The sequence below is a fragment of the Lucilia cuprina genome, chromosome 4 (genome assembly GCF_022045245.1).
Source record: "Lucilia cuprina isolate Lc7/37 chromosome 4, ASM2204524v1, whole genome shotgun sequence".
Classification (NCBI taxonomy): Eukaryota; Metazoa; Arthropoda; class Insecta; order Diptera; family Calliphoridae; genus Lucilia; species Lucilia cuprina.
Window position 1 is genome coordinate 5,577,624 of NC_060952.1, and position 72,089 is coordinate 5,649,712.

The window sequence follows — 72,089 nt, forward strand, 5'->3', positions numbered from 1 at the left end:
TTATTCATATAGTGAATTGTGCTCAAGAAGTAAACAAATATCATTAAGGCAGAAACATTAACATTTTGCTGGTTGCATGCACCTGGAAAAGTCCCAAATTTATAGAGGTAAGTGAAAAATTAATTTCTAGAGTTTTAACCTAGGCATATGTCATGTTTCTAACACAACTATGCGAAATTTATGCTTATTTTGAATCGAAAGATTCAAGCAAAATGTATATGGCTGCTACCAGAAATCAAAATGCAAATTGCACTAGGAAGAATAGAGCATGACCAACATTATTTACTGATTCTTAATGGTATGGAGTTTTCTTGTATGAAGCAGACGTTGGAAAGGTCTAGGAGAATATGGAGATGAATAATTTGTTTCACGGTTGTGTAGGTTGTTTGTTGATTTCATTTTATACTCTTAGTAGTGAGTTCATGGGTTCGACAATTTGTGATCACATGAACAATATTATTTACAGTATGGACTAAGCTTGTATGAGGAAGACCTTTGTAAGTTCTAGGGGAAAATAATTTCACGACTCTATAGAGTTGTTTGTGTGCCTTTTTGCTTATGGCCAAATCACAGTTTATTGTTGTAGGTGCATCTTTGCAAATAGGACCATTGCCGGCATTTTTCATGGAGATATGACTTGGGTATAGGAGTTAAGTAGCTTGTAAATTAAACCTATGTTTGGCAGGTGAATTTCGTTTAAAACGTGTAGATCGGCTGGCATTTAGTAATACAGTTCAATATGATGTTGAGGCGGGCGTGATATAAAAGGAAGATGTCGCTGTATTAAAAAACAGGGAGTTGATAACTCCCGCCGTTCGTCTTGTGCGCAAGCTATAGGTCGCCATTTTCAAAAAAAAAAAAAAAAAATAATTGATTTAGACAAAAGAGCTTCTTTTTGTCCAACGATAGACGCTATTGAAAAACATTACTATTCTTAAGGATAGGCCCGTAATTATCCTTTCGTCCATTGAACCCCACTTTTAGAAGTCACTTTTTTATTAACAATTTGTTAAAATCTTTCGAAATTATATCAATAAACAACATAAATTGTTAATTATTTAATTGTATATATACTACTCATTGGTGTAGGGAATATTAAGGTCGGCCACGTCCGACTTTACGTTTTTACTTGTTTATACCTTGTAAATTTGCTATTACTCCCACATGCGCGTATAGTGTACTCCTCAAGGACTAGAACTTTTTGAAAACTAGTCCAAGTATATGTAATATACATAATTGATTTAACTCTGTTGTCGCCTAGTTAAGGACCATATAATCCACCATATATTACATCACAAAAATCATGTAGTGCAGGCTTGTTTTCAAACAAATAAACATGATCCATGATTCTACATACCTTAAGACTACTAAACGGATAATGTTCTCCAATAATGTTTTTAAATCACTATTTAAATCATTTTAAAGGCCAATGAGATTTCCCTCAATAAGAAATGCTGTATTTTTGAACCTATGTTTGCTTATGTAAGATCCATTCTGTTAATGTTAAATGACTATAAATGAACATTAACAATTTTCACAATTAAATAGCAAAACCTTAATAGGAATGAAATTTGCTCGTCCGTCAAATACCTATTTGTATCTGTTCTATTAATAAATACAAACAATTTAAGAGGTGTGTTTGTTTTTTTTTTCTTGTATGTGTTATATATTTCATTTCATTTTTTTGTTGTTGTAGTTGTTGTTTTGTTTAATATGTGACATTCATTGACTTAAAATTAAAAATCTTTTAAATTTATTTAAAATTCTAAATATGTATATAATTTTCATTTTTTTTTCATTTCATCTTAGTTAAATAATAGTTTTTTTTTAGTTTATTTGTATAATAAATGTGTTTTTTTCATCCATTATTAGTTTATAAATAAATATTCTTCTTTTTTACAAATAATGCTGCACGAATATGTTTTGTAATAATTTGTTTTTCAAATTTTGCTTTTTTACATATTTTTGCACATTTTTGTGTGTGTGTGTTTTTTTTTAATTTTAAAATTTAAATTCACTTACATAAGTAGTATTTTACTATTATTTACCTTTACAAAATATTTCAAAAATATTTGTGTTGTATATATACAATTGTACATGTTCGTTTGTTAAATACAAATTTGACTTTAAAAGACATAGTTTTACAATTTATTGTAAATATTTGTTATTGTTATTTAAACGTTTTGATGTTTTTTTTCTGATCGTCTAGTAAATTGTTTTGAGTTCAAATACGTGTTTTATATTCATTTAACTAAAACATTGTTGCAAGTTTTCTTTAATTTTGTATTGAAAAGAAAAATTTAGTCAATACAACTTGTATAATTGTTTACATTTTGTTTAGAATAATAGTAAAATTTTAAACAAATTAATGTACATGTTTTGTTGGTTTTTTTTATAAATAGTTAAGATACATTTTAAATTATAATTAATTAAAAACTACAAATATTTGAATAAATAAGCGATAAATGATGATGTTAAACTTTATCATCTTCTAACTTTGTTTTTTAGGATTTTCTGCTAAAGTTTTTTTTGTTGAAAATTTTGTTTAATTAATGTGTGATGTTTGTTGGGGTTAGGGTAAAAGGAGAGGGCTGAAGTTTGAAATTGTTTTTTGGTATGTTGCATGATTTTTTGCTATAAAAATAGTAAACAAAGCCCCTCTAAAGACTTAAGTTACTATTTTTAAAATGTATAAAAATCATGGCAAATGTTTTGAACCACAAAATCTATTAAAACTTAAAACAGTTTTGTCTATAGGTAGATACATATGTAAAGAAAGGTTACAACCTTAATTTTTGTTAAGAAATATATTGCAGGTGGGGTTACTGACACATTTTATATTGCAATCAAGTTTACAGCAGATATTATTTTGAATTAAATCAAAATCTCACATATCTATCTGCTTGATTGAGATCAAACTAAAAAAGCATTAAGCTTGTACAGCAAGGGTGTCTCTTAGCATACCCCTTTAACTCCTGGTTATTGAAAAAGCAAGATATTAGCTTTATTCCAATACTTGTCAGATTTGTATAATTTTTCTTAAATCGTTTTTGATTTTTTCCTATTAAATCTGACTAGTAGAGTAAACGGCCAACTTGTTTTAGATTTAATTCAGTTTAGAAAAAGAAATCTTTAAAGAAATCATAATAATATTACCACATTCAAATGAAAACTCTAACTATATAGCATAAACATAAATAAGTATTTATTTTACTATTTCCTTACAATTCTTAAACTGCTTAAGCATATTTGTTGTATACAATTGAAATAATTCTTTTTTAAAGTACATTTCATTTACTTTTTTGCGTTTCTTATTTCACAGCTTTGTTGTTTTCTGTCAGTGCGTGTTTTCTAAATAAAAAAACAAGTAATTTTTCTAAGTGCTTTTCTTTTTGAATGTGTAAATATGTTGTTTTAAATGAATTTTTAATTATTTCAATCACTTGTACTACTGCTCATGGCCAAATCACAGTTTGGTGTTGTGGGTGCATCTTTGCAAATAGGACTAATGCCGGCATTTTGTATAGAGATACAGGATAACGACTTGGGTATGGGAGCGTAGGTAGATTGTAAATTAAGCCTCAGTTTGGCGGGTGAATTTCGTTTAAAACGTGTAGGTCGACTGGCATTTAGCAAAGAATTTGAAGATGAAGTTGAGGCGGGCGAAAGACAGGAGGAAGATGTCGCTGTATTTGAAGAGCAGGGAGTTTCATCTTCAGGTGTTACCGGTGGTGAGGTTAAACGTGATGAACAATTACTACTGGCTCCGCTACTATGACCACTATCGCATTCATCCATTTCAATGTTTTGACTTTGACATTTTCTTGTACTATTATTATTATTACTGCTAGTGGCCACATCGTCGTCTTCGTCGGCTATATCTTCATCAGCCATTTCGGCATTATTATCAATTTGACTAGATAAGTTTGTTGTGGGTAAAGGTGCTGAGTTGGGTGTAAGTGGCTCTAAAATGCCGCTTGAACGTAAACTTTGTTCCAGTTCCAGCAACTGACCCATAAAGTTAAGATTGGGCGAGATAATGGGACGTGCTAATTTAACTAGTTTATAGGCTTCGAGCAGCGACAGAGATTTATAGCGCATAACATAGGCAATGGCAATGGTGGCACTGCGGGAAATACCCGCATGACAATGGAGTAACACCCGGGAACCGGTTTTACGGGCATCCTCTGTAAATAGAAGTAAAAAGAAAAAATAAATTAATCACAATTGTTTTTAATTAAACAAATTAAAAGTGAATCAAGATTTTTGTTCCCAATAAATATAAACATGAATCACATCTAAAATCTTACACCTACAAACATGTTCCCAACAAATACCCAGAGGCAATCAAGATTTTTGTTCCCAATAAATAATTATAAATTTTATTCGTAACCTAGAATAGGCACTAGTATTTATCAACTTATGACTATTTACCCTCATTTCCTCCACCTCTGGTTATCGTTTAAAACTAATCATATATTTTTACGATAAATATTAATCAGATATTGAAAATATATAGTATTAACCTCCATATAGTATTTTTTCAATTAAATATCAATGTATTGTATTTCTAAGCAAAAATATTCATTAACAATGTCTCAAGTACTTATAAAACATACCACTTAAGTTATCTCACTTCTAAATGATGCTTTATTTCTAAGAGTATTAAATATTTATATTTATTTATTATGTATTTGCCACTTAAACTATTAGCAGAAATGTTGCCAGATGCTACAATATTTTTAAGGGCAATAGTTATCAAATACAATTGCAAAAAGTGAAGGTTAAATGTCAAAAACCTAAAAAATATTATCTAGCAAATATGATATCTTAAGTGTGACAATAAAACAATTCTATTATGAGTCACAACAAAAACTTATTGATTATTTTTCTAAGTTTAATAACCGTCTGATAGAAAACTTTAAAATTTGAGATTAAATTTTAAAGTGTTTTGTTAAACTGATTTAACAATAAACCTGTGATTATGTCTGGTAATGTCAGTGTTACCATATTGATATTTTCTAGTGTTTCCTGTACAGTACTGTACAGTTTTCAAACCTTAAAAATTTTTTGCTGGTTCTCACATCACTTGAACATTAAAAATATTGCAAAATTTTTATATTAACTTTATTACTAAATTTTTTGTCATATCATCATTTAACAAAAAAAATGTGAGATTTTGATTTATAATTGTTTGTAGAAATTTTACGTTGGATTTTATAGCTGTGTTTGTGTGATGTCAGTGTGAGTAATTGGGTTTTTTAAATTCGCTAAATGTATATAGGAGTATGTGAAATATTAAAAAAAAATATATATACATATGTATATATTTATATATAGTTTAATAAGAATGTTGTCATTCATTAAATTTGTCCGTAATCTTATCAGTTAAGAGCACAGAAAAAGGCCATATTTATAATAGCCTCTGTACTCGACTTAACAGTAAAGATAATCAAAATATTTATAAACAAGCATAAGTACAAGAATAAACCCTTATAGAATTATTATAAAAATAATGGGTGATGTAAATATTTAAAAAAAAAATTGACTTTATAGTATAAAAAAATTGTTAGGAGCAAAATCAAAGTATTAAGTTTAAAAGCTTTATGCTTTTAAATGAAATTGTTATATAATTGTGTTTTTTACCAAATACAACTCTGAAACTGAGGAATAATTCCTTATTAATATTGTTTAAATGCAATAAATAAAATAATTAATCTATATTGTTTCAATACTAGTTAAAGTATTTAAATATCTACTCAAGATTATTATAATCAGTTTAAATGAAAAAATATTGTGATAACAATTACATTGTGACAATTTTGTTTTTTCCCCAATTAATTTATGTTTTATATCAAAATAAATTTATTTAGCCTTGTGGTTTGAGACAATATCTAAATGGTGTGAATTGTAAAAAAAATTAAAATTTAATGATGATAAGAAAGAAATATTTGTCCATTTCACAATCGGTGTTGTACGGTTGTATCGTAGTATGTCGTAATTTTTGTATAATTGATTTGTTTTGTTTTGAAAACAAATTATTTGAAACATTTTTATGACATACAACGAAACGACATTGATTGTGAATTGAACAATTGTTTTTAAAAGTTTAATGATATTTATAAAAATTTAATAATATTTATGTTAAGTAATAAACAGCAAAGTTTTTTAGTTTTTAAATATTTTTATAGTAAAATGTTTTATTGTTAAAAGTTATTAATCATATTTTCTGTTAAAAATAAAACTGATTTTATTATTATCATCTCATTCATCTCACTTAGTAATCTTCCCAGAACAAATTTTGTATTTACTTTCAAATTACCCGGAAAAGAGTTTCCCAAAGTTGTCGATAACAAATCATTAAAATTTCTTTCTCATCTGTATTCATTTCTTCGAAATATGTACAATTTGAATTTTTTCGCATACAAATGACTAATTTCAAATTAATTTTTTTCTTGCCGATTGTTTATAAATATTTTAATCATATGTATATAAATTACGAATACGAGTAATAACCTTTCCAATGATACCAAATATTAATGAGCAATTTATTTAAAAAAAAGTTAACGTTTATTGTGTTTGTGAATTTGTTCCCACGTATTAAGGTAGTTTAATTAGGTAGCTGTTTTGATGTTTCGCTTTTATAGTTGGAGGAACTCTAAAGTATGTACCGACGACCATAGATTCAGACAATTGATTCATTCATTTGTTGGTTGTTACTCATGCTCAATGAACTTTGTAAATTTTGAAATACATATTTGCAAAATGAGTCAATTTCAAAATAATTACAATTTTAATTTCAATTAACTTTGAATTTGTTAAAAATGCTATTTATGATTAATCTATATTGTTGTTTTTTTTGTTTGTAATGTTATTGAGTAATTTGTTCTTCGATTCCTTTAGAATGTTGTCATAATTGTATATATTTATGAAACTAAAATTAAGGATTCAGTTTTTTCATAATTCTGTTTGATTTTGTCTCTTTGATCCGTTTATATCAGAGAACTTTCCAACACGTTCAAAGTTTAGCCGTATGGCAACTCTTTAGAATTGAAATTCACCTCTTTTAACAGTGATGAAATATGTTAGTGTGATGACTTTAATGTGTCTCGGCTTAGTAAAGACATATACTATAAGTATCATCTTTATTCTTTAAATTTAATAAATTAGAAATAAAATCTTTTTAATTCGATTTAGATTAATTGTGTTAATAGTTTTCACCCTACTTTTCTGAAAATAACACAAAAAAACTGTTACAGAACAAATGAGTCATATTACGTACGACTCTTTCTGTGTCTCCGTTTTTTGCATTTTTGTAAACCAACGTGTGGAAAGAGGGAGGGGATGACAACTTTGTAAACAAAACAAGCAGGAACTATAATTGACTGAGTAAAAAACAAACAAACAACAACAATTAAAGCGCCAAGACGTGATTTCATGTCTGGTAAAATGTTTTGTTATTTTTTTATTCTTTACAATAAAAAGAAAAAAATTCCTAAATAAACAATGCATACATTTAAACATACTACATAGTATTGGTGGGATGAACATATTTTCTTTTTTTTTTTTTGAAAGAAGACAAAAAGAATTCATATATTTGTATAAGAATATAAACGAAGCAGGTGCCAAATAATAACGTTGATGTTTAAGAGTGACGACACAAAAAGCCATCAGCCTGCCCGTCAGCCAACCAACCAGCCACTCACTCATTCTCTTACTCATAAACAAAATAAACCGCCAAATGGCCAAAGCATTTGCATGGCGTTTGTTGGTGTGTAAAAAGTGTTCTTGTTTGTTTAAAAATAGCCTGACTGGCTGTGTTGGTCACAGGATGGTTGGTTGGTTGGTGTGGATGTTGATGTTTCATTTTGGCTTGTTTTTGTTTGATGAGACAAGAAATATTTTATTTTCATACACAAAAAATATGACTCATACAATAATATAACATTAATGCCAACAAAAATAATATTTTATTTTGCTTAATATCGAGACTTTATATTCAAAAAGTGTTAACTCTTTTTTAGGAGAACTAAAAAAGAAACTGCTCATTGTCCATTTCGCTAAAAGTTTTAAATGGATACTTTAGGTATCCAAGATGTTGATATTGACATCTATATTGACTATAAGATAAAGCCATGATACACGGTTGTCAGATCTTACAAGGTTGTCAGTAAAATGTTCAGAAAATGTCGAACAATCTTCTGAACTTATAATTTGTCAAAAAAAGCATTACTGATAAAATTAAAAGCCAAAATTTGTAAGTTTACACTGTTATTAGACATTTTCTACACATTTTACTGCCAACGTTGTAAGATCTAACAATCATGTATACATAGCAGTAGCATTATTAAGATATTATGGACCGATCTTAACCATTTTCAATAGGCTTCGTCTACGGTATCATAGAAGATCATGTGGCAAATTTCATTGAATTATTTTCAAAATTGCGACCTGTAGTTTGATTACAAGGTTTACAAGCCCTATTCGGGGGTTCAGTTGTATGGAGGCTATGTGAAATAATGGACCGATCTAAACCATTTTAAAAGGCTTCGTCCCTATTGAGATAGGAAAATAATTTAAATACATGGAGCTATTTGGACTATATTAAGCAAACATCTGCAATCAAAAACTCACTTTCGCCTTAATCTTGAGTTAGCACTTTTTGAATATAAGATATCGAAATATATATATATTGTATATTACAATAAAATATATAACAATTTGTTTCGGGTTTTATTTTGTTTTGTGTGCTTTTACGTAAATATAGAAACAGAGTTCATACAAAAAAAAAAAAAACAGTAAATTATAAAATATGCGCAAAAAAATTTGTATTAACGACCTTCAACTTGTGAATAATAATAAAACGCGTTATTTTTCGAAAGTAGCCAATACATGGTACTTAATAGGAATAAAATAGAGAGAAAAAACTTTAAATTATAATTATATATACTAATAAAACCATCCCCCCCCCTTGTTCCAGCAATTGCCAGTTTTATTAAGTATAAAATATTTATAAACAAATATTAATCAATTGTTTATGAAAACATTTTTTTATGAAGTAATAATTATTTTTATAAATATTAAGATAAATTTTTAAAGAAAAATGTTTAATAAACTATTTAAGCCCTTCAGAGTTGTTTAAATTAAACACTTATTTTATTTGAATTTTTTTTATACAAACAAATTTTGTGGTTTTTAAAATTTTAAACTATGATAAGAAAAAAACAAGGATGTTGCGGTTGTAATTTAAAGAATTTTTAAAACCAATGAAATGTTTTTTAAATGATAGCAAGTTTCGCAAAGGATATTGTGGTTAGAAAGAACAAAATTTTGTTTGTAAGAAACATATATCAAAGTTATGGCGATAAGTTATTGTGCTAACTAGTTTTTAAACTAAAAACTAAGTGTAACATTTTTTTTGATTAATTTGAAAAGTAAACAAGTATTAATGTATAAGCGATTATATGATACCCTACACTAGTGTCTATGTTTTATGAGGGTCTAGGCGAAATAATGGATCGTTTTCAACCATTATCAATAGAGTATGAGTATCAAATTATCTTGAAAATTCCAAGAGAGATACTAGCAGCATACACATACATAAAATCAGGCTCGAACCCGCTCGATCATTTGTGTCTATGTTTTATGAGGGTCTAGGCAAAATAATGGATCGTTTTCAACCATTATCAAAAGAGTATGAGTATCAAATTATCTTGAAAATTCCAAGAGAGATACTAGCAGCATACACATACATAAAATCAGGCTCGAACCCGCTCGAGCATTTGGAGATAGTCTTCCAGACCTATCTCCAAATGCTCGAGCTCGAGGTCAAATATAACGACCTTACTTTTGCATTCTACCAATATATAGATTTCAAGTGGGATCTTAAACTGGAGGAGTTTATAATCCACTGCTATCTGATATCCCGGGTTTAGAGAGATACTAGCAGCATACACATACATAAAATCAGGCTCGGATCCAGCTCGAGCATTTGAAGATAAGTCTGGAAGAAATCTAACGACCTTGCTTTTGCATTCTACCAATATATAGATTTCAAGTGAGATCTTAAACTGGAAGAGTTTATAATCCACTGCTATCAGATATCCCGGGTTTAGAGAGATACCAGTAGCGTACACATACATACAAAAAGGCTCGGATCCAGCTCGAGCATTAACATTACATGTTAAGAATGTTAAACTGGAGGAGTTTCTAATTCAAGGATTCACTAGTTACCACAGGAATGTCGTTTTGCTAGTAATTAAAACTTAAGGTGCGAAAGAAGAATAATATCTAGATTACATCGGTAACTGCAGTATTCGTACAACGACAAGATTCTTAAAAAAAGAATTTTTCAAAAATCTAGATTTAAACAATGAATTAGCACAAAATAAGAAATGTTTTAACAACTAATTTGCATACAAAAGTATGAATGTATGTAGATTAAATTTTGTCATCATACCATTTGTTTTTTTAATTTAAAACAAAAATGTCAATATTTATACAATTTCAATAAACGTATAGAATAATTAATTGTGAATATATTTAATAATTCAATACTATTTGCATTCTTTGCATATTTAGAGTGTACAACATAATTTACTAGTTTAGTTAACGAAAAAAAAAATATTAAATTCATTTAATAAATTTAATTAAATATACATACAACAGACAACAAATTCTTGATATCAATACCTTTATAGATTTCTAATTTTCATAATAATAATTATTATAAGTAAATATTATTATTATTATTGAATCGTTAGTTTTAGCTATAAGTTATTAATGGAACAAACATGCGCAACGAAACAACAGCAACAACAACAACAACAGAAAAGTAAAGTAAATGAGGTGTTTTCAAAACATACAAAAATGTGTATGTAAATTGTGTTGTGCTGTGTAGTATGAAAATAAGTAAACAAAACAAAAAAAAAAAAAAACAACGAATGAATGGACGAACGAATGTACGAAAACACGAATGAACAAATGAAAATTATGAATCATCATTCATAATGATGATGATGTTCTTGTTGTTGCTTTTGTTTTTGTGGTCGTAACACGAAAACGTCGTTCCCACCGAATATGTATGGTGTATGAACGAACATCGTCATTTACTGCTTCTTCTATTTCTTTATTTTTATTTTTTTGTTTTTGTTGAATGAAATGTGGATGGCAAAAGTGGGAGGGGGGAGTAAGAGGCGTATAGAAATATTGTGCTACCATATGCGTGTGCATGTTTGTCTGTAGTTGTATAGTTTGTTTATGAAGCAAATACAATAATAAAATGAAAAATAATAATAATAATAATACTATTGAAGAGAGTACACTTGAATTGTTTTTTTGTTTATACAGAATTATGATCATTAGCTTAAAAGGGATGCCAGATGGATAATAAACATTAATAATAGTAAGGAGTTAAAAACGTCATTTACCAGACTGTAGCCTCTCATGTTTAACTTAGCGAACAAAATTCTCTCAAAATTATACGATAGACGGGAAGTCTATGGTTACTTTGTCATCCTAGAAGTCATACTAAAGCATCAGATCAGAAGTTTTCCTCTTCCTCTTTTCTATTCGAAGTCAACAATCTGGCACATTTCTTCTTAATCTATTATATCAGAGGTGGTTCAATTGTACTTGTCTGGGGGAGTGTGAGGAAAAACAAAAAAGCATTTAGCCTTATTGACGAATGAATTACTCTAGCTGAATTGTCGAGTAACAAAGATTATTAATAATAACATTCGTGCCGTGTGCGAATTGTTATTTTAATAAATAAATAATATAAAATCACACATATACACAGATATCATCCACCAAAAACAAAAAAAAGTTGTATGTAAGCAAAAATGATGACTTTTAAAAAAAGCTGTTTGTTACTAAAAGCCCTCGAGAGTTTGGCCAGCAATAAAAGCAAAGAACATTAAAAATACAGGGTGCTAAAGAGAAAATGTTTTTTATAACGAGGTGGAACAGGATGTTTTGCTTTATTTACCAACCATTTAGTAGCTCATAATAGGTTGTATAGGAAAAAATAATTAACACCTTAACACATGAGTGGAATAAAATAAATGATGACTTAAGTCTATGTGATCATTTATATTTTTGTAATGTTATTGACTTCCTAGCTGTGATAGATAACGTTTTTACAAGATTGCCAGATTCTAGTTAAAGTTCTGATTTAACTATATTGGGTTAGCAGTAATGTTACTAATTTGATTTCAATCTATATCTTCCGAATGATTATAGTATCTTTTAGAGTTAGAAAGATATCCTATCTATTTTCTATTCCGTTCCACAACATTTTCTAAGGGGGGATATAAAATTGGTAAAGTTGAAACCGAAATCATGCAAAGGGAATGTTGTTCAGTGACAGATTCATGTGCTGATAGCATAACTTTAACCCCCGATATGATCTTCGGTTATCGGTGGTTTGTTATGGTACTATAGAGTCCGCAACTGTATTTTTTGTGTCCATTCCGTTTCAGGACATCTAAAGTGGATCCAAACTTGGCGAAGTTTTTTGCCTCATAATCTTCCTGTATTGTATTGTTTATGTTACAAGTTTCAAGATCATGTGCTAACTGAAATCATGGAAAGGGAATGATAATAGTTCAATAACAGATGCATGAGCTGATGGCATAACTTGAACCCTCAAATGATCTTCGATTATCGGTAGTGTGTTATGGTACTGTAGAGTCAGCATCTATCTTCTCAGTTTGTTGCAAGGAATGAGCGAAATGTTTTCTTAGTTTTAGAAAGATTCTTCCAGCAATAAAGCAGTAGTCCTATGAAGACTAAGACCTAGCACAACTAAGCGCTGCTTTAGTTATTGGTGAAGATTCTTCAGTAATCAAACCCATGTCAGCAATTGAATCTGACTATAATCAATTGGTGAAAGATTAGGAAGCTTATGGCTCTTAATCAAAGTGTTTTTTAACTAAATTGTAATTCTACTTTCAAAATTTTGAGCGGTTTAATTTCGAAAAGATTGTTTTCCTATTTCCAGAAGAAAAATCATTCTATAGTTCTATATCTAAAGAACAAACTGAACTTTACAAATTAATTTACGAAAAAACAGAACTACAAATAGAACCATTCCAAGAATTGTTTTAAAAATCGTCTAAATTACATATAGCCAATTTGTACAAATTGCGCCTTATATAAAACAAACAATTAGTTTTTTTTTTTTGTTCAACTGTTTATTGTTGCTTTTTTCAGCCTATATGTTTCTTCACTATATTTAAATACTAAAAATAGTGAAAATCAATAAATTTTGTGGGGTATATGTAGTAAAAACGAGCAGACGACTGGTCGTTCACTCACAAAATTGTATAGAGCCCACATGTTGCCAATAACACTAAGGGCGAGTTTTTCTGAAAAAGATAATCTTCATTCTTTGGTTAAATCTGGTTTAAAATATGTTTCGTGTTTTTCAGTTATCAGTAAAGTTATTCATTATCTTAGTTTAACTGAGTGTAATTGGTCAATTAAACTCAAGTTATAAGTGAGAAAACACAATTAACAAAAACAATAAAACAATGACTTCGGAAGAACAAAAACTTAATATTTTAAGTAAATTGCAATTTTCTGATTTGTTTTGTTTTATTTATTATTGTTTTAAATGTTTATTTAACATTTTTCCAAAATTTTTGCATTTTACAAAAGTATTGTTTGCAAAAAACAGCTGTTCATTGTTTATGTTTTTGAGTGAAAACTTGGCATTACTAACAAAGTTAACTGAGCTTAAATCTAAAACTGAAAAACACAATCATCGGTTAAAGTCCGCCTAAATTTGTTCCGAGTTTAATCTAACAGCAAGTTAAGCCTAGTTTAACTGAGGAGTAAGAAACCCGGCCTAAACCGATGTAAATACATTAAAAACCCAGCGTACACAGACAGAAGGGGTGGTGATAAGGGCAGGAGGAAATTGAACAAAATGTAAAACGAAAGAATAAACGAGATGGTTCGAGAGGAGAAGAAGACGAGAAAATATAACGAAAATAAACAATATCAGACACTGGAAACTTCAGAAAAAAGATTCACGGAAGGAATTTTTTTTTTTATTGTTTGGTATGAGTATGTGTTTGTATAGCCAAACGATGAGTCATCGTTGAAAGTCAGCCAAACAACGTCATCATAAACATTAGTAGCAGCACCGGTGTAAAAAGTTTTTGCTGCTTCTGTTGCTGCTGCTTCTATTACTTACAACACAGAAAACATTTCATTATTTTATTACACTCGTATTTTAGCATGCCTCATTGGGAACGAGGTCGAAAGTGCACGTGACGTAAGTTGTTCGAGAATACGGGATGCGCGTGTTATTTTTGAGAGGGGGTGTCTATGTATTTTCTTTTTATTTCAGCGTTTTAAAAGTAGCAATTCTTTAGTAAAAAAGAGAGTGAAAATGCAATGGAAATAGGTAAATTAAGACTTAAACTCTCCTTAATTTACCAATATGTGTGTGTGTATTAAAAAGGATTTTCTCATTTGTACTATATGCTATCGAACACACAGTTAATCATAAATGGGGGAGAGCTGTCAAAAACAGGAAAGAGGGTGTAAACACAAGTACTATTTTTGTTTTTCTACGTGTTTACCCTAAAGTATTACCGTTACCAGGTTTTGTCTAACTGTATGTGTATGTTTTGTTTACTTTTTTTTTGTATCCCCACAATGGTTGAATTTTTTTTTTTTCTTTTTGCAGTGGTGGATTTTTAATGAAAAGGAAGGAAGTTTAGTGGTGTGTTTTTTATATTTTGTTTTGGATTTCTTTTTAAAAAAACGTTGCTGATGGTTGGCTTTTGTTTTGTTGTTATTTTTGTATGCAACATATGTATGTATGGAGTATGGGGTAAAATGCCGCCATGCCGTCTCATAAAGTCTTAGTTTATCGAAGTACATATTTTTTTGTATAGTGATTATAAAGTAAAAACGAAAACAACAACAACTTTAACTTTAATACAGAAAACTCTAGTACAAAGTATGATTAAAAAAAAATAGATAAAAATATCTTTATGGAGAATAATAATAAAAAAAGAAAACTAGAACAAAAATTTTAAACCAGCATTTTAATGATAAAATAATAAAGACTTATTTTAAAAAACGAAGACAATAAACTTTGTTTTAAATAGTTTTAAACTAAAAACGATAAATTTAAATAGAAAATGGATGTAAAATTAAACTAGAACTGAACTAGAACTGAATTAGAACTGAACTAGAACTGAACTAGAACTGAACTAGAACTGAACTAGAACTGAACTAGAACTGAACTAGAACTGAACTAGAACTGAACTAGAACTGAACTAGAACTGAACTAGAACTGAACTAGAACTGAACTAGAACTGAACTAGAACTGAACTAGAACTGAACTAGAACTGAACTAGAACTGAACTAGAACTGAACTAGAACTGAACTAGAACTGAACTAGAACTGAACTAGAACTGAACTAGAACTGAACTAGAACTGAACTAGAACTGAACTAGAATTTAAATAGAACTGAACTAGAACTGAACTAGAACTGAACTAGAACTGAACTAGAATTGAACTAGAACTGCACTGGAATTGAACTATAACTAAACTAGAACTGAACTAGATCTAAAATAGAACTAAACAAGAACTGAACTAGATCTAAACTAAAACTAAACTAAAAGTCAACTAATAATGAAATAGAAAACAAATTGATTGCCCACCCTTAAAGTATTCTAAAATATATCCCCAATTCTCCACTTACCTATAAAATCGTAGGCTTCCTGAAAATATTGTTTTATATTTTGATGAGGTGTATCACTGGCAGGTATTTGCATATATTTAAGGCCCGACATTTGATTTGTGTTCGGTGCTTGGCAGGTAACATTTAAAACACAATTAGCTCCCACACTACTTGGATCATCAGCATCGCGGCCATTGCCCAATAATAAGTGCGGGAAAACTGGTGAGGCGGGATGTGTTTCGATATCTAAAAATAAACAACAGCAACAACAACAATAAGAAATTTATAGACACATTTTTATATTACACAAAATATTTCTTTTTTTCAATTTTGAAAGACAAAAGATGTTTATTATTTTGAAATATTTTAAATTAAAATAATGCAAACGAGATATTTTTAGCAAAAGAAAATATACAGACAAGTTTTGTTTGGTTTTACTTATAAATTTTGTTTTTGTAGCGAAAAGTTTATTTTTAGGTAAAAGTGTAAAATATTTGTTTATATAATAGAAAATATTATTGTTATTTTCAAAAATTTAAATATAATAATTACTGCTTAATATTTAGTTTGCTAAATTTTGCCTCAAATCAAATGATTCTCTCTAATGTTTTGTTTTTTTGGGTTTCTTTCTTTAAAAGAGAGAAAATTAAACATTTGGTTGAGAGATTTTTATAGAATTGAAATAAAACTTTATTGGTTTTTTAAAAGACATTAAAAATTTGCTTACGTTTGGTCTACTTTTCACTAGTTACTTAGCTAGTGCTTTACCAACTATAGACAACTTTTCTTACAAATTCCCCTACTAACTTATTTAGGGTTTGCGGTTTGTTAGGGTTATCAGTATAGGTTTTTTTTTACATTGTGGTATGTTGAATATATAATTTTGATTAAACACATTTCAAGAATTATATTTTGCACACCTTTTATTTGAATATACATAAATCGATTTATATAAAAAGAAATGACGTTTTAGGCTAAAATTAGTATAGATTTTATCGCTTGATTTCATTTTTTCATCATCATTATAATGTGTTATTTTTTTTTTTTCTATTTTATATATTTTAATAAAAACATCATAAAGAGAGTGTGTGTTTTTTTAGCATTTTGTGGTAAATGGCGGGGATGAATGAATTGAATAGATGTGGATGGATGGATGGTTGGTTGGTTAGTCGGTTTGGCTTGAATTGGTTGGTGGTGTGTATCTGTGCGTTGTTTTTTTATTATTTCTGTTCATAGTTTCTACTTGGTAATTATGTTTTTTTTTTTCATCTACTATATAAACAATTTATATTGTATGATTTTAAAGATACTCTGCTATAGTAGAATATACCCCAAAGTATGAGTCATTCGGCAAAGTATAGAAACAGAAAAAAAAATAACAAAACACCACATGTAAACAATAATGAAGCAATAGTTTATAGTTTTTCTATGCGTATTTTTATATATACACAACTAAATTGTTTACGTAGAACTAAAGTATTGTAAATTGTAAATATAAATTATAGGGTAAATTATTTATCAATCAATAAGCTAAACAATTACCGCAAAAAATAAAAACTCAATAAAATTCTATCTATAGTTTCACATGATCTGGTAAAACTTTAAAACAAATTTATTAGTCATTTTTAATTTTTCAAAACTACAGGATGAATATTTCTATATATAACAGTAATATGGACAAAATTTTCTGACACCTAACCTCATTTTTTTATTATTTTTAAAAAGACGAAAAAACTAATAAACAAAACGTTTGTCGTCGTCGTCAACGACAATGTTTTATTTTAATTTGTTTCGAAATTGTTATGACTCATGTATTTCTTTGTGATTTAAAGAACTTCAATGTTCAAGTAGCGTAATTTATAAATTTATTATAGTTGAAGTTGCTATTATAGTTGGTTGGCGAATGAAAGAACAACAAAAAAAAACATAACAGTATAGAAATAAAACGTGTATTATCAAGTACTTTTTTTTATTAATACCTTTCCTGTAGCAAAAACGTTCTTATTACCTCAATCAATAAATAGTATTATCATATAAATATATATAATTTATAAAACATTTAATAAGACTTATTAAACAACTAAACAAGTTTTTTATTCTTTTTTAACTTATATATAATTTTAATCGTAAAATTTTGTAATAAGTTTCAGACAATGAATTGTAAATTTCAAGTGTTATAATTCATGTATGTTCTTTTCGATAATATCCCTTTCCTTTGCCCTCCATTCATGACTCACAAAGATTTTGAGTTCAATTAATGCGTTTTATTTATTTCTAAATGACCATTAAACTCTGTTAGTCATATTCTAAAATTGTGACTAAATTGTTCTTTATGTTGATTATTTATCTTAGATTTTTTATTAAAAACCTTTGATTTTAAGTTAGATCATTCTGTAGACTATGGATCAGTTTAGCTTATACACAGACTATTGATTGATATATAGTCCAGACTATTGTCTGCTCTATAGCCCGTTCTATAAATTGATCTTCTATAATCTAGGCTATAGATCATTCTATAGTCTGGACTATGATCTGCTCTTGCGATCAGTCTATAGTTTAGACTACAGACTAGTTTATAGATCGGTCAATAGCCTAGGCTATATATCAGTTTAAAGTACGGACTACAGATCATTCTAGAGTCCAGACTATAGACTGATCTAGAGTCCAGACTATAGACTGATCTTTAGTCCAGACTATAGATTGATCTATAGTCCAGACTATAGACTGATCTATAGTCTAGACTATAGACTGATCTATAGTCCAGACTATAGACTGATCTATAGTCCACACTATAAACTGATCTATAGTCCAAACTATAGACTGATCTATAGTCCACACTATAGACTGATCTATAGACCAGACTATAGACTGATCTATAGACCAGACTATAGACTGATCTAAAGTCCAGACTATAGACTGATCTATAGTCCAGACTATAGACTGATCTATAGTCCAGACTATACACAGATCTATAGTCCAGACTATAGACTGATCTATAGTCCAGACTATACACAGATCTATAGTCCAGACTATAGACTGATCTATAGTCCAGACTATAGACTGATCTACAGTCCAGACTATACACTGATCTATAGTCGAGACTATAGACTGATCTTTAGTCCAGACTATAGATTGATCTATAGTCCAGACTATAAACTGATCTATAGTCCAGACTATAGACTGATCTATAGTCCAGTCTATAGACTGATCTATAGTCCAGACTATAGACTGATCTATAGTCCAGACTATAGACTGATCTATAGTCCAGACTATAGACTGATCTATAGTCCAGACTATAGACTGATCTATTGTCCAGACTATAGACTGATCTATAGTCCAGGCTATAGACTGATCTATAGAACAGACTACAGACTGATCTATAGTTCAGACTGTAGACTGATCTATAGTCTAGACTATAGATTGATCTATTGTCTAGTCGTGACTAACATTGACTATCAATATTAATCTAGTTTTCTGCTGAAATTTTTATAAATTCCGAAAATCACGGAGGCCCCCTTTTCGAAATTTTTAATATTTTAAATACGTAAAACCATAAATTAAAGACTTAACATGTTCTAAAATTAAGAATTTTTTTATTATTGGCAAATTTGTTTCTTTTTTTTTGTCAAAAATATTTGACAAAATATATTTTTAAATCTTCTATATATTTGTTCTTATGTATGTTTTCATTTGGGATTATATTTATTTGTTTTTTTTTGGAAAATTTTGTTAAATACTATTTAAATAAATGTCTTAAGGCAGCCCATGATTCATGATTTCAACCCAGTGACGTTATTTAACACGCCACGAGTATTGAGAAAATTAAGGCCAACAAAATCCATCATCGTAGACACAGTAAGGCCAATATACATATAGAAAAGATTTTGGTTCTTTTTTTTTGACTTTGGCCAGGGCAAAAAACTAATATTTTTTTAAAAAATATTTATTTCAATGTTATTAATAAAAATAAATTTTCACGAGTTAAGGGCGAAAATGCCATTTAAGGAAATTTTGTAAAAATTTATCCTCAGAGATAATAAGTATTTTCTTAAATGGAATTTTCTTTATAATAAATAAATCTATTCAAATGATTGACAACAAAAAAAAAAAAAGAAGAAAAAGTTCCCCTCTTTAGATATTATAAATTTTTCTACGTAAAGAGCAAAATAATTTATATTTATTTTATTATTAAATCATAGCGAAAATATTATTAATAATTGATTCATTAACAACATCATGGCCAAGTAGCTAGTTACCAGTCAGCATTATTTTGCAATTAACTAAAAATAATTAATTACTTATTTCAACAAAAATCCCTAGAATTTTTCTTTGGTGTTTTGGACTTAAACAAAAATAAAATTCTAGAAATATGAATAGCATCTTAGAGAGAGAAAAAGCACGTGTTGAAAACACTATAAAAATTAAATAAATATCAGCACCCAATTATATTCTTACAAGTTATTTAGACAAACGTAAAATAAACTATACTAATGACGTCTACTTTTTTATATGTAAATTGTTTAAAATTAACAACAATATTGTAAATTTAAATACATTTTTTTGTTTTGCTGTTTCTCTATAGAAATAAAATTTTCCGCTTCTAAACTAATACTATAAAATAGCGAAGTGTAAGTACATGTAATATAAACATTTCAAAACAATTTCTTTTGCTAATAATGTAAACAATTCCATTTGTTTTTTTATTTTTTTAATAATATAAGTTTTTACCCTTGTATTCATAAAGATATAAATTGTTTATTTAAGGATTATTATGCCGATTTTCATTACAAAATTTGTACAATAAACTATCAACAACTCTGTTAGTCTTTAGTATGGACAATAGTATTGACTTTAGAATAGTATACAGTCTCGATAATAGATCACTATAGAGTCTTTAGTCTGGACTAGCGATTACTCCATAGTCTTGACTATATATATATAGTCTTGTCTATAGATTGGTCTTTAGTCTTGGCTACAAATCAGTCTATAATCTTGACTATATAGTTCAATCTAAAAAACAATTCATTTTAATATTTAGTCTCTAGTCTGGACAATAGATCTCTCCATAGTCTTGATTTAAGATCAGTTTATAGTCATGACTGTAGATCATTAGTCTGGACTAAAGATCACTTCACAGTTTTGACTTTAGTTTAGTATATAATATTGACTTTAGATCAGTATATAGTCTCGACTAAAGATCAGCCTTAAGTCTTGACTGATCTGTCTTTAGTCTGGACTAAATATCACTCCATAGTCTTGACTTAAAATCAGTATATAGTCATGACTATAGATCACTATAGAGTCTATACTAAAGATAAGCCTATAGTTAAAATCTGAATTTAGTCAAGACTATACATCACTCTAAAGTCCTGACTTTAGATCAGTTTATAGTCTTGACTTGAGTCTTTACTAAAGATCAGTTTTAAGACTTGACTGATCCGTCTTTAGTCTGGACCAATAATCACTCCATAGTCTTGACTTAAAATCAGTATATAGTCATGACTATAGACCACTGCAGAATCTATACTAAAGATAAGCCTATTGTCAAGATTTGACTTTAGTCTAGACTAAACATCAATCTGTAGTCCTGACTTTAGATCAGTTTATAGTCTGTAGTCATGGCTTTAAATCAGTCTACAAAACTTTCCTATTAACTATTTAATGAAGAAAAACAAAATTTGTCAATAAAACTTACCATAAACAGCGGGACTACTACAACTCCTCGTCAGGGGAGCCCTTGTAGACGAGGAGTTAGTTTCTTCTTCTTCACAAGTGGTATCCAGGTTATCTTTGGATCTTCTGTTATTGTATTCTACAAAAAAAAGAAAGTTTAAAAACAAAATTAATATGATTTAAAAAATATTTATAAAAATGCACACCGATTGATTCATTTAACAGCTGTTCAAAAACGTTTAATAACATTACTCATTTTTCAGATTTAATGTAAATATAAACAAGAATCAGCTGTTAGTAACAAAAATGCACTTGAAGGCAATTAATTATTTACTGTTTACTGCTATAAAAAAATATGCGTTTAAATGTAAATAATAAAAAAAAAATCCTTTAATACGTCTGTTTACCCACCAAATATTAGTCATCATTTTGCTAATTAGTACATATAATTATACATATATACATTATAAACAATAAACTGATGGTGATAATAAATTGAAGGTAAACAAAATTATCAGGGTTTAAGGTTATTATTAAGTTTAATATAAAAAAAGTTTTGTGCATTGAAAAAAAAGAAACGAATTCTTAACATGTGTATATTGTTAGAAAATGTTTAAGTTATTTAGGTCGATTCACTTGATTGAAAGGATCAGGAAGTTAAAATCTCTTTAACAATTTTTTGAATCTAAAGTTGATCGATATCCAGAGTAGTTACAATCATATGTGGTTTAAGTTGATCTTATAACGATCTATGGCAGTTACATTACCTTGTTCCCAACGATTCTAAAAGATTCATTGATCGTGATGATTGATGATTGATCGGTATCCAGATTGGTGTCATTCGTATGTTGTTTAACTTGAAGCGAATATCGATCTCTCAACGTACTTACACATTTATTGATCGTAGAGATCATTGAGTTCGAATGTCAAACTATGTCGTTCTCTTAAACAATATATCCATCTAAAGTTGATCGGTATCCATGAGAGTTGAATTTTGATGTTGCTTAAGTTGAAGAGATTCTCTATGTCTCAACGATCCTTACACATTCATTGATAGTAGACTTGGGGGTTGTCAAAAAGTGGTATTATGGTGATCTTATGACAAAACATTGATCTAAAATTGATCGGTATCAAGAGGAGTTACATTCGTATGTTGTTAAAGTTGATGCGAATATCGATCTCTCCACAAGGAGATCGATAGAATGTGAAACTATGATCTCAACGATCACTATACATTCATTATTCGTAGGAAGTTAGGGAAGTTTGAAAGTGAAATTGTGGTGATCTCATAAACAATCCCATAATAAAATTCTAGCAGACTAGGTTACTGCAAATTGATCTATTGACGATCATTATACAACGCTGATTTAAAGTTAATTCATTTCCAGGGAGTTACAATTAATCTTGCAGGCAAATCTTTCTTGATCGAATATCGACATTTTAACACTCCTTATACATTCATTGATCGTAGACTCCATTGATCAGGAAGTTAGCAACGGAAATTAGTCTTTTTTCGAATATGTATATACCTTAAAACCTGGTAACTCTATCAAGCGAAGACCCGTTTTCTCAAACGTACTTGTACTAATTACTTGTTGAATGGTTTCTTTAAATTTTGTCATTTTACTTTACGTTGATATTTTTTTCTTTTGATAAAAAGAAGTTCAACATTTCAATAAATATGAATACGCTGCAATACATACTCAAGTATAAAAAATAACTTCAAACATTAGCAGCAACAACAACAATAGCAAAACTATCAACAATTTCGTGTTAAATTATATATAAAATGTATAAAAATATATATAAAAATAAAATATTTTAAGAAAAATTGGTTATGAAGCAGAGGAGAAGAAGGAGGTAAATATTTTTTTAAGTACGTTTGTACGTACGTACCCACTGCATGCAAGTTGTTGTATGACGAAGTACAAGTATGTTATTTCTTGTTTTTTGTTTGCTTTGTTATTTTCTCTCTATGCCAGAGACCAGAGAATACCAGTTACAAAGTAGAAATAATAACAAATAACAAGAAATAAATACAAAAACAACAACCGCACAAAACAAAAAAACTCGAACTCGTACTCGAAAGGTCGTTTCAAAGCAGTGTTGTCTACTTGAAAGTAGAAAAAATAGCAATAAAAACACTGCTTAGTCACTTGGCAAGCCAGGAAAGCATAAAACACGAGAACATAAAAAAAATGGTTTAGAGTTTCTTATTTTAAATCGTGCTTCTTGTATATTTTTATTATATTTAGATTAAGACGAAACGTGCAACAGACGTTTTAACAAAACGTCTAAAAGAAATAAAATTTACTCATACTTAACGAAAAAAACGTCTACAGCGTCTAGAGGAATGACTCACGAAATGTTTAGAAAATTTCCTTCCAGCTCTTTTTTTTGTTTTTAATGAATAAACATTATTTAGACAACAAAAAGAAGAACTAAACACAAAAGTTAAAAAAAAAAATATTTAAAAAGAGAGTTGAGTATAAATAATAATTCTTTAAGTTTAAACAAAAAAACTCGCATACAAAAAAAAAAGAAAACAACATTCATTATAAATAAATAAATTAACAAAACCGTGTTGTTGATTTTAAAATAAGCTGTGAGTAATCTTTTTTTTACTTTTACTAGTTCCAGTTTTGTTTTACGTATATTTTGTGAAATATTTTAACAAAAAAATAAATAAATAAAATTAAAAAAAAAAAGAATTAATTTACACACAGGTAGCTTGAACCTGAAATACTGAATAATAAATACAATTTGTTGTTAAATGTTCTAAAGAAATTCGTATTTGTAGTTTCTTTCTACACGTTTCACGAAACAACGATGACAAACCTCGATCGTTATTGTCGTCATCATCATCAACAACAACATCAATAATATCTTCAAATAACACGATTAACAAACAATTCCTTCATCCCAGTCGGTCAGACAGTGTAATCAACAACAGAAAAAAATGAGTAATCATTAGAGAATGTGTGTAAAAACTTAGGGAACTGCGTAAGATGTTCATGATGATGATGATGCACTACTACTCATTCCTTTCCATTACAATTCATTCACAGTAGCTGCTATCGCTAATTAAAGACGCAATAATGTCATTCATTTATTTATTTGTAATTGTGGCCCCCATAAAAGGCACTACCCAGCAGTTCGACAAAGAGTCAATGCATAGGAAAGACAGTAATTTCTACTAATAGTTAACCAACTGGATGATCGTAATTCGTATGTTTTGGGTCATTCGTCTCGAATGTACCCTTGGTTGGTCACCTGGGTAGTCAGATGGCTAGGGCCCTCCACAAGTGGTAGGTTAAATGGTCAGTTCGAGACTGTCCCGTCGAACTGCTGGGTACTAACTACAGCTAACACATGTAGATATTTTACCACTTAATGTCTTGGTTTGTCTGATTAGTACGAGTTTACAGTGGTGGCATTTTAATAAGGGCACCCCCATTGCTTTTTAATTTTCAAGTACCTACTCTCCTCTAATGTCGTACACATCACATTCAATCATTCATTCCGTTTTAATCATTCAATTGTCATCTTATGTGTGTTTATATTTATTGTTAGTTTTTTTCTTTCTTTCTCTGTTGTCATGAGATACTGGTTTCATGTAAACAACCTTTAAGTGTAAGTAAATGTAGTTCGATTTTTGTTGTTGATAGAATCGAACTCGTTAGCTGTTGCTTTTATAAGTTTTGTGTGTAACGGTAGCAAGGCAACTTTAAAATATTTAAAAACATGGTTTTCGTTCAGAAGCAGTTATACTTTATTCTCAGGTGTCATGGAATAATTGAATTTTTAGTTTTCAGATTGTTGTCCAAATCCAAAGAAATTGAAATTCCTAGTTGCTGAAGTTCACCAAGTTTTGGAATATTCCATTGTAAAGTGATCGAATTTTTGGGCCACTTTGTTATATATCGATTTCTTTTAAAACCTTCTCAGGGCTCATTCAGAAAGGTGAAATAGTTTTGTCAGCTACGAAGCTGAACTTTTAATCTAATGATAGTTAACAAGTTGAACAACTTGAATGCAGAAGTTGTATCTAAGCTGTGCACTCCAAAAGAAGCTAGAAATTGTTCTGTTGAGAAATCCAATCCATAGTTTCGAAGAGCATTATTTATTCGTGCAATCGAAAACCTCTATCACTTAAATCAAGTCTTAAATGTTTTAAAATATCGAATTTCGAATACCATGGGCCTTTGATTTTCGGAAATATCAAAATGCCTCTACGGAATCTATTTCAGTTGAATAATTGGTAATAGAAGGATGATTCATTTCTTTCACAAAACTCCGCAAAATATTGTTGCTAACAGCAACAATATTTTGCGGAGTTCTCGTGGCCTCCGGTAGGTTAGTGTTTAGTGTTCTAGTCTGGTAGACCGAAGGTGGTGGGTTCGATTCCCACCTGAGACTGTGGGTAAGGACAACAGGCCCGATAGAGGCCTAGGTGTATTTCTTTGGATTTGATGTATATTTGATTGTGGGAACATGAAAAAATGCGATCAGACAAGCTAAATGCGATTCAATTTTGCGGAGTTTTCGTTCTTACTTGTCATATCTTAAGTACTGCTCAGAAAGAAATTTGAAAAGCTAAAAGAGGATCGTGGGAACATAAGGGAATTTAGAAAGTTAAACACATGAAATCCGAAATAAAATTGGATCAGACAAGCTAAATGCGATACAATTTTGCGGATTTTCGTTCTAGATTCTAGATATCTTAAGATATGACAATCTAAACATTAAAACTTCTCAAGAACCATCTCATTACATGTAAAATATTTAGATATCTTTCTATTGGTAAATGTTTAAATGAACCGAATTTAAGGAAACTCTTAACTTATCGATGTGGAGTTCTTTTACAGAGCTTGTTGTGACGTAATTGCTTCCACTTATACAATGTGCAAATATGTTACACATCCATCGATCCTTTCGAAAGTTATGAGGAAGTTGAAAACTTAAACTGACTTTCTCGACTTAGAAGGTTTTTGTTAGTTCTACTGAGGCAGAAGGTTAAGAAATATTTCATATAAATTCCGGACATTTCCATTACTACCTACTATTTAAAGCTTTTGGGAATCAAAGTGTTCATACATAGGTATTTCAAGAGGAAATCAATTAGTAATAAAACCAACAGTAATCGAAAGTTTGTCATGGATATCTAGAGGTTCTAGTCTAGTTTTCAATTCCAATAAGACTTTTTAAAGAAATCATATAATTAATATTTATTTCTAATTAGAAACTAATTTTAGTGAAATAGTTATGACAAGAATTTATTTTGTAATGTCTTGTTAATTCTCTTCCTGACAATCAGAGAGCGAGAGAAAGTCAACAACTGATAATTAAATAAGATCGTTTTTTTATTATTATCAAAGTAGGAACTAGGAAATTTAAATAAACAATTTTTCTGTCATATTTTTGCATTAGAAATTATCAAGGAAAATTTAACAAAAAAAAATTTCAGGTTAAAACAGAAAAGAAAACAAAAACTAACAACTTACCGACTTTGGTGATTGGCATAAATCTAAGCAATAGACACGGTGATTCTCTCTTTATCCGCATTTTCATTTCACTTTATATGTGTTGATATTATGACTCACGCTAGCGCTGTCACACTCACTCTCATTGATTGGTGGTGGTGTGTTGGTACCGTTTGCTATTTAATGACACAGCAGCGCGCGTTCTCTGTTTAACGTGTGATGGTTGGTGTGTGTGTGTGTATGTATGTTTTTCTGTTGGGCACACTGTTTTTGTTTGCTTACTTGGCTGCTTGTATAATTTTATTTTGTATTTGTTTTTGGTTGTTGTTGTTGTGTTTTATTTTTCTTTTATTTTGTTTTGTATTTTAGTTTATTTTGTTGTTGTTGTTGTTATTTTGCTTTATTTTTGTTGCGTTGTTTTGTTGAATCACACACGAATCCCTCACGTATACATACAAACACACTCACATAAATTTTATTTTTTTTAACAGTTTGTTTTTGTTGTTTTATTTGTATGTAGGTAAATAAGTATGTCGTACTACGTAAGTTTTAGTTAAATAAATTTTTTTTTCAAAAAATTTAAAAAAAGCCAAAGAAATCACTTGAGTTAATCAACCACAAAAAATATATTTTTTTAAATTTTTTTACAAAATTCTTTTTTGGTGTTTTTTTCTCTTTGGAGTTTTCAAAAAAAAAGCAGCAACTTAAACACTTGTTGGTGATTTTGATTTTAAACAAATGAAAATAAATAAAATCACTTTCTTTCTTTAGCAGCAGCAATTTCTTCTTTAATATTATCAATGATATTTAATAAATCATAAAAAGATTTCTTCAATTTGTTGTTGTTTTTTTTTAAAGCGTAAAGAGGGAGCTTTGCTGCTTTTGTTGTATTTTAATTGAAAACTATTTTATAATGCGTGGCTTAAAATGTTTTTTTTGTTTAATAGGTTTATGTATTATTGTTGTTGTTACGTTTTAGTATTTGTATTGTGTTGTTTAGCAATTTAAAATAAATTAATTTTTATATTTATTTTTTTAATTATTTACATAAATGAAACCTTTAATTAGTTTTATAATTCGTCACTCTTTTTTTTTCCTTAAAAAAGGCACTTTTTTAGTCTTTAATTAATTGTTGTAATATAACAATTTGTATAAATTCTAGTAGAAAATATAAGTTGTTTTATCAATAATAATTTTTTTGTAAAAGTTCACTTTTCTTTTTTATATTATGTTTTAATAGTAATTAATATAATATTATTGTTTTATTTTCTTTAGTTTGTTACTTTATTAATTTGCTTCTATCTTTTTTTTTCTTAATTTGCCGTTTTAACGTATTTCATTCGACGACGAGCAATTTATAAATGACGGCGAGTCCACAATTTAAATTCGCATCAAAGATACTTTGAGCACGGAAATGTATTTTTTTCTTTTTGTTTAACAGTGTGTGTGTGTTTGTGTTTTCTTTGCACACAACGGGCAATTTTTGGTACCATTCTAGTACTCTCCCGCTCTCTTTGTAATGTTAAATGTTCCGTTTTTTTGTTGATTTTGTTTTCATTACGTCGTTTTGTTTTTTCTCTCTCTATTTAAATGTCTTATTTTTTTATTTTGTTGGTTTTCAGTTAGAATGCAACTCTGTGTTTATTTACTTTTAATAACAGTTGTTTCAAAAATGTTATTAGTTTTACTGTTAAAGTATTATCTGTTGAATTTTAATATTAGCAGTGAATAATAAATCAATAGAAATGGTTCAAGGTAAAAACCCCTGTTCTTTTGCTAGAGATCAATTTAATGAGTCCTTTTTTAAGACAAGAATCGTGAAACACGGTTATTGGATTTAGACAAAAATATCATGGGATTTTTTTTTATAAAAATAAAGTAATAAGCATTTCAAAGAAAAAGAGTTAATACTAGTTGATGATTTAATAAATTTGTTTGTTTTGAAATTATTATTGTCTATTTTTTATGGATTAACAGTTCGAATTTACCTTTCGATCTAGTGGCGAGTCTATTAAGTAATCTATGGATTTGTACTGAGCTATGCTCTCGATAAGGACTATGCTGTTGACAAGTCTATATATAGTTCATTTTATGCCTTAGTATATGTAGTTGCCTATGAACTATTCTATGTAATATGATATTGTATACTAATCTATGGATTTGTCTTGAACTTAATATTGATAAGGACTAAGCTATTGATTAACCTATACAAGTATTTTTAAAAGTTTATTAACTAATCTCCCCAGCAAAAAAACAACTTCCTAAGAAACCAAAAACAAGTAGAATTTACTCCATGGAAGTACTGAAAATAACCTGATTTTAACACAGGCTTGTCATAGGAGGGATGTCCCTTTTATTTGATTCCAAATTCACTACGTCTGAATGAATGTCATTCAGGAATTCATTTAGGAATTTTTATTGAATTCTTTAAGCTTCTTTGAAAGTCATTAAACATCACTTCTACAGAAGGTAAAAAAATCACTTAGTGCTACTTTTAAAGTGATGATAAATGTTAGTCTTTTGGAAGTATGAACTTTTTTTTAGTTTTTCTGTATCTTTATTGGGTATTTCTGTGGTCTAGAGTTTAGATTATTGATTAGTATATTGACTATTCTATTAATAAGACCATTGATTATTCTATGGACCTGTCGATTCACTGTTATATGGGCGAGTTTATTGATAAATCTATGGTCTTGTGGCCTCCGGTAGGTAGTGTTGTAGTCTGGTAGACCGGAGGTGGTGGGTTAGATTCCCACCCGTGGCACTGGTTAAGAAGCGCACAACAGGCCCGATAGAGGCCTAGGTGTATTTCTTCGGATTTGATGTGTATACATCCTTCTTTCTTTCAAACTAACTATGGTCTTGACGAGTGACTGCTCTATGTTCTAGTCTATGCTGTAGTTTATTATCTTATTTTAAAAAGGACTAGACTACGCACTAATATTTATTATAGTCTTTTGACAGATTTATTTATATGTTGACTAATGTCTGAACTATTTATGATAGATTGTAAGGGCAGTGCAGTTTTGTCCGATGTCAAAGAGTACTGGAAAAGTACGATAGCACTGAATTTTGCATAACTATTTTAAGAGCTGCTTTTGTCTCATAAATTGGGTTTCGAAACATCATGCCATGAATGAAGAAATTTTTGAATATACAGATTTTTTAGGTAATAGATTTCAAGTACATAATCTGTAGACAGTAGGAATATGAAAAGTACGCAAATACCATTCTTTCGCTATGAGTTATATCTATTGAGTTTTTTCTGAAAGTGTAAATTTGTCTCAAAAACAAATATTAGTCCTTTAAATGGGGACGATTTTAAACCAAATACAAGGAATCAGTAAACCAGAGGTTTTAATTAAACAATTTAATGCAGTTTGCCATTTTACTCAAGTAATATATACAAATCTTAATTTCTCAGTCCTGTACTTTGAAGTTATCAAATCATAACTTTTCCCAAGATTATATATTGGTCTAGAAATATGACGTTTAGATTTTGTTGTAAATTTACCAGTTTTATAATGGTTACAAACAGAATCATATCAGACTAATTGAACCACTAAGTAGTAGATGTAATAATGTCGCTTTTACAGTTGGTACGTGCTTAGTAGGTTCATAAAAGGTTCAGGAGTTCCAATTCCAAATTACCTACAATTTTGGGTCTTAACACTGAATTAGCTCGAAGACATTCTATAAAAATGCTAGATAAAACTAGTTAGGGAACTAATACAATTATTATAGATTTTTTTCTATTCCAAATAAAAAATTACAGTTTCATATATTCTATAAAAGATATATATAATTTTTATTTAAAATCATGTTTCGTAGGTGGTACCCAGCCACCAAAACCCTGTTCAAGTTCACCAGCAACTTGAAGACACAGCTTATCACGCATAGGAGCTGCTACCACTTGAAATCCTATAGGTAAACCATTGCTATCCAAACCCATGGGTATATGAGTACAAGGCAAACCCAAAACATTAAATATTAAACAATAATCAATGCCCCATAAGGGAAAAACACTGGTGTTGTGATGAATAGCTGGAACATGAAAGGTGGGAAAGAAGAGTACCCCATTCGAACCCAAAAGATCCTGAAATGAAAATAAAAATTATAAACCAGATGTAAAGGCGCTGGTTTGTTATCTGATCTTACCACAATTTCTTGTTTTAATTGTTTCGCTTCTGCTTCATATTTTTGATTGTTTGCCTTGGGCATAAAAACATTTGTCGATCTCATCAGTTCAAAAATTAAAGCTTCCTTGGTGTATTTGGAATAGCCCAAAAAACTTTTAATTAACTCTTTTAAATTTTCTCTAACAGTAGGAGGTTTATTGTCATTTCTCATGAGATATGGAAAATTTTTAAGACGGCCAATGCCAGTCATTGCTATTTCAGTAGAATGACGAAAATGTTTTATTTTTGCGGGTTCTGTGGTGGCGCCCTTCTTTTCGAAATATTTCACGGCCTTCATAATAGACAATTGTATATCGAAGGCTACACTTTGGTGAAGAAACCCATTGAGACCTTCAAAACCAAACCAGTAAAATACCTAAAAATATGGAAAAATTAGTAAAATTTTTAATTAAACATTTTCGAAAAAACTCACTTTAATGTCTTTTGTTTCGACTGGTGCTAATAATTCCAATTTATGCGCCTCTTTTCCCACCATTATTTGTAACAACAAACCCAAATCTCTGCCAAAGCGGGTAATAGGACCCATTTGCAAATATTCCAAACAATCGGGATCATCTGAATTGGGAAAATGTCCTTGATTTGATATTAAACCTCCGGTGGGTTTGTGACCAAAGACACCATTAAATAAACTAGGTATACGTATTGAACCAGCTATATCTGATCCAATGCCAAATAAAGAGGCACCACTACCATGTAAAGCACCCTTGAAAGTAATAATTAATAATAAAAGTTAATAGAAATTTTAACACTGTACCTCCCCTCCCGAAGATCCTCCACAGGTACGTCGAAAATCATAGGGATTTAAGCAGCGGCCATTTGTAAAGGTGTTAGTTTCTATGCTAAAACAATATTCCGGATTAGACGATACCAATAAAGGAATACCGCCAGCCGAACGAAAGTTCTCTACCGGTGTACAATCGCGTGGAGCCTTCTTATTCACACGTTCTAAACTACCTATAACATAGGACATACCTAAAAAATAGTTATGAAATCTTCAGCTTAATGACTTCTATTAAAAATATATTTAATTTTAAACCTTTTAGTCCACAAGACTCTTTAACGGTAAATGGTATACCCAAAATGGGATATTGTGTAAACAATGCCTTTGTCTGATCCAAAGGACATTTATTAAGCATATTATCAGCTCTTTCGGCATCTTTGAGAGCTTCTTCAAATCTCTCTTCTATTACCGCATTCACATAGGGATTGACTTCTCTTATGCGCTCTATGTAAGCTTCTACCAATTCCTTTGAAGTTAGCTGTAATTTATTAAAAGATAAATGTCATAAACTTTATAAATTTCTAGATAATTTTTTTGTCATAACATTACAATAGATCTTTGTTTACAAAATATATTCTTATGGGAATTTCGCTAAATGATATTACTCTTTGTGTAACTTTTAATTTGTTTTGTTATTTTTAAAACTAACATTAAAGTTATTTCTTAGAAATAAAATCACATTTCATTAGGTAACATTATTAGTCATTCTGTAGTGTAGTAATTCTTTGTGCACAACATGAAAAATTTAGCGGGCTTTTGAAATTTTAAGATTCTGTTGAAATCATTTTAAAAAGTTCAGAGATGATGATTCAAGGCCATACAATTTTGTTCGATTATTCATAGCCAAAATCGGTAAGGAAGTGATATTAGCGGCATGCTTCAATCAATCCTTATCGGTTTCAATAGTACAGTGAGTTCGGTTTGGCATGAATTAAGTGCAAAATGATTGAATTAATCTAACTAAATAACTAACTAACTAACTAACTAACTAACTAACTAACTAACTAACTAATTAAATAACTAACTAATTGAGGCATTTAATTTTCAATAGAATTTTTAGGGGGGTAGTGAATTTTAACCTTCAAATCATTTTCTAAAGGGGAATTGGTATGAGTGCTACGGTCATGAGGCCCGATCATTAAAAAAATATGTAGTTTCAATTAAATTTATACAAAACCAGATTTTTGTTGACATAATAGAGCATTTAACGAATGAGCCCAAATGACCTATTCGAGGCTACGGGTTTTGGCAATATAATTGACAGATTTCAACCATTCAATAGCGTTCATCATTGGGCCAAAAGAAGAGTATGTACCAAATTTGCCTACAAGTTTAGGTGAAGACACAGACGGACATAGATAAGTAGACTCAGAATGTCATTCTTACTAGGGTTCTATAAATCGACTTTCGAAAAATCGAACAAAGTCGACTTTGTAAATAAAAGTCGGAAAGAGTCGAAAAATGTCGGAAAAAGTCAAAAAAGTCGAAGAGACGAAAATAGTGGAAAATTTGGAAAAAGTCTAAAGAAGTTGGAAATAGTCGAAAAATGTTGAAAAAGGTCGGAAAAAGTCGAAAGAAGTCAAAAAGTCGAAAATATTCGAAAAGTCGAAAAACGTCGGAGAAAGTAGAAAATAGTCGAAAAAGTTGGAAAAAGTCAAAAATAGTCATAAAGTCGGAAAAAGTCAAAAATAGTCGAAAAAGTCAAAAAACCAAAAAAGTCGAAAAAATCGAAAATTCGAAAAACGTCGGAAAAAGTTGACTATTTATAAAATACTAAAAGTCTGAAATTCGACTTTTAATTAAATAAAAAAAGTTGAAAATCCGAAAAATCTACTTTTTATAAAATGCATAAAGTCGAGAAGTCAACCTTTAACTAAATGCAAAAAGTCGTTTGCAGTCCTCTTCGTTTCAACTATAGAACTATTTTTTAAGTGTTACAAATATCTATTATTCGTTGCATTTATTATTATTTCAAAACATAGGAAAATATGGATTCATTCACGTATCGTCTATCTATATCGAGATAATTTGCTTTTATTAACACCTTTTCAAACTAGTTTTGTTTTTAATTTTAAATAATGATTCTATTGTAGATAAACAAAATAACTGTTTAACAAATTTAAATATTTATTAAATAAATTAAAATCGTTTAACTTATACCTATATACGATTTTTTTTAAATGAGATACTATTTCAATGGCATATAATTTATTTTAACATTTTAATTTTTGTAAAATTTTCCAAACAATATATTTTTTTTTACAAATTACACTTAAGATTTAAGATCATTTTAATATAAAAAGTTCCATAACTTCATTAATTTTATTTTGTAAAAATAAAATTATATTTTAATTATTAAAAAAAAACTGGTAGAAAGAAAAATCTACGTAAATGTCTGGTTATTTTAAATTAAGTCTAAAAATAAAACACTTTTAATTGGCATTACTTATTAATAAACATTGTTTACGTTTTTAACGTTTTTTTGCATTAAATTAATCAAATATTAGTTATCTATATTGAAAAATTATTCCAATCTTGTTTTCCAATTAAAAATTCTTTTCAATTTAAACATAAACATTAAACTTACTTGATGCAGTCTTAAACGCTGCACTAATTGCACTAATGATAAAGTTAATAATTTGTTTTTAATCGGTGGTATAGTTTGTTCTTTTTTTCGAGGCAGTACAAAGTTCAAGACAAAGTATACTAGTAAATAAACTATTTTCACCATAAATTGTATTAATCTTAAAAAGAATTCCATATTTTCTCTAAACAAGAAATGAAAAAAGTATTTTTGCAATAGCAAAAAAAGAAAAAACAAAAATAAAAACAAATTCCAGACAAGATACCGGTAGTATAAGAACCACAACCACAACAGACAAAGTAAATAAAGTACTAAATGTGAGGAACGATGAAAGTAACACAGACCAAATGATAAAGTAGTTACTCTCTGGGTAACTGAGACATTTTTATATGTGTACCTACTAATCAACTAACCCGTATTGAAGCAACAGTATTCGTACAGGGTTGGGAAATTATGTATATTTATAAAATCTTTGATGAGTTAGCGCCAATGATCGATTCTATAACTTTGTAAATACCGTTGTTAGATCTTACCATGTTGTGAGAGAAGTGTTTAACAAACGTGTCAACTTCTTTTGGGTCTTGCAATACTGTCAGAAATTCTTTTTCTGACGTTTTAACACAAAACTTGTAAGTTTTGTCAACCGTGTATCACAGCTTTAAAACTAGGGTTCTATAAATCGACTTTCGAATAATCGAACAATCGACTTTTTGTCGAAAAGTCAAAGTCGATTTTTTTGTTCCAAAAAAGTCGATAACTCGACTATCGTGTATGAAAAAAAGTCGAAAAGTCGACTTTGTAAATAAAAGTCGAAAAAGTCGAAAATAGTCGAAAAGTCGGAAAAAATCGAAAAAAGTCTAAAAGTCGGAAAAAATCGAAAAAAGTTGAAAATTCGGAAAGTCGAAAAGTCTACTAGTTATAAAATATTAAAAGTCGCAAAATCGACTTTTAATTAAATGAAAAAAGTCGAAAAATCGACTTTTAACTAAATGCAAAAAGTCGAAAGTCGACTTTTCATAAAATGCAAAAAGTCGAAAAGTCTACTTTTCATGAAATGCAAAAAGTCGAAAAGTCGACTTTTCGTTTCAACTATAGAACCCTATTTAAAACCTGTCAATTTAATATCTGGTCAGAGGCTTTCGGTAGGTTAGTGGTTATTGTTATAGACCAGAGGTAATGGGTTCGATTCCCACCTGAGACACTGGCTAAGGACAGCACAACAGACCCGATAGAGACGTAGGTGTATTTCTTCGTATTTGATGTATATAACTACACCCATCTTTTAAACTTACTAATACCCGGTCAATAAATGCCTCTAAACTTTAGTCTAAAGTAAATTACAATTAAATTTCCATCTCTGTCTTATGTTTGTGAGATAACTTGGATACAGGAGAATAACAGTCAAAATAGAGAAAAAGTGGTAGCATAGAATAGGTATACATAGAAATGAAACTGAGAGTGACAGAACCTAAGTCTGCTGTCAAAAACCTAAGTCGTGAGAATGTATTAGTTGAAAAATATGCAACCCAACAAACACAAACTCTTTCGTCTAAAAAGTTTTTATATTTTTGTTTGATATTATATTTCGATATTTTATGAAATAATGTTTTGAATTAGCCATTTTTATTCAATATCAGTTGACCAATGTAAGAAAGATCTTCATTAAAAATTATTCTTAATTTTAAATAAACTCTTTGGGTTTGCTGGGTTGAGTCAATATTGACACTCGAAAATTATATTAAAAAAATAAAAACGATTGAAAAATTTGTTTTTTTTCTGAAAATATTTTCAATAATTTTATAGGAAAACATAACTTTTAGCAGTGTTTATTGCAGCAGCAGGGGCTATTTTGCCAAAGGAATTGTGCTAATGCTAAAATTAACGCTTGATATGAACGATTATTGTTAATTTCAAAGCAGCCCAAATGCAGTCAAAATACACCCTACACCACACTAATGGGAACGGCATTTTGTTTATGTCTTAAAGTTTGTAACACCTGCGTCGATGTAATGATGTAATCCGTCCATAAATTAGCCTATTGAACTTTTTTGTAAGCGGTTTATGCTATACAAGAATAGGGTATTTATAAAATTCGACTCAACAAATTTTATATATGCGAAATTTTGACTATATATTGTTATAATGAGTAGTACGTTCATTAATTAAGCAAACATCAATCTCTTGAATATAACTTCTACATTAAAAAATACTAAATAACTTATTGCTACTTACTCGCAATGGGGTAGGGTATGATGAATTCGGATACATTATGTACTTTCGTATTTTTGTTATTTTATTTAAACAAAAATAAAAATACTCATACAATTGTATTAAATTCACACAGAACCTGTACATGTGAGAGAGTAATATTTCTTACTCTCAGTAACACTTCTATTTATTTTTCTATGAGTGGTAGTTTAATTATTAAAACTGAGAGATGGAAAATTTTGTACTTTCTAGTACTTTTTGAAAATATCGCAGTAATCTCACGATAAAATAAGTACTTTATATACCCTACTCCACTATATTGGAAAAGTTATTTCGAGTTTGTGCTAATGGATAAAACTCTTACAAATATTTGTCTACACCCACCTTTAAATATACAAATCGAATCAGAATGATTTTTTGAACGACGAAATCTATTGCAAAATAGTGGGCCATATTTGAACCTAGCCACTTTTAGGAAATATGTTTATCATCAATAAAATTCTAAATAAATTAAAAATAAATTACATTTTATATAAACTCACATTATTTGTGGGTAATCAAATGGTAGGTCCAGTCTGACAAAATTTTCCATCTTGTTTATATTACTTTTGCTTCGACAGTCCCGAACTACCTAAACCTACTGGGGTTACATCTAGCCACCTGGGGTAACCTCTAGCCCTGAAGCGTCCAATTGACTAGCTATTTTAACATGTGTTTGTCATACGAGGAAGTCAATTGTCACTCCATAGAATACGGTTTGGGCGGATTTTCCTCCCCCGGGGTTACCCCGTGCCACCGGACGTCCAGTTGACTAGCTATTTTAACATGTGCTTGTCATACGAGGAAGTTAATTGTCACTCCATAGAATAAGAACTTCCTTGCTAACAAAGTGACACTGGCGAGGACGAAGAATACATCCCTGACGAAAGACGAAATAGTGATAACCAGGTGGTTAGACCGAAATGGAATTCGTTGTTTTTTCGGAAGCTTTAGCACTTTGTCGAACTGCTGAGATAGTAAATCTCGCCGACAGTCATTAGCCAGTAGACTAGGTCTTAGTCTGTTCAAAAGACTAGTTCAGAGAATAGTCAATTAACTATTCATTAGACTAATTCATAGTATTTTCTGTACCTTACTTGGTAGTTTCTTCTGAGGATTCTTCCTTCAGAGAAAAACTTTTATTTTGTAAATTTCATTTAATTTTTAATAAAAAAAAAACTTAAAAAAAATACATTTGTATGCAGAGAACATTTCTTTTGGTTTTATGAAATAAATATCCAATTATTTTTCTACATATTTTATTTTTGACATAATGGCATCACTAGTTTTCTGCTAGACAACCTATACGAAAGCTCCTTGCTTTGAAAATAGCAAATACCACAACCATTAATGTTAAATTAACATTACTTTATTTCCTTTAAGAATATATTTACAGTATTATCATACATAATCAGTGTTGCCAGAAAAATGTAGACTCATGTTCCCAATCTTGAGCTCCAAGTGTAGTCCCCATAAAAATCCCATTTTGTATACCCTATACTACTGTAGTGTTTTGGGAGGGGGGTTGATATTATGCATTTGTTCAGATAACACCTAAAAAGTCCAAAAGTCCAACACCCACCTTTAAGTATACTAATAAGCTCAGAAAATGAATTCCTGGAGAAATAACCACATCTTGTATAACCAGTGTTACTGTTTTTTTTTCAATAAATATATTAATTAGTTCATCTTATAACCCTAAATTAACAAGTAAAATATAAAAACTTAGTCATATAAAAATATATCCATTACAAAGGTTCCTTCCAACCACCAAAGGCACCCTCTAGCTCAGCAGCTATTTGTAGGCATAATTTATCCATATAAGGAGCAGCAACCACTTGAAAACCTATAGGCATGCCCCTGCGATCTAAACCCATGGGTACATGGGTGGCGGGGAAACCCAAAATATTAAACATAAGCATTAGAACAACACCACTTATATTCAAAACCGAACAGCCATTAAAGAATCCCGCCGATTTATGATAGGTGGGTATAAATAATACACCATTAGTACCCAATAGTTGCTGAAAAGAACGAGAGAGAGAAAGTTATAGTTTGAAATTTATATTGTTGGATATATTGCAATGAATCACTTACTATTAGATCTTTTCTAAGTTCTTTCATTTCTATTTTCAATTTCTCATTTTGTTCATTTGTTAGAAAGGCATTCATTTCAATCATTAATTCTACAATTATAGGCATAGCGGTAATTTTTGAATATCCTGTTAAACTTTTACACAATTCCTTGAGAATTTCCAGACGCGTGGGACGTTCAACTGACGAATGTGTTATCACACTGGGTATGCCTTTAAGGCTGACTAAATGTGACAAAGTCATTTCGACGGCGCTTTGAAAGCCGGGTATATTAACCTTAAATAAAAAAGAAATATTTTAGTTTCTGGATCCTGAAAGACTCAAAACAAAAAAATACCTACCTGTTCTGTATACAAACCTCCTTTTTCGAAACATTTGACGGCTCTGGTAATGGCTAATTTGATTTCAAAATCTGCTGGTATGTGCACAAAGTTGCCCATGGAGTATGTGTAAAAAATCTTAATGTTTTGTTATAAGAATTAGAAGTTTTTACTTTGCTTTTAGTCATGATCTTAATTTACCTTTATGTCATCCAATTTGACTCCCTCCTCAAATTTGAGTTTATGAGCATTTTTTCCGGCCATTATTTTCATTAGCAAAGGTAAATCCTGAGCAAATCTTGTTATAGGACCCATTTGTAGAAAGTCGGCAAATTGGGCATCTGTGTTACTGTAGGGAAAATGTCCCTGCACTGACACTAAATCTCCGGTAGGTTTATGACCGAAAACGCCACAGAATAGGGACGGCAAACGTATGGAACCACTAACATCTGAGGCCACACCAAAGGTTGTAGCGCCGGCACCATTTAGAGAACCCTGAAATTAAACAAATATTTTTATTATTGAAACTAGTCAGAGCAATATTTCACTTACTTCTCCACTTGAGGAACCTCCTGAAGTACGTCTCAGATCGTAGGGATTTAGACATTTTCCATTTACATGTGTATCGGCCTCAAATGAAAAACAAAATTCTGGATTGGCGGATACCAGGAGTGGTATACCACCAGCCGCTTTTACTAAACCTACCACTTCACTATCTTGGGGACACACTTCATGTTGACGTTTCAGACTACCCACCGAGAAGGAGAGACCTAAAATATGTTTATAATTAAGATATCAGAATTTCTCGATTGATATTGATTAAAAGGATTTAAAGGTTATTAACATTATTCTATCAACACCTATGCTGCATGATGATTCACTAACAAACATTTTCATCAGAATTATTCGTAAATATTGCAGTAATAAATTACTGAATTTGATTTTTGGCTTTTTGAGTTCAACTCCTAATCGAAATAATCATTGTTTAAGAGTCCAATGAACAAATATCCAAATTGATTAGAATAAGGTAAACAATGATTTTAATCACAAATATAAACGTTTGATTTAAATTCAGTCGTCTGTGTTTAATCGTTTAAACAACAACAGGTGTTTTTTAAAGTTATTGATTAAATAAAAACGTTTTACTCTTATCTATTCTGAATTTTGCAGATTTCGGGAAAAGTAAAGTTCTTAACTAAAAAAAACATTTGTTATAAGTCTAATAACTGCAGCAGTAACATTATTCTAATTAAATAAATCAATAAAAATCTACAAATACATACCGAATTGTTGAACTTTAAATTATACACCTGTAAGGTCATAGTTCAAATAATTAAATATTTTCGATTACTCATAAAAAAACAATAGTTTTTTGAAATGATTTCTGCGAAACATCAGTATAATGATGAGTCATTATGCATTTAAGCCAAATGCGTATTAAAGTTATTGCTGGTTTATTGTAGGAATGTTGTATGAAAAATCTAAAATAAGCGATTACAATCTTTGTAAATACGTTGGTTAATCTTTTGGTGCAATTAGAGGTCAAACTAAGATTCATATTTAATCGAATAATATCGATTATTTATAAAATTTTTATTTTCTATAAAAATTGCTTGTAGTAGAATATTTTTAATTGAAATATGTTTTATTTAAAAAATTTTCTTTTCTTCTTTTTATTTGAAAAATATTAAACGATTAATCGAATAATTTTATTTACAAAAATTTGTTTGTTTTCAATGAAAAGTTTAAATTTTAAAAATTTTATAATTTTCAATATTTCCCGATTTTTTTTTAACTGTGATGTGTTTTATTCGAATAATTTTAATCGGATATTTTAATATTACTTTTATTCGATTAATTGAATATTTTTTAAACTAATTTCAGTGCAATTTCAGTATAATAATGCGTCATTATGCATTTTACTACTTTTACTATTTTTGTGCTGTGTGAGAACAAACTGAATCTAATATTTAATCGAATAATATTAATCGCTTATTTATAAAATTGTTATTTTTTATTAAATAATGTTTTTTTGTTTAATTTCTAAGAATTTATATTTTTATTCGAAAATGTTTAATCGATTAATCGGAAAAATTTTTAACGATTAATCGAATAAATTTGAAATTATATTTTCTTTCAATGAAAAATTTTAATCGAAAATAATTTATTATTTTAATGTTTTCTTATTTATTCCATATATAACATGTTTTATTCGAATAATATTAAGCAAATATTTTAAGATAAAAATAATTTATTTTATATTTTCAATCGATTAATTTAAAAATTTCATAAAATTTTTTATTGTTTAATTAGATAATTTGAATCGAATAATCGAATAATATAACGGAAAATTTGAATTTTAAGTTTTTAAAAATTTCCGCAATTTATTTCTTGAAACGTTTTTTTATTCGAATAATTTTTGTGGATTATTTTCGGATAAAAATTTTTAATTGAATTTATTTTTTTTTGTAATTCATTCAGTTGGATTTATTGAATAATTTTAATCTTATAATGAAAAATTTTGAATCGATTAATCGAAAATTTTAATCGTATTATAGATAAATATTAATCGATTATTTATTAGATAATATGGTTAGATAAAAATATTTTTATTTTTTCTATTCAATTAACTGTCATCAATCAAAATCAAAAAATTTCAATAGATTTATCGAAAAATGTTAATCGAATAATTTTATTCGATATTTTTAAGCGAATAATTTTAATTTATGTTTATATTTCAATTTAATTTTTATTTTTAATTCATTCAGTTGGGTTTATTTTCTAATTTTAATTTTTTATAGAAAAATTTTAAACGATTAATCGAATAATTTTAATCGAATTATACAGAAATAATTACCAATTATTCATTAGATAAAAATATTTAAATTTTTTAATTTTATTAATTGGCTAAACGAAATCAACAAATTTTGATCGATTAATCGAATAATTTTATTCGATTAATTTATATATTTTAATAAATTAATCGATTACTTAAATCGATTATAAGAATAATGTTCATTCATATTAATAAAGAAAAATTTTGAATTAAAAATTTTGATTCTTATAATATTTCCTGAATTTATCTCTTATAATGTCTTTTATTCGAATAATTTTATTCGATTATAAAAAAATTTTAACTATAGTTTTTTTCACATTCAAATTTAAAGTGAGTTCAAGGTTCCAGAGGTCAATGAAAAATTTAAAAAGTTTTACGTATTTCCTTCTTTACAAAGCATTTATACTTAATGTAGCGTACTTTCAATCCAGACTTAAAGATTGTTTTTATACATAATTTTCTACTTGTTAAAGAGACACTAACAATAAAGCAACTTTTCACCTCTCGTTAATTCTGCTTTAACTCAAGCAGAAGAAAAAAAAAACTGACCACAATTGTCACTATTAAATTGTATTGCCGTCGTTGAACGCCAACAACAATAATAATAATAAAAAAAGCAAAAATTGGACTTTATCAGCAACAATAGAGTAAGCGTCAGTAGAGTAACAACAGCAACAACTTGTAGCCCCTTAGTGTATAATTTAAATATTTACAAATAGCGAAATATAAATATAAATACAATACCGACCTTTGAGACCACACGATTCCTTGACTGTAAAAGGTATTCCCAATAGCGGATAACGTTGAAACAGCAATAATAATTTTACATCATTATCAGCTTTACTAATCAATGAATCGGCATGTTGGGCATCTTTAATTGCCTCCTCAAAACGATCTTGCACAACTGCATTGAGTGAGGCATTAACCTCTTTAATGCGCTCTATATATATTTGTACCAGTTCTTGGGAAGTTAACTGTAAATTGGATTAAATTAAACATTTCAATTTTTATGGTTATTTTTAAAGCCAACAATTTAGTTTCAAACCTTTTTCTGTATTAAATCTTCTCTTAATTCGGTTATGGATTTCTTTAATACCGGATTCCTGATGGGGGGAAATGTTGGTTTTATTCTAGGCACTAGTAAATTTGCTATATAATTTACTACAATGGCAATGACATTTAAAATTGTACCCAGTACTCTTAACAGAAGACTCATTTTTATTTTCTTTTTTTTTTATTAAATTAATTAAATTATTTATTTTTTCTATTAAAATTTAATTAAAATTTTTATACTTTGTACACTGTACACACACTGGAAATTGTATTTTTAATTGCAGAAAAAATTAAAATTTTTCTTTATTTTTTTAGTTAGAATTCACTTGTGAATTGTGTTGTGAATTGCACAGCTTTAAACGCGCTACTAAATTGGATTTTAATTTATTTATTTTTTATTAGAAGCATACCTTTAGAATAATTTCTCCATTGACTTTCATGTACAGGGAGTGTGTGTGTGTCTGTATGTGTGTGAGCGTCTGATCGACTGTGTCAACCACAGAGGTTGAGCCGCTGTAGCGTTTATTTGAATTATGTTATCAGTTGTAGACACACTAAATATAAATAATAACAATTCAAATAATACAAATCGAAATGTTTAAGCGGAATTGGATTTAAAAAAACTTAAATCATATAGATTATATTTATTGCTATTTTTGTTGTTGTGAGTTAATGTATATTTGCTGCCCCTATCAATTGTTTTTAGCAGATGTGTAATTTAATATATTTGAGATTATTATATTTGAAATTCGTTTTTTTTTTTGTTTTAATAAATATTGATCTATATATAGAAAAAATTGCGACACAGTAGGAGGTTAACAATAATATTAGGCTACAGTTTGAAAAGTATTGGAAATTTTTGTATTTAGAAAAAATATTTTCCATGTGATATGTTGCTGCTTTTCACTCCTTTTTTTGTAAATTATGGAAAATAAATAAAAAATATATTTTTCTATTTTTTAATATGTCTTTAGATATGAGTGTAATTTTTAAAGTATTTAATAATCATGCACTCTATGCTCGGCTTCTATATACATACATATACCTTAGAAGATTTACTAAAACATTATTTTCCTCTTTCCTCATGTGGATCCGCGTCTGCTTCGAGATTATAATCCAAAACATATTCGAGGCAATAGTTGAGACTGTGGAATCCAAATTGTAGTCAAGATTGTAGCCCAGAATATAGTCAAGATTATAGCATATACAATAGTGGAAACAAAGTATAGTTGAGACTACAGACCAAATTATATTCGAGACTGTATTCCAGACTATAGTCCAAATTGTATTTCAGACTATAGATGAGACTGAAGCCCTGAATACAGTCGAAACTGCCCAGACCGTACCGATACTGTAGTTTAGACTATTTGAGACTATAGTTGATATTGCAAACTATAGAGGAGACGATAGTACAGAGTATAGTGGAGCCTGTAGTCCAGACAATAGTGAAGCCTGTAGTGCAGACTATAGTCGAGACTGTCTAGTCTATTGTCAACCCTATAGATGATTCTGTAATACAGACTATAATTTAAACATCAGTCTCGAGTATAGGACTGTAGTCCAAACTATAGACTAGACTGTAGTTAAGACTATAGCCGAGACTGTATTCTAGACTATAGTGGAGACTGCAGTTCTGACTATAGTCAAGAATGTAGCCCAGATTTAAGATATTGTCGAGACTACAGTCTATATCTTAGATTGTAGTCCAGACTAAATTTGAGATAATAGTCCGGGCCAATTCGGTGTATAATGTACACGGTCATCCAAACCATAGTCGAGAGCGTAGTCCAGACTAAAGTTTAGACTGTAGTCCACGACATATTAGAGACAGTAGTCCAGTCTATAGTCGATATTGCAATATTGTATAGTCGAGACTACATTCAAGATTAAAGATGCAGTTCTGCATCTTTCTCACTACAGTCGATACTATAGTGCAGACTATATAGTAGACCAGATTATAGTAAAAACTGTAGTTCAGACTATAGAGACATTAGTTAATGATATAGTCCAGACCAAAGTCAAGACGACAATCCAGGCAATAGTCGTGATTCGCCATTGAAGTACTGAATAGTCAAGAGAGTAGTCGAGGCCATTCCAGGTTAAAGTTGAGACGGTTGTCTAGACTATATTCGCAACTCAAATTTATACTATAGGCCTCAACTCATGGCCGGACTTTAATTCAGACTATAGGCCAGACTAGGGTGTATAGTATCATGTTTGACTGTAATACTGTCATTGGATGTCAGAATGTTTATATTAAAATTTAAACCAAAAAAATAATTTATTAAGATTTGCGTCACTAACGAGTTAATTAGTCAATTGTTAATTAAATAAAAAAATAATAGTATGAATATGTAATCATACAAAGAAAAATTGACTTGAAGCGTGTTTCATGTTTAAACAAAACCACTTAACGCTGCCAACTTTTGTAATATAATAGCAGAGACAGCTAACTGCAGTAGCAACTGCAGCAGCTTTAAAGCAAATAAAAAATTTATAAAATCACGCGTTTGCTGAACTATGGAATATTTTTGCTAAATAAATATTAGTCAAATAAATAATAGTAATAGTTTTTAACCCTTTAGGTGAACATATGTTAGAAGGAAGTATTTGTTATTTGTAAGGAAATAAAAAAAAAAATATTTTCATTGAAGTATTTAATTTTATTAATAAGCCTTACAAATAAAGAAATATAAATGTTATATAATATAGTTAAACCAGTTTTGATTTTATTATAAGGAAATAAAAATAAGTCCCAGCAAACATTAACAGTTGAATTGTAATTTTCAATTTGTTTAATAGTTAGCGGCTTGTGGTAACATATTTTTAGGCTTAAGAAGTTTTCTACAACAGTAAACTACTTTCAGGCTGTAAAGTGGTTATGACCATTATCTAAAATTTCTAAGTAATTTACATATTAAATCAAGTTTATAAATTACCTTTCAAATTTTAAAATTAACTTATCTTTAGTCACTTGCCATATGAAATGTAATATAAATTAACACGTTTTAAATTTATAATAATTTTATTTATTGTTGTATTTGTCATTACATATTTATTGTTGTTGTTGTTTTTGTTTAGCTTTAAATATATACAAGTAATATATGCCATTATTGACTTTAAATTTAATTTATTTAAATTTATTATTGTTGTAATTTTTTTGTAATAACTTTCTTCTTTATCATCATCTTTCTTTTTGTTTTAGTTTTTTTTTTGTTTAATTCATTCTATTAAATTCTAGTTAATATACTTAATATTTATTACATTATAATTATATAAATTTACTTGTTATTATATAATTTTAATATAAATATAATACATATACAAATACATGCATACTACATACATATTGCCAAATACATTTGTGTATATAATGTCTTATACACTTACATATCCTTATAATGATAACTAGTACAGAGATAAATAAGTTCTTGTTTGGTTTTTCTTTAAAGTAAATTTTTTTGTAAAAACATTAATTGACACTTGGTTTTTGCACTGGGGAAATTAGTTAAAAAAACTGAAAATTTTTAATGTAACTAGAAATTGACTTTAAAGAAAAGTTTAAAATTATATTAAAACTGTCATGAATAAAAATATTAGCTCTTAAGGGAGGGAATTAGGCTTTTTAATAATGTGACAGTAGCCCACTTTAGGTAGAGATTGTATAGTTCATACTTTAATATTGATATAATGTTTTAGTAGACATTATAGTTCGGACAATTGTCCAGAATATAGTTAAAATTTTAATCCAGGCAATTGTTTATAATATAGTCAAGACTATAGTCCAGAATATTATCTGAACTAAAATGTGTAGTTTGAACTATAGTGTAGTCTATAGTTTTGCATTTAGTCCTTACTCAAGCCTAACTAGAGTCTTTATTATAGTCCAAAGTATATATTAGACTTTAGTAGGACTATATATCAGAATACAAACTCTAGATTACAGTTTAACTCTAGATTACAGTTTGACTAAAATCGTTTCTATATGCTCTGAATAACTTATAGTCCGAACTTTAGTATGAACTATAGACTAAACAATAATTTGGACTATATATTTTACTATAATCTGGACAGTCTACTTTTGAATATCTATGATTTAAACTATGCTTTATATCATAGTCTGCACCATAGTCTATACTATAACACGCATTTTTGAAAAGTCTAGAGTTCGGACTATAGTGTAATCTATAGTTCACCTTATAGTCCATACTATATTCTCAAGTATTGTACAGATTATGGTTCAAATTATAACCGCCTTAAGTTCTGTCAGTGACCCAGGCTATAAATAAGAATATAATCCAGACTAGGGTTCTATAAATCGACTTTCGAATAAACGAACTTTTTGTCAAAAAAAAAAAAAATCGAAAATTCGAAGTCGTCTATTTTGTTCCAAAAAAGTTGATAACTCGACTATAGTTTATGAAAAGTCGACTTTGTAAATAAAAGTTGAAAAAATTCGAAAATAGTCGAAAATTCGAAAAAGGTCGGAAAACGTCGAAAAAAGTCGAAAAAAGTCGGAAATAGTAGAAAAGTCGGCAAAAGTCGAAAAAAAACGAAAATAGTAGAAAAGCCGAAAAATGTCGGAAAAGGTCGAAAAAGGTCAAAAATTCGAAAAACGTCGGAAAAAGTCGGAAAGGCACAATAAGTCGAAAAGTCGACTATTAATAAAATACTAAAAGTTGACTTTTAATGAAATGAAAAAAAAACCGAAAAATCGACTTTCGTTTATGAAAATGTCGAAAGGTCGACTATGTAAATAAAAGTCAAAAAGTTGAAAATAGTCGAAAAGTCAGAACAAGCCAAAATAGTCGGAAAAGTTGATATTATTGTTTGGTTGGAAATAAGTTGTTTTCTTAGTAGAGTTATTTATAGAATATTTATAAAAAAGTAAAGAAGAAAGAGAAAAGATAAATTCATAAAAACTTCAAAAAAAATACCTTTTTATCCTTTAATACAGCTCGCCAAATATTGACTCCAGGACAAACATTTTGAGAGAAAAATAAAAAACTTTAAAATAATCGGAAAAACTCGAAATGTCGAAAATAGTTAAAAATCGAAAAAAGTCGAAAATAGTCGAAAACAATCCAAAATAGTCGAAAAGTCGAAAAATGTTGAAAAAAGTCGAAAATAGCAGAGAAGTGGGAAGAAGTCAAAAATAGTCAAAAAGTCGGAAAAAAACAAAAATCGTTGAAAAGTCGAAAAATGTCGAAAAAGGTCGAAAAAATCGAAGATTCCAAAAAACGTCGAAAAAAGACGAAAAGTGGACTATTTATAAATTTTTTTTTTAATTTTTTTAATTAAATAAAAAAGAAAATTGAAAAGCGGAATAATCGACTTTTTTCAAATCGACTTTTCATAAAATGCAAAAAGTTGAAAAGTCGCTTTTTAACTAAATACAAAAAGTCGAAAAGTCGACTTTTCGTTTCAACTATAGAATCCTAATCCAGCCTACAGTTCAGATACCACTATATTTACACTATAGTTCAGAATAGAGTTCAGACTATTATATTGTATAGGCTATGGTTTAGATTATGATTTAGATCATAGTATAATAATAATCCAGATAATTGTAATTCATACTGTAGTCCAGACTATAGTTCACACTACAGTTAATTATACTCCAGACTAGTCGACTATATTTATAACAGATTTTAGTCTAGACTGCGGTTTTGTTTCGGGTTACATTTGTGACTTTAGTATAGACTTTAGTTTAGAATTGAAAACAATTTAAAGTTTAGATTATAATTTAGATCTTAGTATGTTTATAATCCAAATAATTGCTTAGAAAATAGTATTTAATTCTGAATATAGTGCAAATTAAAGTTCAAAGCATAGTTCATGTTACTCCAGACTATATTTATTCCAGATTTTAGTCTAGACTACAGTTTAGTTTCGGGTTATAGTTGCGACTCTAGTATAGACTATAGTTAGAGTATAGTTTAGAGTTAAATTTAGTTTAGAAAACAATTCAAACTTTAGAGTCCAAATCCCTGACTGTAGTCCAGACTATAGTACAGATAATAAATCAGACTAGACTATAGTATACACTATAGTGTAGGCTACTGTTGTAGAGACAGTATGATGACCACCTTAAACCTAAAAAGTAAATGCTATAAAAGAAAAAGCATTAAGTGTCCCGATATTCCCTCTTTAAAGGCCACAATACAATTGAGTTAAATAATGTATTTGTAAGTGCGTTATAATAAAATCATATAGCCTGCCATTAATTGAGACAATTTTAAATTTTTATTTTGATTTATTTTTCAGTACTATGCAATACGTTTTTAATTAAATTTGTTTAGTTGCAAGTATATTATATTTGCAATAATTAACACCATACAATGTTAATATTTAGCAAATATAATATAGATATTTTATGTATTTAAATATTTACATATGTATATGTATTATATTTATATATAAACAAGTAATTTTGTGTATATTTATTTAAATTTCTGTTTAAAGTTTTTATTTTTTTCTTTAACTTCTTGTATTTATTAGTTATTGTCTAAAATTTGATTTTTTTAAAACTTAAATGCTATAATTATTTTAAATATTGAAAACACCTTTTAGGTCTTCTAAACCAAAGCCATTCCAATTTATCAATCCATTCGCCCATTCATCCATACATCCGCTCTTGTGTTTTCATATTTAATTTTCATATTTGATAAAGATAGAAAATAATAATGATGATGTTTATGTTTGCAGATAATTATTTATGATGATATGTAAACTTAAATTTTACATTGATACAAACATTTATACTAAATATTTTATTTATTTATATATTATATTTTTTTTTTTTATAATTTTCAAATTTGTTTTTTTTTTCATTTATGTAAATTTTAAATATTTCTGTAAATGTATAAATATTTTAATTTATTTTTTTTTATTATTTATTTTGGTGTTTTTAATTTTTATGTCAAAAAATAAGCAAAGACAAGTACAGTAAGTTATACTTATGTAGGAATATTAGAGGGTTTGAATTTTGTCATACAATTGTGGGGAGAAAAATAGCAGCAGTTTTTTTAAGTAAATAATAAATGGAGATTTTTATAAATAAATCTATATTTGATACTCTGTTTATAGTTCACAGTGCAGACTGTAGTTAAGACTATAGAGAAGACTATATTACAGACAGTAGTGAAGACTTAAGTTCAGGAAAACTCTCTTTCCTACTACAGTTTAAATTGTAATGCTGATTTCAGTAAAGTATATAGTCCAGATTAAGTGCATTTTGCAGTTCCTAATATAGTTTAGACGTTAGTCAGAATTTTAACACTATAGTCGAGGCTTCAGACTATAGTTTAGATTATAGTTCAAACTGTAGTTTAGATTATAGTTCAGACACTTTATTGCGACTTATAGTCTGGACTATAACTTAAATGTATAGTTCAGATTATATTCAGTACAGTAGACCAGACTATAGTCACTCACGACTCTGGTAAATACTATAGTTTTATAGTGCAGGCTCTAGTGTAGACTATATCAAAGCATTAGAGATTAGACTAAAATCTAGACTATAGTTCAGACAAAGGTCCTATAGTTTATAGTAGATCAGACTTTAGTTGAAATTATGGGACCAACCATAGTTCAGATATAAGATCAAACTGTTGTCCAGACTATAATTCAAGTTATAGTCCACACTATACTTAGGACTGTAGTCTATAGGCAGGACTGTAATCAGGAATATAGTTCAGACTTTAGTCCAGTCCAGGTGATAGAACGGTCTACAATTCAAACTTTAGTCTTGACTATAGTTCAGACTGTAGTTCAGTTAAAACTGTACCTGATTAAGTGAGGATTCTTTATCAGAATCAAAAGCTGGAGTGCTGGAACGTTCACTCTTCTCTACTTCTTCCGAATCAGGTTTTGAGTCTGTTTTTGACATCGGATATACGTCGTTAATGATTTCAGCCACCTGCGCCAAAGGATTCGATTGTCCAGGACCGTTGTAGCGTTTAACCATTACAGTTAGACTGCAGTCTTGACTGTAGTCCAGTTAAAACTAATGTTAAGACTAAATTGCTACTTTAATTCATACTATTGTTAGGTGCATAGTTTATACTGTATAGTTCAAACTGTTTAGTTCAGACTGTATAGTTCTGACAGTTAAGTTCAGACTATTGAGTTTATATTGTACGGTACAGACTGTAAAGTTCAGAATTGATATAATTTAATTTAACTTAACTGAAAAGTAAAGAAAAGCACAACAAAACGCATAATGGAAGACCTACAACAACTGTTGAATATTTTAAAATATAAACAAACACTGCTATTTCTCAGAGCACAATTGTATTTACATTTTCATCCTAAAAGTAATGAAATAGACTGAGAAGAGAGTTCAACTGAAAAAGGGAAATAAAACTGATAGACATATTTTATATTTCAATACAAATTGACCTGTTTCACAGTGTATCATTAAGTGTATATGTTTGTGTGTGTGTCAGTGTATATTTGTTAAAAAATTGTTGACATTTTGTTTTTTTTTTGCTTTATTTTTTTCCTCTTGACCGTTTTTAGCAAAGTATTTTGTTGTAGTTAGTTGCGTTTGAATATAAAAACCACAAAATTATAACACGATTTGTAGCACAATTCTAGGGGCTCATGAAATTGTGCATTCAATCGTTATTTTTAAGTTTTTCTAGCATTTATTTGGTAAATAGAAACATAAAATAAAAAGACAAAAATTTATAAAATACTTGGGTAAAAACAGTCTCCTCCTGTTTTTTAGAATGTGTGTGTGTGTGTGTTTGTAAATAATTATTTTATCTTTTTTATAATTTTTTTTTCACCTGCTCTTAACAACTACAATTTCTTTAATAATATTTGAATTTTATTTGATGTTTTCTTTTTTCTTTTGGTTTATGATATTTGATTTTTGTTTTTGGTTTTTTTCTTTAATAAAAAATAAAAATTAATTAAAAGTAGATAAATAAATAAATAACTTTGCTACTACTCTATATATATTTTCATTAAATATTTTTATTCTATATACAACATAAATATAATAAATATATAAATATTTATTTATTTCCAAGTGTAAAAGTGTTGGTTGTTATGTTTGAGAGTGTGTGTGTCAGACACACACAGTCGTAGATATGTATGCATGTATGTGTAATTGAGTGTAAATTAAATTACAGTTGAAAAACCTTTATTTTTTTTGTTTTGTTTTGTTGTGGCTTCAAATTACCAGCAACAAAATTACAAGTTTCGACTTGCAGCATTTCAGTTGTAATTTATTTATCAAGTGTTTCACTATTTGTATATACAGTGTCGACCATAACTAACTGCTCAGTTTTTCTGTAAGAACACTATTATGTGAAATAAATCTAGAATTTTTCTTTAAAAGTAAATACTTTACATAAATAAAACTTTATTTCAATTATTTTTGCTCAACACTGTATGTGTGGGTGTGTATGAGTGCCTGTGTGTTTTATCTTCATTAATTTATTAATATTATTATCATCAATTAAGTCATATGCCAATCGCCCTTAAGTATCCTTGTAAATGTCTTTTTAAACTGTTGATTGGCTAAAGCATAACAGAAGGGATTCATGGGACTATTGGCGTAGCATAAGAAGTAGGAAAACATATACAAATGCTCATTTGTACAGGGCGGGTTACGGCAGAAACCCTCAACCAGGGCCAAAACGTGATAGGGTGTCCAACAGGCCACAAAACAACCCAATATAAAGGAAATAGTACGAAATGCTTTTCTTGCTCGATTTTCGGATTTGGATTTTTGTCTACCCACGCCTATGACCAGGGGTATGGTGGCTTTTTTACTTTTAAAGTGTTTGCCTATGGAATGGATGAAGGCTCTTTTGCTGGAACTGCGATTGGTGTTAGTCATTGACGTCGTCGTTGACTTCTTTTGTGACTTCATCGAGCCTGACTGTTGTTTCGGCCCCGCCGAAGTGTTTTGTAAACCGGTCGATGCCGAGCTGGTTGTACCCGAGGTGGAGGCAATTTTATTAGTAGTATCGGAGGTCTCCCGTTCTTCAATTTTATCGAGACTTTTGTTGAGACCAGTCGTATGAGTGGTGTTGGTAGTAGGTGTTGCCGTTTCCGTTTTAATGGCAGTTATAGTTTGCTTGGCATTACCATTACTGGGCATAGTACCGGCCGTGGGTGGGCTGGAGCTACGCCTTACCTGTGTCTCTTCCTCAATTAGTTTGGCTGTATGTGGTAGTATCATGAGATCTATGCAGCTTTCGCGGCGTATCTTCTCAAAGTCTTCCAAACCTGTATAGGAAACGAGTAATTGTTTTTCAATTTCAACATCTTGTGGGGGATTTTCAAAACTGGGAGCAAAATAGATTTCGGTGGATATAAGGGTTAGGGAATCACCTTGTGCATTATTGTTATTATTGGAACATGGTGGATGTGTTGGTGGTGGTGGTTCCGAGGGAGGTTGTGATTTTTGCTGTTCTAGTTGTTGCTGCTGTTGGGCTTTTTGCAAAGCCTGCGATAGCAGTGTAGGACTGCAGGCAATTTGATTGGCACGCAAAGGAGAGCCGGCACTTGTGATTTTTTTCAATGGTGGCTGTTTGGGAAGTTGATAGGAGCTGCTCTGACTGCCATCATTTGCTGTGGGTGAAGGTAAGACTATGGAACTTTCATCCATATAACGTATTTCGGAATTATTTGTCATCATGTCGTAGGTAAGTTGGAGTTCACTGTTGCTACTGCGATCTCCGAAGGGATTTTCCGAGCAATCGGAAAACAAAGAAGCACATTGGAATTGTTCTGGAGGAGGTAATATAGCCTGTACCAGACTATGCTGCACTTGTTCACGGGGTACATCAATGGGAGCCAAATCGACAGGAGATAGGGGTGAATTGTCTTCAGGTTGTACAGTAGTTGCTACTATACTGGGTTTGCGTTCGGTTTCAACGATTTGGGAGAGTGTAGCACAGGAGGTTCTCTTAGTTTTCTCCGCCATTACATGGCGACTAATTTCCTCTTTACTCTGTGCTCTCTCTAGTTTATGGCTTTGGTGGGGAGAATTGGCTCCAGAAGACAAAGGCATGGCTTCACTGGATTTGGAGGTGGGTGTACACAAACCTTTACTACGTGTGGCTATTAAAGCTGCCTGGGCTCCGAATACCAAGCCAATGGAAGAACGTTTGCGCAAATTGGCCAATTTTTGTTGATTCATAAACTGCTGTACCTGATTCACGGAAGATTCTTCGTCCGAATCAAATGCTGGACTGCTGGAACGTTCACTCTTCTCCACTTCTCCCGAATCAGGTTTTGAGTCTGTTTTTCCTTTGGCATCGGATATAAGTCGTTGTTCATTGACTGCCTCCACTAAAGCGCCATTAATGATTTCAGCCGCCTGCGCCAAAGGATTCGATTGTCCCGAACCGCTGTAACGTTTAACCATTTCAGCGGTTTCTGCATTTTGGCCACCGGCCATTTCCACCTTAGTTTTAAGTATCTTTTCCTCTATAACACCTATACCAGCGGCATGGCCTGCCATACCGGACATGGCTCCTGCACTTAAAGCCACCATCGATTGCATTTTACGCTGTTTAGCTTCGCTACGTTTCTGCATTTCATAGGCTGTTTTATAAATGCCACCATAGAGCACAAATAAAACTATCAGTGTAGTCCAATAGTAACCTATGATAAGGGCTGTATTAAATACAGGATCCTTAAGAAACTGTACAGCACATTGACCGGGCAACAAGTCACGTTTACCGGTGAAATGTTCCCAACCAAAAATGGATATGAAAAATAATAAGGCTGGTATTATCCAAGTTATTGTCACCATGTATATGACGCGCCGTTTGGTGCGCCAACTTCTATATTTGGCGGCTATCTTCACCGAACAGTAACGATCTATGGTTATCAGCAGCACCGTATATTGTGATACCAAACACACAGTATAGTCCACCGAAAGCCAGAGATCACATAACAAAGGACCCAAATCCCAGTAGCCCATTAATACATAGACCGTGTAAAAAGGCATGGAAACGGTACCTGGAAATATAAGAATAAAGTAACAATTTGTAGAAAATGTTTATAATGTTTCACTGGCAAAATGAACTTACCTATCAGCATATCTGTGGCAGCCAAGGAAGCTATAAAATAATTACTGGGCTGTCGTATATTACGATCCACTATGAAGGCCAGTAGCACTAAAATATTACCACCCACTGTCAATATGATACAAATAGCCAAACACACTGCTATCGCTATGGTTTGCCACAGTTCAAAGGGTGGCAATACCAAAGCAGGACCTTCCACTTCACTCGATGTATTACCCTCAATTGTAGTGCCATTTGTGCTTTCATTAATATAGGCCACCAATTGTTTAATATCCTGTTTACTCCACAATTCCAATTCATCATTATCACCAATAAACGCTTGCAATAGACGTTTGCACTCATTATGTTCCACAAAACGTTTGTAAATGGATTTGCAAAGATTTTCACGTTCCTTTTTCAAGCGCCTTGAAAAGAAAAACAAAAGTTAAAGAGATTTCAGTTTAGTAGCTTTAGATTTTTGGTTTCTAAATTTTTTCTCACCATTGTGTTATAAAATCCGGTTTGATGGAGTAAATGGGATCTGAACGATTGTTGATCTCTATTGAGTCCACCTCATATTCCTCCACTTCATGTTCACCATTGGCCAACTGGCTGTTCATCATTTTGTGTAATATTTTCTGATTTATCTGTTATCCTTTTTAATTATTAACAACATATCCATCACAATATAGTTTGCTCGTAACAAAATTATATTTCTGTAAGAGAAAATATTGAATAGATGTTTTTAAATAAATATAATTTTAAAATAAATTGTTTTCCTCGAATATAATTCGCCACTAAGTAGTTCATTAAAGTTATTCAGTGCATAAATTTACTTGTGTTACTGTACTCCATTAAAGGATTACTTTTTTTTAATTTAGAGATTGCTAACAGCCTGCCTGCCAGCTAACCAACAACCATTCAACTCGGCATTGGTATTATACTAGTAATCCTATGCAGAGTTTCTTCCTGTTTACAACCTTTAAACTACAAATTGAAACCTACAATGGAAATTTTACTCAGTTGCAGTTGAAAAACTGAAAAGCATTTTGTTTTTATTATCCATGTATTTTCCTGCAATAAAAACATCAAAACCCACTTAAAATGCTTGCAAAAGAAAAACTAAGGAACGACTTACATAAGGATTTATTGTGAAACCATAAAATCCCAGTCACTTTTCAATCAACCATAAACCAATGAAAGAAATTTAAAAAAATAAAAAAAACTTAAAAGCAAAAATAATTCTAAGAAATACTATTATGAAAAACAGCTCCTCATAGTCGTAGCAAAACAATTGTAGACATTTGTGAACACCGTCGAACAGTTGTAAATATTTGTGGAATGTATATATATATTTTTTTAAGTTGAGATAAATAAGCATTCAGTTGTATTATCCCTAGCGGTAACCACTATAATGCACCTCAAATGTCGGAGGAACAAGGCCACTTGGGTTACATTTAAATAGACTATAAAATGTTAGTGAGTCACTATGTCAAACTGACAGACATCCAAAGCAACCAGTCAATTTATTCTCTTTGAAATTCTTATTTACTGTTGCACTATGGTGGATTTTTGGCAAGAAAGTGTATAAATTAAAGACGAAAGTAAAATTTACATACATATATCCAATATTGTAATTTGGTTTTTAGCAATGGCAAATGGATTTTCTGTGGATTTAATGGAGAAAAGTGAAAATTCTGATGAAATGCCATTGAGCCATCAGAGACTCTGATTTTCGTTCAGTTTCAATGATTTGCGAGTGGTTTGTTTCGATGTCTCTGACGGTTTGTAGCTATTAAATACCACTTTGATTTATGCTTTTTCAAGCTTTTATTGAGGAGAATTAACTCTAAAAAAAGGCATGGTCTTTGTGGGATAGAGGGATAAAATGCAGAAATCTATACTCTTAAAGGGTTAATTGCGAATCCCTTCCAACGAAGTTTTGTAAATTGTCAGCATGATCTCACAGTTTCAAACTTAATTCAATGAAAATTTTTAATCGACGTTCTTAATAAGATTACCAAGACTTTATAAATAGAAAGTTTTAATCGTGGTCCTTTACAAGATCCTTGTTTCAATCGTTTTTTTAGGATCCTTATTACAAGCGTATGCCTTTCAATAATTTTATTTTCACTCACAGATCCCCATAAGATCACAATTTTAAGAGTTGGCTTTGACATGGTATAAGTAATAGAATTCATACACAGATGGAAAAAGAAATGTACACGCCTGTTACCAAATTGATAACAAAGTGTTTATAATTTTTCAATAACATCCGTTGTCAAAGTAAATACATAAGTACTCAACACTCGTTGTTGACTAAAAGTTAGCAATCGTGGTAAACTCATTATTGAAAAACAATCCGTTGTATGTTGACAACGCATGTTATTGAAAAATTCTTAAGACTGTGGTGTCAATTTGGTACTAGGTGTGTGTATTTCTTTTTTCCTCTGTGTAGATCATTATGTTAATTTTTTAACTGTAATTTCTTTGCAAGATTTCAGTGATCTAAGTTTGAATTATAAGACTTTTTTGATCAAAGCTTGAATCATAACTATCTATATATATTATAATCGAAATCTCAATGACAGATCTTCAAGAGATCTTAGATTCGTTACATGTGCCACATGGGTTTTTATATGTATAATTGAAGTATTAACAAAACATTATTCCATCGATTATGGTCTTTATATTGCTTTCTTCGATTAATACTTTATCATCGGACTTTATTGAGTGAAAACTGCAATCGTTGGACCTTATGTTATACTTCAATTGTAATCCTTAACAAGATCCCGGTTTTTTCATATGCTTTTTTTTCTATATTTCAATTATTCGTTTGCTTTTAGTCGATGTTCGTATATCAATGATTTTTTATCATAATAATTCATACATATTTCCTTTTCTCACACTATGGGCCAGTGTGCAACATTATTTATTGTTAAGTGTGTTTACCTTCTATGTGTGTATGCATGTTATCCTTTTTGTATACAAAAGCAAAATTTTAAAGTTTAATGAAATTTTCAATATGAAAACTTTATTTTTTCATCACTGCAGCGACATACATATTTCTCTTTAAGGGTAGACGGAGTGGAGAGAAATAAACGCAAAACTTTGCAGCATTCTAACAAAGAAAAAAGTATAAAACTTAATAAACACAAAGGAAATGCAACAGTTTTTGATGCAGTTACAGCTGCAGCAAACGTCTGTGGCTGCCGCATTAACTGTATGTGACATGAATACCACCTTGTGCTGCTTTTAGTTTAGCAGAGTCTTAACAATACCTAAGTGTATGCCACACATTTACATGCACCAACACATTTAATAATAATAAAATTGCTTTTGTATGCACCACATTACATGTACAGTGGAGTGTAAGTGTAATTCCTTGGTAATGTAGTGTAAACAGGAAGTAAAGAGAAGCATGAGAACAGAAACAGCAGCAGCAATAGGAGTGAAATAAAAAAATAAGTAAAACGAACAATAAAAAAGTTAAAAAGTTTAAATGAAATAAAAAAATTGAAATAACTACAACAACAAAAGTGTTTTATACAAGATGTTACTAAGGCTGACTTTATATTGGTTGCTTGTAGGATACCATGGAGAGAGAGAAAGTGAATGATTGCTGTTGTTTGGTCTGAAGGACCACTTGTAGCTAAAAAAAAGGAAATAGATTCTTCATTAAATTATAGCAAAGAATATAAAAAAACCTGGCAACAACAAATATTTAGTTTTATCTGTTTGTAGGCCAAATAAATAAATTTACCTTGTAAATCTATTTATTTTTGCTACTAAAGTCATTTTTCATAAAATTACTGCAAATAAATAGTAGAAGAAAATAAAATAAAAAATATATAATTGGATTTATTTGCGTAGTAGATTTTATTAAAATATTTTTACCACAATCAACTAAATCAACAGTAACTGTTGGAGTTAAATAATTTAAAAATAAACTTTTGTCTTTAAATCAATTGTGACTAAGTTGTGAAGAGTTTGATAGTTTTAAAGAAAAACTTAATTAAATCTATTTCGAAAATGAAATTGTAAAAAATAGGTAAACGAATATTATAATTATTAAAAACTTAAGAATTTCTTTAGAATTTTAGATCCGAATTTGAGTTGTTGACCTTAAAGTTATTTAAATTTAATTTGAAACTACTAAAGTTTTTATGGCAGACTTTTACCTAATTGATGATATTTCATTTTGAGTTTCTATACGATTCCCTTTTAGAAAGTCCAATCTTTGTAGGACTTTCACATATTTTATATCTGAAATATTTGTCATACATGTCAACAGTGGTTTGCTTTTTCCTCTTGCAATTTCATAACATTCATACCAATAAAAAACAACTTTTTTTTAACTTCATAATCCAATGATGAACAATTTTCCTCAACTGAAAATCAAATCATAAACCTTTAACACAAAATCTTTTGTAAACCAAACAGTTTTGCTCATAATCACCCGATAATAGACAACTTCTCTGTACTTTTAGTTTGTAATCCTCGTAAGCAAAAACAAAAATGTATGACAAAGTTAAAGTTACAACAGCAAAATATTTAAGATTCTTAACGAATTACAAAACATGTAACCAATATAAAGACATGCTTAACATACTTAATCCCCCTCTGCCCTATTTTGTGTTGCAATAATACTGATAGTAGTTGCTTGTTTTTAAATGGGCGAATAGGGGCTGATGTAGAATAATAGTTTTTTTTCGGAAAGAATAACACAAAAACTTAATATATCTCTTTTGTACTATCATATGTAAGTTTAACAAATACAAATATTATACATATATGGATAAAAATCGATTTATACTTTATGACTCTAACACATTGTGTCTTAATGTGAGTGTTTGTGTGGGTTTTATTTCTTGCACAGTGATCTTCATTTCTTTATAGTTCTTGTTAAGTTTTAGTTGAAATCTTATTTAGTTCTAGTTTGGTTACAGTTCTGTTCACGTTTAGTTTTAGTTCAGTTCTAGTTCAGTTCACTTCTAGTTCAGTTCAGTTTAGTTTAGTTTAGTTCTAGTTCAGTTCTAGTTCAGTTCTAGTTCAGTTCTAGTTCAGTTCTAGTTCAGTTCTAGTTCAGTTCTAGTTCAGTTCTAGTTCAGTTCTAGTTCAGTTCTAGTTCAGTTCTAGTTCAGTTCTAGTTCAGTTCTAGTTCAGTTCTAGTTCAGTTCTAGTTCAGTTCTAGTTCAGTTCTAGTTCAGTTCTAGTTCAGTTCTAGTTCTAGTTCAGTTCTAGTTCAGTTCACTTTAAAAGACTAGTAATATTTTTTAATATAATATTTTTTGGTGCTTGTGGACCCACTGTAAGCCGGTTTAAACATGTGAGTCAAATTTCATGTGCAACATATTTCTGCTCTTCTATTTTGCTCTTTTTTTCTTAAAAAAAATGAAGAATTATCCAACTACCTAGACTCCATGCGTACATATTTAAACACTTGTTATCCTTTGAAGTCAAGTCAAGAAGACAAAAAGAAAGACATACAGACTTACATTCACACACACACACACTTGCTCACATCATAGACGTACAATATTGATTGTTTTGCTTGGTTTATTTCTTAACAATTTTTCTTGCTATTTTTTATTCTATACAGTTTTCTTGACATTCGAACTTTCTTGCTTCTACCACGTACGTCTGCTCCTTGTCAGTCAAAATGATTTTTTCAATACTTTTGTATTTGTACAAGAAATGCTTTTGTAGAGAAGCAAGCAGGACATGGCACAAATAATGGCAGATATTCTTAATTATAACATGACAATTGCTAAAGTTGCCATTAGAGTGAAATAATGTTATCTGTAGAAAGCCATAGTGTTTATTTACTTTTTTTATGAATGAGTAGAGTGCGATAAAAAAAAGAAAAGAAAATGTACACCCAGGTGTTGACCCTTTATTTTTATTTTTTTTTGTTGTTAATTATTCATAACATAATGCCAAGCTATTCAATTATTTATTTATTCACTCACTCCCTTTTTTAGCCCTTTCTTTTTTTTTGTTTTTCATTAAGTATTTGTAGGTAACTAAAGGCAGTGAGTGTTATGTGCAAGTATTTGGTCAATTTCGATAGGAGATTATACTTTTTTTGGGAACTGGATTAATTATAATTTGACATGAATTTGCATGTTTAATAAGCTCAATTAAGAGCAGGAGCTGCTATTAAAAGTGATTTATGTGCTATTGAAAATTTTTGTTAAAAGTTTATTAAACTTTTTGAGCAGGAAAAAGTTTATCAATTTCATAATTTAATTGGATATGAGTTGTAGAGATTAGATTATTGTTTTTGATTGTTTAATATTCGAAAAGGGTGAAATGAAGTGATAAAAAAACGATAAAATATTGAAATATTTTTTATTAAAATTTTTGTTACATTTTAAATAAAATACTTATAAATTATTTAAGTATCTTGTGAATAAGTTTAAACTATAGTAAATATTGTTTGTTAGCTTTAAATTTGCTAAAATTACTTGCGCACCAATATCTTTTAATTTTTTAACTAAGAGAACTCTTCAATAGTTGAAGAACTCTCATAATATTTTATAATATAAAGCATAATATTATTAGTTTCACATTATAAATTATTATTGAAGTTAGAATATTTTTTTAAAGCAAAATTTTGTTGAAGTTTGAAAAGTTTTTTGTTAAAATTAATTTAAAGTTGAAACTGAAAATTTATGTATTTCCTGAAATTTAAGTCTCAAATAAAGAAAATAAAAAGGTGTAAATGTAAAAAAAGCAAATTTAACAAGCGTATTTTGAAATATTTCAAAAGAAATTTCTTTTCTTTCAATATAATTGTTGTTGCTTTTAATATCGTTGTTATTGTTGTATACAGTTGACTTGAGCCCTATTACATGTGAACAATTCCATTACACAAGATACACATATGAATGTACATTTGTCTGTCTATCCTTCTGTCTGTCTATTTATATTAATATGTAGTGTGTTCGTGTGTAAGAGTTTATTGTATATGTGTTTGTAATAATAATAATATTTACTCCTTCTCGTAATGTATTTGTCTTTTTCATCTATTGTTTTTTTTCAGTTATTCTTTTTTTTTTTTTTGTCTTGATCTGTTTCATATTACTTTTTTTCTATTTTATTTATTTTGCCACATTTCATTACACATTCTTACCGCAACCATCTAAACGAGCTGCAATAATAGTATAAGATACTGTTCTTTTTATTCATTCAATATACTTAAACATGTATTAAAGATATTGCGACAGTGTGATGATAAATATTACAAACAGAAAATTTTGTTCATGTTTATGGCTGCTTAGATCTATTAGCTGTTAATAACTGAACTGAAAAGTTTTCACAAGTCCCTTTTAAAAATTCGAAATAAACTTTTATAATCAATTAATATTAACCCTAACTTCCCTAAACATAGTTACCACAACTTTACTATGTTCATTGCAACTATATGTATATTGTAGTTTTAATCACATAATCATTATGATAATTTAAATTTAACAATTATTAGAATTACAATTCTTTTTCAACAATCATGTAATGATAACTATGCAAACATATTATGTTATTAACAACAATTTATACTTTTCAATAACCATAAATTCTTCAGTTTTAAACGCTTTTGTTGAATGTATTTGTAAAAGATCTGCAATAATCATATTATGATTTGAAACAATCATTTAAAGATTCAAATTAATTTTAATCCTATTATTATTTCGTAGAAAAGATACAGTAACAATCAGGCTTTCAGATAATCCTTCTAGAAAAATTGTGCGATTTAATACATTACAACCTGTAAAGACAAACCCTTATTGTATCAATAAGAGTGTGTATGAGTTGAAATATGTGTGTTTGTGAATGCGAAAAAAATAAAATATAAAGAAATAAAACAATAATCACCAAGAACACCAGCATCAAAAACAGAAACAAAAAAATATAGAAATAATTCTGACAACAGCAGCTACAACTACAACAAAAACAATGATACTGCTAAAATATTGAAATAATGTTTCATCTTAACTTAAGTTGTTCAAACGGTTCCATACCAAACCAAATTAAAATAGTATAATGTTGTAACACTTTAAATGTGCTTAAAATCCCATTGACACTGGTTAGTTAGTTGGTGGCTGTTGCTTTCAATGCTCATGCTGATGTTGATGCTGTTGCTGTTCTACTAACCGATTGTTTGTTTTGTTGGCTTGTGGTCATCATATTAGATGATGTTTTGTTCACATCTCTTGTGATGTTTACACTATTGTTTACCCATGACCATTCACTCTTTTTGGTAGGTATGTATGTGCAAACAAAAAACAACTTCATAAAGTTGTAAATATTTCCCCAATAAATGGGTTCTATAGTTTCCCACTCGTATTGCAATCAGCAACAAAATTAAAACAAAAACGAATAATATCCAAAAACATAAAACTGTAAATGAAAAAACTTTCGCATACATTAACTGCTATGGAAAGAGGGTGTATGGAGGGCTGCTCAAATCCAACAAAATTTGTTTGTTATTTTTGGGATATTGTGGAGAAAATAAAAACGTACGAAAAATCAACACTTATTGTATAAACAAAGACTCAATTATTGGCTTATTGTTGTTTGCTCGATTTTTCGATTGTTTGCATATTGGAAAAATTTTCAATTTCAATCATTTTAACTGAAACCATATTATTTTCATCTGTTCTGTTCTGTTCTTTTTCCAACTTGAATAAGGATACAAATATGAACTTTGAAGTAGTGTAAAGAAAAGTCATTTATTGTTTGTTTTTAGCTTAAAATGACCATCATTTTGTTTTGTAAATTTGTTTATGTTGGTTGATGTTGCCGATAACGATGTATTAAACGTTTTTTGAGTTGTTGGCCGTTACAAGCTGTTTCTGTTTCTCAACTATTAATAAATGTTGTGTAATTTATTTTATTGTCATTTTATTTATGTTATAAAAATGGTCCTTAGAAATCTTTACACATATGGTGTTAGTGTTAATAAATTATTGTAAGTGTGTTTTTATAAATATACACATATACATATGAATGTATGTATTACTTACATATCCCAGCAGTTCGGTTGGACAGTCCTTAATATTTAACCAGCATCCAGGTGTCTAGCTTTTTTAATATGAACTTGTTCTACGAGTTTATCAATCGTCACCATGTAGATTACAAAGAGACAGCAAAAAGCTTAAGTTTGTTTTTCAAGTGTCCACTCTATTATCTACAAAGAGGATACTAAAGTGACGATTGTCTTCATCCTCGTTAACAAAGAGTTTATAGGTGATGAAAGACGAAATAAAGCCAACCAGGTCGTTGGGCCTAGTTAGTTAGTTAGTTCCAAGGAAGGAAGTATATACATAAAATCCGAAAAAAACACCTAGGCCTCTATCGGGCCTGTTGTGCACTCCTTATCCAGTGCCTCAGGTGGGAATCGAACCCACCACCTCCGGTCTACTAGACTAGAACACTAACCCGGAGGTGGTTAGGCCTAAAGGGAAATCTCTGTAATTTTCGGATGCATTGACTCTTGGTCAAACTGGATATGGATATGGAACCATTATTAGGAAAGGCTATGAACTTATGTTATTATTTCTTGATATGGAACCATTATTAGGAAAGGCTATGAACTTATGTTATTATTTCTTGATAAATGTATGGTGTTTGTTTAAGTAACGTGATTAGGCTGGGTATGGGATGGGAAAAGTATTAAACATCTCCTTTTGACAAGGGTTGTTAGATATTTGAAATGGTCAATATCAGTCCGCTCTTTATTTAAACTTTAAAAAAAATTATCTTTAACGTTGTAATGCGTTTAGGAAGTATCACGAATATGGCAGCATATTTGAATCTCTAGCTCCCATAAACATAAGTTTGCGTTTTAAAAGGAAACTTTATAAATTTATTTCTTCATTTTTCAAATTCCCCACATATTTTTAAAAAGTTCTATATTTTGCTGAGATATATATATTCATACAAATTCAAATGTTCTCATTATACAATTTGTATGGTCCTTCTAACCTTAAAAGCCTTAAAAACTCAACTAAAAACTTAAACTAAATTAGAACAAACCATTATACATATTCACTTGAAACCAAGTATTTTTTTATTTTTTTCACATTCTTCAAACTAAACATATTTGTTTGTCAAAACTTTGCTTAAAAATACTTCACTCTCCTAAATGTTTATATTTACCTTTTTAAAGCAAAAAAATAAAAAACTCTAATTACTTAAAAATCTGGGTAATCGTTTTTCGTTTATTTAACCATTTTATGTAAAAAATAAAATGAAACATATCATATCTGTCTGCGGGCTATAACAGTAATTAGGGCAACAAACGCAACACATATAAACGCATCAGCAGCTTCTACATCATTATTATATTCATCCTTACAATCATATGAGCAGGCACTTCAATACTTTTGTTATTAAAAAATAACTTTCGAGCAAAAGAAAAAAACAATTGTTTGTTTAAAATACTACCACAACTTTTTTATTATTTTTTATATACAATTTTTTTTATATGAAAATGTTTTTGAAATAAGTAAAATACTTGTATGAGCGCCCCTCATGCTCATGTGAATACGCTAAATTAAACAAACCTGATTCTGGCTGGTGTTCTCTCTTCTTTAGAACTTTTGTTGCATAAACAAATGACTGAATGAATGAATGAACGACTGAGTGAAGTAGTGTGTGAATGAACGAGCCTTTTTTGCTTTTGAACAAAACTTTTTTATACCCATATATAAGGTAAAAAAAACATTTATATAGAATGTTATTTTTCATAATTGCAGATGATTCTTTATCTTTTATATTTATATACTACAATTTGTTAGAGATTTTAAATAAAACCAAAGGTTTGCATTAATTTGCATATACAAATACTTATTTTGAGCTTTCCTTATCAGACATTTTAAATTGTTTATTTCTTTATAAATCTGTACAATTATTTTTTAATAAATCATTAATTGTAGGATAATTAATTAGTTTAATCATTTCCCTGTTAGGCTTTAGAGAAATCTTAATTTTGGATTTTGTGTAAAAAGATTGATTACTATTTTGCTTTGATGGATTTAAGTAAATATTTCCTGCCTGATAGATAGATAGATAAATAGATAGATAGATAGATAGATAGATAGATAAATAGATAGATAGATAGATAGATAGATAGATAGATAGATAGATAGATAGATAGATAGGTAGATATATAGATAGATAGATAGATAGATAGATACTTGGATAGATAAACAGCATCAAACTTATCCCGAATTATAGGCGTTACCGTGTATTTGTCTTTAAACCGGCATTATCTTTCGCAATTTCAATAAAGTAAATAAGACAAAGTGCGAAACTCTCCCCTCTACAAATTCTGCGGGCTACTGGTTCAATTGGTACCATATTGTGTGCTTCTCCCTGCCAAGTCATTCCAAGGAAGGACCCAGAAGACATTGGTTCATCACCAGTTTATAAGTATACTAACCAAGATAACACCATGATAAGGCCGTTCATGAACCCGGGGGCGGGGGTTGTAAAAAGTGTATATATAAGTTTGTTTCACAATATAATTTTCCTATCCTTTAAAATACATTTATTGTGGAAACTTATATTTCCACAACAACGGATGGTATGAGTAATATTTTTCTAAACACATACAATAAAATTGCTCATACAACACCTAGTATTCGTTACTTATTCCGCAAGAACAAATTGAATATTATGAATTTGAAATAGGGATTATTGACATGTTTCAATTAATCATACTTTAAAGAGGAAAAAAACACGAATATATTAATAATCATTTGTGGATTTTCGGAAAAGTGGTTTTCAATTTCGTGTTAATCATATCAAGTTGTCAACTAAAACCTGGACGATAATGTTATTCATTATATTACCTTCAATCACACTGATATTACCTACAATCAAACACACAAATGTTTGTATTAATTTGAAAAACTTCGTAAGTCTTAAAACCTACTTTAGAAATAAATTAACATTTAAGTTATTTTACAATATCCTAAAGAAATTAAAATTGTATTTTTTTACAATATAAACTTGGCATAAATTTAGTAAATCAAATAAAAAATCTCATTAAGATTTTTGCAAATAGATAAAATTATATGAAATTCGAATTTTGATTTATGCCACTCTTAATGTAATTAAGAGATACATATATACATGTGTATCTGAATGTATTAGTTATTAAATACTTATGTATCCGGGTATTTATTGTAACATCAACATATACATTCATATATGTACTTAAAATTATTCATAACTATTCATTCTGTATTTGAACGACTGAAGGGTGGCTTCAAAGACGGCAAAGAGATAACAGGCCATCAACTCATCATTAACCAACTAAATAAAACACACACACACCTACATCCACACCTCCAATCAAAACCAATCTTGCTACGTATGTTCGAGTGTTTTGGTGTTAATGTGTATCTGTGTGTATTTGTAAATTGTACACATACGGAAATATACCTGAGCTCATTTTAATAAACTGTTTTTTCTGTAAACACAATCAATATTGAAAAAAGACGTTAAAAAAACGTCAAAAAGATGTTGTTTTTGTGTTTTTTTCTTTCAACATCCCATCATTCACTTGGGGTTACATCATTAACACCATCCTTACAAGCATCCTTACAACTCGGTTTCAAACTTTATCGCGCTACAGCATACAGCACAGTGGAACCATTTAACAAATTATAAAAAATAAATTTAAGCAAATTTTTCAATTCAATATCAGATAAACACAACTTATTTAAAACTCTTAGGTCGACTGATTTCTATATAAGCAAAAAAATTCAAAATATGTACATTGGTATTTTAGGATCATTCCATATCATTTGGAGTCACTGTGCTGAATATTCTTACAATACACACGTGACTTTATGCATGTATGAATAGTGAAATTGCTTTATTGTGTTATAGAATGATTGTCTGTATGTAAATGTATACAAACAAACACAGGTGTGTTTGTACGTTTCTGTGTTTGTATGAATATTTCAAAGGTAGTTAACATTACTCTCATGTATACAATATATTAACACTGATACACATACATATACACTTTTCCACACCCTTGAAACCATCAATCTTTCCTGCATAGAAGGTGTGTGTGTGCGAGTGTACGTTTGTTTGTTTAAGGATACAAAAGAAAGTCTAATATGTTGTTATTGTGATGCTGCATGTATCGTATCGCAACACATCACATACCATCGTTGTCTATATTGTCGCTTTTATAATGTTTGCCCAGAAAAACCGCATGAACGTTTTACCTTTTGTTGTTGTTTTTGTTACGTAACGTTATCACCTCACAAGTAAACAAAAAAAGAAAAAAAAAAAACAGAACAGAACGGCAGCATTGACAATAACAACAAAAAGTAATAAAAAAGGAACATGTTTGTAAAAAAAAAAAAAAATTGAAAAAGCAACCTGCCATAAAAAAGCTGCTATCTAATGTAACGGATGTCAATGGCTGCTGTCGTTACATTTAACCAATACTTTACTCTATTTTACTATCCATTTATTCAATTCATCCATATACTCATTCATTTATTCATTGCGACAAAATAAAAAAAAAGAAAAACACACATAAAAGAGTTTCTCACATAGAGCCTGAGGCATGAAATTATTTAAACAAAACGAAGCTGTAGTGGTAAAAATTACTTAATCAAACAGCGTTACAGAAAATGTACTCATTCAAGCTAACAATAGATTTATTATAAATACTAAATAGTTGAAATAATACTTTGACCCCATGTCAGAGGACGGGCTAGAAAACCCTTTGACAAAAAGTGGATCATTACTGGTGATCCTTAGATGAATGCAAATATTGTATGAAGAAAGAAAAATATGGTTTTTGTTATTGCACCGGATCAAGTTCGAAAAAACAAAAAATTTGAATATTTTAATTTTCAAAGGCCTAAGGGTGGTATGAGTAATACTGTAATGCAGAAAAATATTACTCATACCACATGAATACCTAAAAACAATTGGAAACGTAATACTATTTTTTGGTGGGAAACTAACTAACTAACTAACTAACTTACTAATAACGCACTCATTTTAAATTTTCTTACATTTACTTTCACATATCACCCAAACCCCTCAATTCTTCTTCTTAAACGATTACATGCATTGTTTTTAGTTCAATAATTTTATCATCCTTGTGTTAAAATGACAAAATTCAATTTCAATTCCAATTTTCAAAAATAATTAGTATTGATTTTAGTTTTAGATCAAATTATTTTATTTAGCGGCAACATAACACGGCATAAATAATGAAAATATGCCTCTTGCAACCAAACAGTCGAACTAAAATCAACGTAAGCCTATGCTAACGCAACAACTTAATAAACGTTGTTTATCATTTAATAATCCATGGATTATAAACGTACTACATACACAACATTCATGCCTCAAACTGTATTGCTGTTGTGCTCTTAGGTACGTTGTCGAAGCCTATAATTTTCTTTCTTGGAATATTGGTTGCAAAAGAGTAGTATTTATAATTTCGTTAGTGTTGTTGTTGTTTTGCTACATCATAATTTTGCATTGCTAAGAGAAGAAATAAATATTATTAAAATTACTCGTACACATTTTCATATAAAACAGCATCTCATTACAACAACGAGCTCGAAAACGGCACGGCAACAAAAATTAAAAAAAAAACTTCATCAGCAGTAACTTTATCATCATATTTGTTTTTTTGTTAAATGCAAAATAGTAGAATGAATGAGAGTAAAATAAAATTACAGTTTCTTTATGGCAACAACAGTAATGGCGGCATGTTTTTGCAATTGGTTTGTAATATTTGAAGGAATGAAATCGTAAGAAAGAGTTTTGGTCATAGTCATACTCAAAATTGTCATAGTCTAGTCATAGTCTAGTCATAGTCTAGTCATAGTCTAGTCATAGTCTAGTCATAGTCTAGTCATAGTCTAGTCATAGTCTAGTCATAGTCTAGTCATAGTCTAGTCATAGTCTAATCATAGTCTAGTCATAGTCTAGTCATAGTCTAGTCATAGTCTAGTCATAGTCTAGTCATAGTCTATACCTAGTCTATTCCTAGTCTAGTCACAGTCTAGTCATATTCTAGTCATATCCTTGTCATAGGCTAGTCATGCAAAGATTTTTAAATTAATTAAAATTAATTTTCTATTGTTCTCCTGAACTTCAATTTACATACTAAAATCATAATCTCAACTTTAGTACTTCCACTCATGTTTTAGTAATGTCCTATTTTCACATTAAGCTTTTCAAACATTCAGAGTTCTCTGCACTACAAAGTTTTCTTATGAATCACCATCCTTCTAAAGATTTCTCATATTTATGTGTGTCTTGTGGGTGCGACTGTTTAAGGATTCTGGTGAACACTAATATGTATATATAAAGGTGTTTGTATATGTAGCTGGGTGTTATAATCCTATTGGCGAATACATTCATCTGACACTTAACTTTAGCTACTTAATCAACAACATCATCATCAACAACATTATAATTCCTCTTAATTATTTTATAAATATAAATGAACATTCAACATTAAGATCTACAGCTATTTATTATAGTGATATATACATACATAGTTGTAAAAGGTGTTCATTACGGTATGTGTGGAATGAGAGGTACAAAATGTGATAGTAGGAAAAGTGTACTTTTAAAATTTTCCAAATTTTGAAAGTACCACAATTTTCTTAAGATCTCATAAACAGTTAACCTAAATTTTATTCACAAACTGAGTTTACGAATATTAAAAAGGAATGTTAATTTAACAATAATTTACATATTAAACATGTATACATACGTATATACTTACATGCAAACATACATTGCTAAACTAAAACAAATTTTACAGAATTTATAAATTCATAAAAGTATTAGAAATAGTACTCTGTTTTACTCTTTGCTCTAATGTTACAATACATCTTTTATATTCATAATTTATTTTTGTTTAAACACACTCGTATAATATTAAACATTTGTGTACGAGTGTGTGTTTTGTTTTAAGTCCTATATATTTTAAAAACAAAGCAATTATTTATTTAAGCTGTAGTGTGATAAAACTAAAGTCTATTAATTAGTCTATAGACTAGACAGTAGATTACTATGTAATAGACTAAACTAAGTCTAAACAATAGAATAGACTATAGACTAGACTATAGACTATACTATAGACTAGACTATAGACCACACTATAGACTAACTATAGACTAAACTATAGACTAGACTATAGACTAGACTATAGACTAGACTATAGACTAGATTATAGACTAGACTATAGATTAGATTATAGACTAGACTATAGACTAGACTATAGACTAGACTATAGACTAGACTATAGACTAGACTATAGACTAGACTATAGACTAGACTATAGACTAGACTATAGACTAGACTATAGACTAGACTATAGACTAGACTATATACTCCGAGAAGGATCCGAAAATTTTTTTATTTGAACTAAATATATATTCAGTTAGTCATTTCTCAGTTATCAATTGTCACCTTTACAACTGCAGGTTTTAGTCCGGTATGTATTCGTATATAATACATTTGAAAATATCTGCGGATGATGTGTGGCTTTGCAACTTGGTTTAACTTTGTGATATTAAACAAGGAAATCCTTTTTTGTCTAGATTCTCTTCTCTTTATTTTCTATTTTGTTTATGAACATTGGAATCTAAAAGTTTGTTTGGGTATATACATATGTATGTAAATATATGGAATTTTTGTGTTTCTGTTTCTAAATAAAGAGGACTGGTAAAAATCATTTAGATTGGGTTAAACTTTTTACCTCCAAAACCAATTCTTTGGGGTTTTCAAATCTTTAAGATATATAGTAATTTCGTGTTTAAATTTTACAAATGCTTAAAGTACGAATCTTAAAAAGGTATGCCACCAAAATTCTGATATCTTAAAAAAGAATTAACATAATAATTATAATAAAGGATTAATACTAGAACACTGTTTAATTGTTCTCCTTCCTTAGTCTATTTCATGGTAGTAGCATATCGTATGTTCCGTTTGTATCATTTACAGTGGAGTTTTACCAAACAAAACAACAAAAAAGACAAATACAATATAAATTGTACTTGTAC

At 29.5% G+C, this 72,089-nt stretch overlaps 4 protein-coding genes across 6 annotated transcripts; all 4 read right to left on the reverse strand.

Annotated features, from left to right (window-relative positions):
* Window positions 1–2,198: 2,198 nt before the first annotated feature.
* LOC111676066 (dual specificity protein phosphatase 10) lies at window positions 2,199–27,889 on the reverse strand. Its single transcript, XM_023436950.2, has 4 exons — window positions 26,884–27,889; window positions 21,402–21,518; window positions 15,728–15,952; window positions 2,199–4,187 (listed from the first exon to the last, which is right to left on the reverse strand). Exons 1-4 carry the CDS (start codon window positions 26,948–26,950, stop codon window positions 3,436–3,438), a joined length of 1,161 nt encoding a protein of 386 aa, XP_023292718.2. The 5' UTR covers window positions 26,951–27,889; the 3' UTR covers window positions 2,199–3,435.
* Window positions 27,890–30,644: 2,755 nt separating this feature from the next.
* On the reverse strand, window positions 30,645–34,733 carry LOC111676065 (fatty-acid amide hydrolase 2-B). Its single transcript, XM_023436949.2, has 6 exons — window positions 34,430–34,733; window positions 32,098–32,320; window positions 31,816–32,033; window positions 31,474–31,764; window positions 31,021–31,416; window positions 30,645–30,958 (listed from the first exon to the last, which is right to left on the reverse strand). Exons 1-6 carry the CDS (start codon window positions 34,601–34,603, stop codon window positions 30,671–30,673), a joined length of 1,590 nt encoding a protein of 529 aa, XP_023292717.2. The 5' UTR covers window positions 34,604–34,733; the 3' UTR covers window positions 30,645–30,670.
* Window positions 34,734–38,323: 3,590 nt separating this feature from the next.
* On the reverse strand, window positions 38,324–43,461 carry LOC111676055 (fatty-acid amide hydrolase 2-A). The gene is made up of 7 exons (XM_023436938.2): window positions 42,969–43,461; window positions 42,672–42,897; window positions 39,640–39,857; window positions 39,289–39,582; window positions 39,109–39,225; window positions 38,771–39,043; window positions 38,324–38,697 (listed from the first exon to the last, which is right to left on the reverse strand). The coding sequence occupies exons 1-7, from the start codon at window positions 43,137–43,139 to the stop codon at window positions 38,422–38,424; spliced, it is 1,575 nt and encodes a 524-aa protein (XP_023292706.2). The 5' UTR covers window positions 43,140–43,461; the 3' UTR covers window positions 38,324–38,421.
* An 8,470-nt stretch (window positions 43,462–51,931) lies between these two features.
* On the reverse strand, window positions 51,932–55,728 carry LOC111676064 (muscarinic acetylcholine receptor gar-2). 3 transcript variants are annotated; one of them, XM_046950472.1, is made up of 4 exons: window positions 55,516–55,728; window positions 55,039–55,439; window positions 54,047–54,967; window positions 51,932–53,224 (listed from the first exon to the last, which is right to left on the reverse strand). In XM_046950472.1, exons 1-4 carry the CDS (start codon window positions 55,635–55,637, stop codon window positions 52,449–52,451), a joined length of 2,220 nt encoding a protein of 739 aa, XP_046806428.1. In that variant the 5' UTR covers window positions 55,638–55,728; the 3' UTR covers window positions 51,932–52,448. The 3 variants fall into 3 exon arrangements, with proteins under 3 accessions (XP_046806428.1, XP_046806427.1, XP_023292716.2); XM_046950471.1 differs by having other exon boundaries at window positions 53,330–54,967; XM_023436948.2 differs by having other exon boundaries at window positions 51,932–54,967.
* Window positions 55,729–72,089: the final 16,361 nt, after the last annotated feature.

Bases quoted from the DNA above. Each gene is read 5' to 3' on its own strand.
- LOC111676066 (XM_023436950.2), bottom strand. From the start codon at position 26,950: ATGAAAATGCGGATAAAGAGAGAATCACCGTGTCTATTGCTTAGATTT. The intron at 21,519-26,883 runs GTAAGTTGTTAG...TTTTTTTTGTAG, and splicing joins TATGCCAATCACCAAAGTCG to AATACAATAACAGAAGATCC. The intron at 4,188-15,727 runs GTAAGTGGAGAA...TTCTATTTACAG, and splicing joins GGAAGCCTACGATTTTATAG to AGGATGCCCGTAAAACCGGT.
- LOC111676065 (XM_023436949.2), bottom strand. From the start codon at position 34,603: ATGGAATTCTTTTTAAGATTAATACAATTTATGGTGAAAATAGTTTAT. The intron at 32,034-32,097 runs GTTTAAAATTAA...ACTATTTTTTAG, and splicing joins AGAGTCTTGTGGACTAAAAG to GTATGTCCTATGTTATAGGT. The intron at 31,765-31,815 runs GTACAGTGTTAA...ATTACTTTCAAG, and splicing joins GAGGATCTTCGGGAGGGGAG to GGTGCTTTACATGGTAGTGG.
- LOC111676055 (XM_023436938.2), bottom strand. From the start codon at position 43,139: ATGAGTCTTCTGTTAAGAGTACTGGGTACAATTTTAAATGTCATTGCC. The intron at 39,858-42,671 runs GTCGGTATTGTA...AACATATTTTAG, and splicing joins GGAATCGTGTGGTCTCAAAG to GTCTCTCCTTCTCGGTGGGT. The intron at 39,044-39,108 runs GTAGGTATTTTT...TTTTTATTTAAG, and splicing joins GAGGTTTGTATACAGAACAG to GTTAATATACCCGGCTTTCA.
- LOC111676064 (XM_023436948.2), bottom strand. From the start codon at position 55,637: ATGATGAACAGCCAGTTGGCCAATGGTGAACATGAAGTGGAGGAATAT. The intron at 55,440-55,515 runs GTGAGAAAAAAT...TTTCTTTTCAAG, and splicing joins CCGGATTTTATAACACAATG to GCGCTTGAAAAAGGAACGTG. The intron at 54,968-55,038 runs GTAAGTTCATTT...TTATATTTCCAG, and splicing joins TGCCACAGATATGCTGATAG to GTACCGTTTCCATGCCTTTT.